The sequence below is a fragment of the Miscanthus floridulus genome, chromosome 17, assembly GCF_019320115.1.
Source record: "Miscanthus floridulus cultivar M001 chromosome 17, ASM1932011v1, whole genome shotgun sequence".
Classification (NCBI taxonomy): Eukaryota; Viridiplantae; Streptophyta; class Magnoliopsida; order Poales; family Poaceae; genus Miscanthus; species Miscanthus floridulus.
The window spans coordinates 80,050,227-80,121,901 of record NC_089596.1 but is presented as its reverse complement, the minus strand read 5'-3'; the positions used below and the strand labels follow the sequence as shown (position 1 = coordinate 80,121,901).

Genomic DNA, 71,675 nt, shown 5'->3' with positions numbered 1-71,675 from the left:
CCGCTGTCGTGTAAGTAGAGTTATCTATTAGTGGTGCTTTACCATTTAAGTGACGTCCAAAAGTGAACATTAGAATCATAAGCCTTGCTTTACATAGGGTCATAACCATAGGAATCCTCTCTACTCATACCTTAAACCTTGATTGATATCCCAAGACAAACTTGTTAGACAACACACATATTTTCCCCAGTGGATACGATACTCAATAATACTCTAGGTGAAAACTACTTTGATACCCGTGCGCTTGCGGATTTTGTCTCTGTGTGCCTCCACAGGTGTCAATAAGTTTTCTAGCACCATTGCTGGGGAGACGGTTGCTATGATTTCATCAAACAAGGTTTGTCCTTGTATCTTTTATTTTATTTAGTATGGATAATATCACGTCTATCAATCAATTCACTGCTCCCACGGGCGCACAATTAGAGCCACCGGAATCTTTGAAACATATCCTTACACCTAGCTATGAGTTGCATCCGTCTTTAATAAATTTGGTCTAGGAACAATCATTTTGAGGAAAAGGTGATGAAAACCCATATACTCACCTACGAGAGTTTGAGCAAACTTGTGCATGCTTGCATATCGCGGGCATGTCACATGAAACCTAAAAGTGGAAGCTATTTTCATTCTCTTTGATGGGAAGAGCTCAACACTGGTATACCCAAACCGCAGGGAGTGTACAAGGACATTGGGAAGCTCTATGCTCTAGCTTTTGCTTATCTTTCTTTCCCATCTCTGGAGTGGTTAGCCTTCGAATAGAGGTTCTATCTTTCAAACAGAGAGAAAAAGAATCTCTTGGTGCGGCATGGGCACGTTTTAACGACCTAGTCAATTCTGGCCCCGGCCTTGCCATTCAAGACTATATGCTTTTACAACACTTTTATATGGGTCTTAGTGGGGAGACCGCATAGCTTCTCGATACATCTTCTAGAAGTGCCTTCTTACATTGCTCTGCTAGTGAAGGGAGAAATATCCTTAGAAAAATCCTAGAAAACACTCCCTACACCAGCGCTCATGATGATAGCCCAGAAGATGTAGTTGAGAAAACTCCTGAGGAAGAACATGTGATAGTTGAGCCTGAGCCTTTAACTACACCACTTGAAGCCTCAACTATCCTCCAAGTTCCCAAACCACCAAAGGAGGAAGAAATTCTGCCTTCGGAAAATATGTCTGAATTCGAGGATGAGCCCTTCTCCGATTTTGGAAACACCTCAAATTATTATGCAATGAGAAAATCTTCGGCACCATCAACACCTAACCAGCATCTTCCTGACCCAACCGAAGAGAAGTTCCTTAAAAAGACTATGAAAGAGTTAACAACAATCGTAAGCAATGAGTGGTTGGGAGAATCTAAGCTTTCTCCTAAAGTTATTCATTTAGATTCTCCCTCTACCTCCATTCGTTGTCAGATTCATAAAACCTCCTTCGATGCTCTTTATAATCTGGTTGTAGGAGGAAATCTTATGTCTAAATCTTTTGCACATACCCTTCTTGAAAATTTTCAATTAACTCCAACAACCAAACTCTTAAAAAAGTCTCTCAGGGCAAATCCTTCCTAGTGAAGGAATTTTTCATCTCATCCCTACAAAGCAGACGAAACCAAGGTGTATCTTAGTTTTTATGTTTTCGATATCTGGGAGTTCGATCTTTTGTAGGGCATCCAATAGAGAGACTCCTACATGAAGGAAGAAAGGGGAGTATAAATGTAAGTCTCAGGAAGAGCATAAACCTGTCTATTCCTATTACTGGCTCATTACATGTTAAGACAGAATTGAGTCCTGAGCAAGATCCAATGGAGGAGATTATGGCAGCTTCTCTCCTGGAAGTTTCCAACAAAGATCTCAAAGAAGGCACCCAGGATTTCATCCAAGACAAAGACAAATTGTGAGATCCTTTCCCTCTAGATGAAACCCAAGAGCTGCCAAAACCCCCATTATGTTCAAACCCCTTCCTTCAGGTTTGAAATACACTTTTCTAAATAACGATAGGGAGTCTCCTGTGATTATTAGTGATAAACTCTCTAAGGATGAGACTCTCCGACTCCTTACCATTTTAGAAAAGCATCGCTCTGCTTTTGGCTACTCACTCAAAGACCTCAAGGGGATTAGTCCTGCCTTGTGCACCCATTGCATTCCCATAGATCCAGCATATCCACCTTCTAGGGAGCCCCAACGTAGGCTTAACAATGCGATGAGAGAAGTTGTTAAGAAAGAGGTGTTGAAACTTTTGCATGAAGGGATAATCTATCCCATGCCTTATAGTGAGTGGGTAAGCCCGGTACAAGTTGTACCAATGAAAGGGGGCATGACTGTGGTAAAAAAGGAAAAAGATGAATTAATTCAACAACGAACAGTCACAGGATGGCGGATGTGCATTGATTATCGAAAACTTAACAAGGCAACAAAGAAAGATCACTTCCCATTACCCTTCATCGATGAGATGTTGGAACGGCTTGCAAAGCATTCTTTCTTTTGTTTCCTTGATGGATATTCTAGCTATCATCAAATCCTGATCCATCATGATGACCAAAGCAAAACTATTTTTACTTGTCCCTATAGAACTTATGCTTATCATAGGATGTCCTTCGGTTTGTGCAACGCTCCAGCTCCGTTCCAAAGGTGCATGGTGTCTATTTTTTTATATGATAGAAGAAATCATGGAAGTTTTATGGATGATTTTTCTGTTTATGGGAAAACTTTCAAAGATTGCTTAGAAAATTTAGATAGAGTTTTGCAAAGATGTGAGGAAAAGCACTTAGTCCTTAATTGAGAAAATGTCATTTCATGGTTAGAGAGGGCATAGTGCTTGGACACTTGGTGTCCGAACATGGGATAGAGGTAGACCGAGCTAAGATAGAAGTAATAGAACAACTACCTCCTCCTACGAATGTTAAAGGGGTATGAAGTTTTCTTGGTCATGCTTCTATCACCGTTTTATAAAAGATTTTTCTCATATTGCTAGACCCCTTACAAGTTTGTTAGCCAAGGAGGCTCCCTTTGAGTTTGATGATGAATGTTTAAATGCTTTTCAAATCCTTAAGAAAGCACTCATCACTGTACCAATCATTCAACCCTTTAATTGGTCGCTGCCTTTTGAAATCATGTGTGATGCTAGTGATTATCCTGTGGGGGTAGTTTTGGGTCAAACAAAAGATAGAAAGCATCATACAATTTCTTATGCTAGTAAAACTCTGTCAGGACCTCAACTTAATTATGCAACAACTGAAAAAGAGCTCCTGGCTGTTGTTTTTGTTATTGACAAGTTTAGATCTTACTTAGTAGGAGCTAAGGTTATTGTTTACACTGATCATGCTGCTCTTAAATATCTCCTTACAAAGAAAGATGCTAAGCCTTGGCTTATAAGATGAATTCTTTTGCTTCAAGAATTTGATTTAGAAATTAAAGATAAAAAGGAACAGAAAATTCTATAGCCGATCACTTGTCAAGAATGTAGTTCGAGAATCCACAGGAGCTGCCCATCAACAATTTTCTATGGGACGACATGCTCCTAAAAGTCACAGGATTCGACCCCTGGTATGTGAATATTGTTAATTTTATGGTTGCAGGTTATGTACCACTAGGAGAGAATAAGTGGAAGCTCATCCATGAAAGTCGCCTCCACCTATGGGATGAACCATACCTCTTCCGAGTTTGCTCCGATGGACTGCTCAAGAGGTGTGTTCCTACTGAGGAAGCAATCAAGATCATTAAAAGATGCCACTCATCACCGTATGGAGGATATTATGGGGCATTCCACACTAATGCTAAGATCTAGCAAAGTAGATTCTTCTAGCCAACCATGTACGATGACACCAAAGAATTCATACGGAGGTGCATCCCATGTCAGAAACATGGGAATGTCAATGCAAGAGACGCCATGCCACTCACCACCAACCTCCAGTTAGAACTCTTTGATGTCTAGGGAATCGACTACATGGGGCCATTTCCAAAATCCCGGTAGTGCGAATACATTCTGGTGGCAGTCGACTATGTTTCAAAGTGGGTTGAAGCCTTACCATGTTGAGTTGCAGATTCCAATAATGCCAAGAGGATGTTTTTACAGACCATCTTTCCAAGCTTTGGAATTCCATGCATGGTAATTAGTGACGGAGGTCCTCACTTTATTGATAGAAGGTTCTGACGCTTCTTATCCAACCATGGGGACCATCATAACATCACGACACCATATCATCCTCAAACTAGTGGACAAGCAAAAACATCAAACAAGCAAATAAAGAACATTTTGCAGAAAACTATCAATGAGATGGGGACAGCATGGAAAGATAAGTTACATGGAGCACTATGGGCTTATAGAATAGCTTATAAAACACCTCTTGGAATGTCACCATACCAACTCATCTATTGGAAGACATGTCACTTACCTGTCGAGTTGGAATTCAAAGCTCATTGGATCACAAAAAGGTGGAACACAGACTTTGAAGCAGCTGGGAAGAAGAGAAAGGTACAACTCTCTGAGCTAGAGAAATGGCGAGAAAAAGCATATCATAATGCAAAACTCTACAAGGAGAGGACAAAGGTGGCATGACAAAAGATTGAACAAGAAAGAATTCAAACCAGGTGACAAGGTGTTGCTTTTCAACTCTAGAGTGAAGTTGTTCGGACATAGAAAACTACGAAGCAAATGGAAAGGACTTTACAAGGTAATTAGCATGTCGTCTCATGGAGTAGTCACACTTCAAAATGATGAAGGTACGCTTTCCAAGGTAAATGGAGCGTTTAAATTTTTTCCATGGCACACAATTGACAGAAGAGGAATTGGATATAATTAACTTCATAGAATTTAAATAACATTTTCAATTCAGCTCTTCTTCTTTACTCTATGAAAAAACCTTTAAAAACCATATTTACCTGCTAAAGTATTGCCAGGTCCTCCTAGTATTTTGTTGGTGCTTGTCTCCACATGTTTATGCAAGGTAACAAAATTCAAGTGTGGGGGAAGCAAACCTCCAGAACACAGCATCAATAAATGATGAAGGAACCATGACAACAACTAGTTTGGGGGAGAGGCACCCCCATGTATCCAGCTAAGTATTTCTCTTCCTTTATTTTATTATATTTGGTTTGCTTTATAAAAAACAAAAAAAAGTTATAGTTATTTATATTAATAATGAGTAGAGTGTGTCTAGTTTACTTTAATTTCTTTTAAGAGCTAAATAAATAATAAGGACTCTGAGGACAATCTCCTAAAATAGAAATGATGAATAGTTGCGCTGTCGTAATTCCTTTCAAGTATCTAGTTTTTAGTCTTGAATTCTCCCGAGTTTTGGATAAGACTGTTTTGATATAAGAATTTACTCTAAACTTGAAACTCATGGGTAGCGTATGCTTGATCTAAGTCTAGGTAATTGACGGATATGATATGAGAAGGTCTGAGTTGTTGTTTATCTTGTTCCAAGTGATACTAGAGTTCTAGAGATTTCTTTTGAAAAACATGAAAATGCTACATGATGAGTTCCTGTATGACAAAGCTTGAATTCCTACTAGAGCCAAATATGATATTTAGATTAGGAAAAACTTCTACATATATGCTGCTTATTTTGCATTGAGTTTAGTCAAGCTTTGTTGACCCTTATGAGAGTTTTGTCATGCTCTTAAAATCAATATCGCGTACACACCACCCAAATATGCACTACTCCTACACTGGGGGTAGGCACAAAAACATGCCTTTCATCTAGATCCACCCTAAAATGTTCTACTCCTACACTGGGGTGAACACAAAAAACATGCTTGATAGGTTATCCATCAAATAAATGCTCCAAGTTCTTGTTAATATCTCTCTCAAAGCTTTATTGCAGAAAAGAGACATGGGGCTATACAAAAGTTATTCATAAAAAAGAAAAAAAATGTTAAAAAAATGGACAAGTGTCCGAGATATTGAAAACAATGGGTACTAAGATGCCTGTCTAAAAAAGATGAATAAGATAGCCCCTGTTCTCTAGCAAATGTTTCTAAGTTTCAAAAGAGACATAAGTTTTCAAGGAGCATAGTAGAATTAGGTTAGCCACCATATATCCACACACATGTACATCTTGATTTGATTGTATGACTCAACTCTCTTTGGATCTATTGTTTGACTTTACAATATATGCAACACAAGTATGCTCTAGCTTTCTCCTTACCTATGAACTCCACATAAAGCCTTAGTGGTAGGAAGAGAAAGTCATAACATCATTATTGCCTTGGTGAGGATCCACAAATACCACATATATTGAGAGACTTGAGAGTGTCATACAATGAAATCTCTGAGTTTTATTTTGAAAACTTATAAAAACTCCAGAACAATGGTGGAACAAAGAACTTGAGACATAGTGCTTGACTTGATCATTCTGTCTTTCAATTGCTCAAGACCCAAGTGAAGGCTAAGAAGCCCCATGGTTGAAGGTAATATGGGTAAGTTTGAAAATCATATTGGTTTAGTCTAATCCGGATGAGAATTCTTGATTGAACATATGTGTACTTTTGAGGAGTGAAAGCATTGTAGCAACTCCTGATCCATTACTGAGTTTGGCTTTGCTCAGGGACTAGCAAAGGTTAAGTGTGGGGGAGCTTGTTGACGGTCGTTAACATCAATCATAAACCATCAACATAACTTGTATAAATGCATAAAAAGCATCGCCAACATAGGTTTAGGGGATTAAACTGACACATTCCATGAGTTTTGGTGAATCTATGTTTTCAGCAGGGTTTATCTAGAAAACCAACAAGGAGGAACTATTTGTCAAAGCAAATCATGTTTATCCGCAGCGAAACCGATGTGGGAAGACTCTAGAAGACTCCAGAAGGTGAACCACCAAAGCGGAGGGTAGGTAGCTACCATGTGGGGCTAGCCGACCACACTTGTAGGCGGCCTAGACCCCTGCACCCACCTATCAGTCCCTCCTTCCAATGTTGGTTCTTCATCACCTCCTAGATTGCATATATGCCATTCTTTCAAGTCGGTTTGATCTGAGGGTCTAGAATTGACGCTTTGGCCTATATATACCAGCCCCTGCCCCCCTCCCTAGATCCATCCTAAAACCCTAATTCATATCCTCCTCATTAGGATCAGAGCTAGCTCTTAAGGGAAGATTAGTCCTTTATAGGATCTAGTCTTGCAATAGAATTAGTGAGCTAGAGAGTGAGGGAAGAGTTTAGAGGGAGTACTAGCCTGTCGGTGCTACCTCTACGGCTTGTACTTTGGTGGATCTAGGCTTCTATAAGTCTACATCTAAGATACCTCTGGTAATTGATTTCTATTTAAAGTAAGTTTTGTGCTCTTTTGTTCACGGGTTCATAGTTCTTTTGAGTGCTCTAGTTCTTGCTAGCTGGATTAGAGTAGTAATCGTTAGCATAAGCGTGGTGCTTAGGCTATCGGCTGCCTGTGTTTGCTCCCTACTTTCTAGTTGTGTGGTAGCAGCGGGAGGTGATAGCCCCGTCTATCCTTTGTAGTCCACATCGAATTGAGCAGGTTCTTAAATTAGTAGGACCATAGTCGTGTCGGTAGAGTTATCTATTAGCGGTACTTTACCGTTTAAGTGGCATCCCAAAGTGAACATTATAATCATAAGACTTGCTTTGTATAGGGTCATAACCATAGGAATCCTCTCTACTCATACCTTAAACTTTGATTGTTATCCCTAGACAAACTTGTTTGACAACACACACATGTTTCCCTGTGGATATGATACTCGATAATACTCTGGGTGAAAACTACTTCGATACCCATGCACTTGCGGATTTTGCCTCTGTATGCCTCCACAGGTGTCAACAATTAGCTCCAATGGTTGCTTGGTGGTCATGATGCTCTTTGGTGGGTCAGGTACACCAACTTGCTTTTCGGCTTGACAAGCGCTACAAATCCTATTTTTCTCAAAGTGAACATTGGTTAGTCTAAGGATATGTTCATCTTTTAGAAGTTTGGCCAAGTTCCTCATCCCAACATGAGCTAGTCGATGATGCCAAAGCCAACTCATACTAGATTTTGCTACTAAACAAGTCTCAAGCTTAGCTTTACTTTTGTTAAAATCAACTAGGTAAAGCTTATTCTTTAATCGACCCATAAAGACAATAGATGAATCCTCCCTTCTAAAGACTTCCACACCCTTATCTATAAAGAGACAATTGTAGCTCATCTCACACAATTGAGAAACGGACAACAAATTATAACTCAATGAATCAACATGTAAAACATTTGTAATTGAATGCTCAAGGGTTATAGCAACTTTACCGAGACCAATCACATCCCCTTTGAATTGTCTCCAAAGATAATACTTTCATTTGAGTTTGTCATCAGGGAAGATGATGAGAACATACTCCTTTCTCCAGTCATATGATTTGTACATCCACTATCAAGCACCCAACTTGATCCACCGGAGGAGTATGCCTGCAAAACAAGTTTAGTTGCTAGATTTAGGTCCCCAACTAGACTCGGGGCCTTGCATGTTAGTCACAAGAAATTTAGGAATCCAAATAGAAGTATTCATATATATGTTGGTTTCCTTTCCAACATATTTGGCAACCAATTTTCCACTATTGTTGTTCTTCAAAACAAAGCATGAAGTCAAGCTTTGTCGAGGTGCATGGGCCTTTGATTGATAAGCATATTTGTTCATAGTGCCCCACACTAATTCCTTTGGATTCTACTGAACCTTTTTATGTTGGAACACATTTTTCTTGGGCTAAGTCTGATCAGGAACAGAATTGGTAGCCTTCCCATTTTTGTGGAGCGCGGCACTACCGCCCATCATAGCGGCACTGCCGCTGCGCGGCACTATCGCGGTCTATGCAAGCTGCTCTACACCAATTCTACCCTTCCTCTCAAACTGCACACACTCATAGCCATTCACTATCCTTCTTCCATTTGTCTTGGCTCCTTTTGTGTGGCCGAGCCCATGCTTGATTGAGGGATGCCTTCCTTGCCTGAATTGTGGCCCTTTTGATTCATCCTTCTTCTTGTCATTAGATTAGGCCTTACCCATCCACCCTTTTTTAATTATTTCATCGAGCCTAGCAATCTCCTTTTTCATAGCCTCCATGTTTGCAAAGTTAGTGGAATAGGCATTCAAATCAAGATTATAACATTTTCACAACCATGACTAGTGGAGGGAGTTGAGGCTTCCTTTGCCTTAGAGGGATATGAGTTGCTATACCAAAGAATGCCATATTGTAGCTCAAGTTCTTTGTGCTTTTCATCCAAGTCACAATACTTTTTTCTTGAGTGCATTATTTGCTTTCTTTGTGATAGCATGGTCCTCTTGCTCTTTGGCCAAAGCCTTGCACAAGGATTCTACCTCACTTCTCTCTAATGCAAGAGCTTTCTTGCTAGCAATGTAGAGATCCTCTTGTTGGATAAGAGTTTCTTCTCTAGATTCTAGCTCGGCTTGGACACTCTCTAACTCCTCCATTAGTTTAGTGATGAACAATTTGGTCTTTCTATCTAAATTTTTAGTTATCATGTTTATTTCTTCATCACTAGAGCTATCACTAATATCATTACTAGAGATATCACTAGGAGGTGGAGGAGATTTGACCTTGGATTTGGATTTTACCTCTCATCCTTTGCCATAAGACAAATATGAGAGGAGTATTAGTCATCATCATCGGACATGTTATTGAAGAGCCTTGGTGTAGAGGATGGCTTGTGGATAGCTATGGTTGCAATCTTCTCATCCTCATCACTTGAGCTCTCTCTAATTGAGTCCCATTCATTCCTAATGTGAGTCTCTCCCATGTACTTCTTGCTCTTCCTATGGTCGGTTTGTCCTCTTTCTTATCCTTCTTGTATTTGTTGTCCTTGATCTCATATGGACATTTGGCAATGAAATGATCAGTGCTACCACAATTATAGCATGCCCTCTTCTTCTTGTTGGGAAACTTTCTCTTCCCTACCTTGTAGCCTTGCTTCTTTAGCCTCTTTTGAAACCGAGCCACATCATCAACCTTCTCATATTGATCATCATCATCTTTACTCTCACTTGAGGATGAGGTGGTCTCTACTCTTTCTTGGACTTGCTTGATTGCTTTAGGCTTGCTAGTTGAAGTTTGCTTGTTGATGTTGGACTTGCTTGTAGAGCCTTGCTTTCTTGATTTGTTGACCTTGAGACCTACATCATTGACCTTGATGCCTTCTAGCTTTGCTTGCAACTCTCCAAGCTTCTTCCTCTCATTTGCTTCTTCTCTTTGCATGTCAAAAGTCAAGATCCTCCCAAGTACATCATTTGGTGTGAAGTACTCAAACTTCTTCTTGTCTCTAATTAGAGTCACTATGGTCTCATTTCTAGGTGAATAAGCCTCCAATATAATCTTGACAACTTTGTGATCATCTAGCTCATCACAACCATAGCTTCTACTCTTGCCCACCATTGTCATCAACCTATCAAACATCTCTTGTGACCCTTCTCCATCCAAGATTAGAAACTGGTTGAGCTTTGACATCAACAAATCTATTCTTGCTCTTCTCACTTTGTCAACCCCTTCATGTGCAAGGTGCAATGTGTCCCATATTTGCTTGGCAACATCAACCCCAATCACTCAATTGTACTCATCACCATCCAAAGCACTAAGCAACACACTTGTGGCTTGACCATTGAGGTGAATGATTCTCATTTCTTTTAGTGTTGGGTTCTTAGGATCAACTGGTGGCTTAAATCCATTGCACATAATCTCCCAAACGCTGGGGTGAAGACTTATAAGCTAGGCTACCATCAAGTGCTTCCACTTGGCAAAGTTAGTTCCATCGAAATGAGGTAACTTGGTCCATGGGTACATTGATGAAAGACCTCTGATCATGGTTAGTCAAAGCCATAGAAGAATAGTTAACGGATACGGCGGCATATTTGTTGTTGTCGACTTTGCCCTTTCCCTTCTTCTCCTTTTTGCCCCCTTGGACACTTGGTAGGACTTATCATCATCTCCATCTTCGGAACTACTTGATGTCACTTGATGATGCATTGATTGTCTTTACTTCTTCTTCCTTCTTCCTAGCTTCTCTTCTTTTTCTTCTTGCTTCTCTCTTGAGCTTTCTTTCTTCCTTTCTTTGCTTCTTGTCTTCAAGTCTTTGCCGCTCCTTCTTCTTCTTCTTCTTCTTCTCTTTCTTCTCCTTTTTCTTTTCTTACTTCCTTTCTTCTTCTTTCTTCATCATTAAGAGCTCTTTCGTCATTGGTGGCCTCAAGATGTGGGAGCGTGGTGTTGCTCGTTGTGGACATGCTGAGCTCGCTGCTGTCGGTGTCGTGCAGCTCAACTCGCTCTAGATCAACGTCCACCGGCTTCATGCCACTAATATCTCCTCTAGGCTCCATACCTCACGCGGTGAAGCGCACATGAGGTAACATGCTCTGATACCACTTGTAGGATCTCTGGTTAGCCTAGAGGGGGGTGAATAGGCCTGTTAAAACAAAACTCAAGTAGATGTCCAATTCCACCCGTGGCACTGCCGCTCAGAGACCACGGTACTGCCGCTCTGCGGCACTGCCGGGCTACAACAGTGGCACTGCCGCACCTACAGACAACTTCGAGCTATAATTCCAAAACTATGAATGGAAACTTGTGACCAAGAGTTTACTGAGGTTCCTGCAGGTGTATATGACACAGATCGGGAGCTAGAAGTGGTAGGAACACCACACACACGTAGATCAGCTTCAAACCCTAGAAATCAACTTCAACAATAATTTGAAATGCAAGTGAAGTAAATCAAGCATAAGGTGACACAAAGATTTATCTCGTGGTTCAGCTCACCACCAAGGCTTGCCTAAGTCCACGTTGTTGAGGTTGCCACTAAAGCTAGGGCTTTGCAACCCTTTCTCATTCTCAAGTCAAGAGGGTTAACTCTTAAGATGAGGAGTGAGTTTACTAGCTGCAAGAGGTGGTTACAAACCTCCCAGGGCTGCCACATAAGTTGACAAGCTCCACGGGTGACGCTCTAGCCAGCTAGGAGCCAAACTGTAAGAGTAACAAACACAACCGCCGGCCAAAACATGAACCAAGTGCTCTTTAGGCTTTAGGAATCAGTGGATCCGCTCTCCAATCAAGTTGGGCACCTTTTTCTCTCAAGGATTGATGGAGAAACCAAAGAAGAAGCTTGGGAGCTCAAGGTCACCAATGGAGGAGAGAGAGATGAGCACTTTTTTGTTCTTGGGTGAACTGAACGGTTTAGTGGGTGAAGAGAGACGTTGGGGAGGAAGGAGAAAGGTATGCCTCTCTTTGGGTGTGGCACTGCCGCACCAGACAAGACATCAAGGGTTAGAATGGAGTGATGGCAGTCTTGGCTGAGAAAGTGAGGGTGTATGTGGAATTTTTTAGCACTTGGTAGCACATGTTAGCTTAAGCATTGTGTCCCTCTTTATAGCACGACTTTTTCTACACTCGAATTCAAAATATAAAAGAATTTAAACCTCCTTTAAGTTTGAAGTCGTCAACATTTATAATTGGGGGCACCTCCATTTCATGTAACATCCTCGAGTATGTTTTCCCTGCTTGTTATCTTGATAAATATCATTAGTTCTCTAATTGAGTGGTCATTATCATCAAAACCCACAATTAGGGTTTGATTGCACTTTCACTTACTAATTGCAGGAGAGGAGGAATGCATCTCGAATCCCGCATAATCTAGCTCTATGATGAAGTCAGACGGTTTCTTGGAGCTTGGCGATAGGTCACTAGACACCGCTCGCCGCCTCGTCCCGGCTCACCTTGCTACTCCTACTTATTGATGACAATGCGGTATATGTGGGGGCTGCACCGCTTGCCTCCCTATCTAGGTAAATTGTCGTCGCCGCTCTTGATGTTTGGGGTGTGCTCACGCGCGGGGAGGGGGCGTTTGAGATTTTAGCACACATCTTGGATTCTCCTGTACGCTGAAGCCCGTGCCTCATCCTTGGAGATGACAATCCTGTACAATGTGACGTTGGACGACGAGTACACCTAGGAGCACGAGCTGTCGTTGTCGCCTCACGAGACAACGACCTCGCCCTGGATGTTGAGCGTGAGTTTTTTTTAGTTGCAAAAGTCATGAGACGTAGACAACTCACACCAACATGTTGTACGTGCCCTTAGTAGCAGAGATTGACATTTAGAGGTTTTTCATGTTGGGCGACTTTAGAGTGATGATCTCCAGAAGTGTCCAAAATCATCAAAAATATATTTAGAACACAGGAATTTCACATTTTAAAATAAAAAACTAACAAAAGTTGAAGCTCTGGAAAAGTTAGATCAAAAGAAAAAACATTAGAATATGAAAAGATTGAAGAAGATAGGTGAGACTGATTAGGACACCACACGCCATCAACATAGTTGCGGATGATACGGTGAATGTGATTAGCAACTCGGACACCGTGTTTCGAAATAAAAAACGACACCCAAGTGAGGACGAGCTTCTCATCATGGTCAGCGAATTGAAGTAAGGGGGGAAAAGAGCTAGAAGAATTAAAAATAAACTCAAGCCATCCGGCAAGAGTTCCAACTTCCAATGCTGCGACATGGCAGCTAAAATAAATCTATTTTCAATCTAATTTAAAAAATAGCAAATACTGTACTCCCTCTGTTCTAAAATATAGTGCATTCTGTCATTTTAAATTTATCCTCAAATATAGTACATCCAATGAACAAGAAAATAATGTTTACTTAAATAAAATATGTGATTATTTTGTATATGGAAAGTAATTCATATACTTGTCATATTTTGTATAAGGAGACTAAGCGTTCACCTTTAATCATGCAAAGAATCAGATTTCAATACATTAGGAAAGTAAGTGAGGGATACATGCGTCTATTGCACTCTCCCTTGTTTTGTCTTAAAATGGTCAAAATGTGTCGACACGGAAATTTCGTCCCGTGCCGAGGGCACACGAGCAAGCCGGAAGGGTCTGCTCGATGGAGCTGGAGATCTGCCTAGCTTCAGCGTAAGGATGGTCGATCATGCGCACTCCTCCCGAGACGTGCCAGTCAATTTGATCCTGCAATTGACAAAGAGATAAAGTTAATCAGTAATTTAAGGCGGAACATGTCGATGTTGCCAGACAGTCCCGAATGTACGGCTCTGAAAGCCGATATGGAACGAGATCGACTAAATATTCGATTCCAGCATATTCATAAGAATAAATCAGTTAATGATCATGGAATTATGAGAGGTAAATCGGTTATCGTTCAAGATGAATCTCGTTATTTAGACAAATATTAATCAATGGTAATATGATGTCAACAGTAATCAGTTTATACTAAGTCAATGACTGCAAGTAACTGAATCTCTTTTTGTATAAAAAAAGCAGCTCATCATCATTTAACAATTTAATAAAGATAAATCTAATGAACATATTAGATCTCGTCTATCGCTATGACCAGTGGGGCATGAGGCAGAATCATACAGGCCGTAGAAACAACAATAGATTTGATGACCCTAACTTTTTACTAATATCAGTGGGGCATGAGGCAGAATCATGCAGGCCATAATACAATAATAAGATTATGGGGCTAACACATCTTTGAACCTATCTTTACTTCAACGGTCTCGTGAAGTGAACTGCGTATGTGAAAGCACTCAATATTGGCTAAAACAGCCGATTCAGGCATAGCGCACAGACGCACAGCTAAGGTCATGCCCTGTCAGGAACAGATCTACTAAATAACGATCCTCACTCCACGGTGCTAACAGTGGGGTGTGAGGCAGAATCACACGGGCCATGATAACGGGCCATGGAACAGTTTTTGCTAGCTAATAGATCTATTCAAGACAAAACATGCCTTAACCGCACACTATGCACGATCAAGATTGACATAAAACAGCCGATAAAACATAACTTATCGTTTAAGATGCAGATTAGATCAGTTTAGATTAACAAACGATGTGTTAAACAGGATATAACGCCGATCTAGATCAATGTCAATCGAACAAAGTGATATTGTTATAATTAAATAAACAATGAAAGCAATAAGCAACATTGGTAACTTAATGAATCTATCCGAAGGACGTCGCCCTTAGATAGAGCCGATAACTTGACCTTAATCTAGTTCGAGCAGTAGAGGTTGACCGGATCGATGCAGCCGTACTTGAACTAAACAAGAGTCGATAACTAGCTTATACCAGAGTCGCAGTGGAGGTCGACTAAATCGATGCAGCCCGTACGAACAGAAGTATAAGCCATGACGGTACTTACAGACAAGCTAGATGTCGGCCGAATCGATGCAGCCCTGCTCGCTGAAGAACTCGCCAAGATCTACTCTACTCCTACTCCTAAGGGGTGACCGAAGCCGAAAAAAGTAACTTGTATTGGATTGATCGTGTGTTTTACAATAGCCGGGGTCCAATATTTATATCCGAAACCTACGCATGAATCCTGCTTAAGCACGATTTATTATAATTTTTTTGTCTAAGAGAAAACATTCCTAATTTAAGATAACTTGGACTCTAATCTTTCTCTTTTTGTAGAGTCCAACATGATTTCCCGGGCGCCGCTCGTAGCTTTTGTCGTTATCTGCTGGCGCTATTTGAAGAAAGCCGTTTCTAGTGCTGCATTCGAATCAATAGATACCGATCTTCACGCAATTGATTATCTGACGACATGATCTTGGGAGCTTTCGAGTCCCTGCAATTCTTCTTTCAAATTTTGGTGTAAACAAAATGCACTATATTTGAGGATGAAGAGAGCAGTTATCCGGCATGTTCGTTGGTTGGTTTCTGGGCTGATAAGCCCGGTTGGTGCTGGTTTATTGTGAGAGAAAAACACTGTTGGCTGACTGATAAATTCTGGCTGGAACCAACAAACGAATAGGCTGATCATATCATGATATGCTTTGTGCCTGCCAAAAAAAAAACTATTCCTTAATTACAAAGGAAAGTGCAGGGTCCTCGTGACACCGTGCACTTGGATCATAACACTTCCCTTCTTCTAAGAAATCGGTCATAGCAGCCCCAACGCTACAGGCTGCTGTTAGCCCCAGCCTCCACATCGGCACAGGGACTCCACGTCACATACGTTGGTGGTTTCGCAGGGGTTTGTATTAGCCTGCAGAAGCAGCAGTTGCTTCTCCTGACAAAAGTGCGAGGCACCAACTGAATTCTCGTTGTGTGCAAAGTAACAGCAGCCTCATCACGCACTTCCACGGTTTGTGAGCAAGGCCAGTAATAAAAAGTCTGACAAAAGCTTAATCTACTTTTTACAAAGAACATCATCTTGTATTGAGAGATTTGTAGTCTCAATTGATGGCTGCCTACATGGAGCTTATGGCGGCGATCAATGCATTTGCAAACAATACCAGCCGAGCCATGGCCAAACTAAACAAGGCGCTGATTGTGCTGCTGGCCAAGAAGGTGGGCGCTAATTGCCCGGCTGACTTCCGCCCAATCACCATGGTGCACAGCTTTGCAAAACTCATATCCAAGATACTGGCATTAAGGTTGGGGCCAAAAATGAATGAGCTGGTAGCAAGAAACCAGAATGCCTTCATAAGAGATCGATCCATACATGACAATTATAAGTACATCCAGAGGGCTACGGTTTTGATCAGGAAGAGGAAAACTCCTATGCTACTGCTAAAGCTGGATATTTCCAAAGCTTTCGACACACTGTCTTGGCCATTCCTGTTGGAATTGTTACAGGCATGGGGCTTTGGGCCTAAGTGGCGGCGATGGATCTCAACACTGATGGGCACGGCATCTTCCAGGATCATCCTGAATGGTCAGCAGGGGACATCGATCAGGCATCTCAGAGGCGTGCGGCAAGGGGATTCTCTGTCTCCTCTATTGTTCATCATTTCAATGGACGTCCTACATCGCCTCTTTCTCAAAGCATCCCATGACGGTGTCCTATGCAAGATGGAGCCATCGGAAATAAGGTACCAGTGCAGCCTCTATGCCGATGATGTCATTCTATTCATCAGGCCAACTGTGCAAGAAGCGATGACCGTAAAGGAGATACTGGAGGTTTTCGGGCAGGTGTCTGGGCTCAAAACGAACCTGGCCAAATGCTCAGTGACTCCTATCTTTGGCCGGGAGGAAGCTATTGACGAGATCGTGGCTATTCTTGGATGCCAAGTGCAGGAATTCCCCATCAAGTACCTCGGTCTACCACTCAGTACCAGAGCTATACCCAAGCAGCACTACCAATCTATGGTTGAAGCGGTCGCTACGAAACTGACACCATGCCACGGCTCTCTTATGGCACGCAGTGGAAGGCTTGTATGGATTAAATCTGTTCTGCGATCAGTACCGATCTATGCTATGATGGCTGAGAACCTGCCAGGCTGGGCAAGAAAGGAAATCGACTCCATCTGCCGGAAATTCTTCTAGGTGGGATCAGAGTCTTCAGTACAGGGCAAGTGCATGGTTCCTTGGCCCACAGTGTGCAAGCCGACGCAGCTAGGCGGATTGGGGATCAGCGATCTCAAGCTGCAAGGATTCGCATTACAAACAAGATGGCTGTGGCTGCAAAAAATAGACCAAGACAGAGCTTGGAGCCAATTGCCGATAAAAACGGTCCCAGAAGTTCAGGCTTTCTTCAGAGCTTCGACATTCACAACGATCGGGGACGGTAAACAGGCACTGTTCTGGGAGGATAGATGGATCAATGGCGAGACAGCCATGGAGACTGCACCATGCTTGTACCATCTGGTCCCCAGCAGAATTCGACAGAGGCAATCAGTGCGGGAAGGTCTGACTAATATGAATTGGGTCCGGGGGATCCCACGCGGACTGTCAGTGCAGGCGCTGATCGAATACTTACACCTGTGGGACGCGGTGAGCAACGTTCAGCTGATAGAACAACCAGACCGGACGATCTGGAGGTGGACGAACGACGGGGTCTACACCGCAAAATCAGCCTACAACATGTTACACATAGCTTCGACGCCGTTCCTCGGACACAAACTGATTTGGAAAACTTGGGCTCCTCTACGAGTCAAGATCTTCCTTTGGCTTGCATTCAAACGAAGACACTGGACAAATGATGGAAGGATGCGGCATGGACTTGAAGCAAGAGAGGAATGCTTCCTCTGTGATCAAGGCAGAGAGACAATCGATCACTTGCTTGCCAATTGCCCGTTCACCAGGGAGCTCTGGTTCCACATCCTTCAGGCTCTTGGAAAACAACTCCCTTCCACCGCACAAACAACAATCCGATGGTGGAGAAGGCTACGTTCACTGTGTACTGGTGGCCAGCGATCCGGTACGGACACTCTGTACGCCTCAGAGCATCTTCAAGAGTTTCCTACTTTTTTTTTTCTTAAAAACTTGTAGTTTGACAACTCCTAAAAAAATTTGGGAAGAAAAAAAGAAGATCATCTCCAAAAGTTTCTAATAAATGACATCTAAAAAATCAAATTTAGGGCCATATAAATTATATTGCGGCTTTTTTTCTTTTCCATCACGGGAAACTACAGGACGCGAACTTGAGACCACGAGCTCCCTGCCGCCGCCGCCATCGTCCAGCCAACCGTGGCAACCACCCAGCCGCCTGCCTGCAAGCGCCGTGGTGAGGACGACTGCCTGCAAGCGCCGTGGTGAGGACGTCGTCGTTTCGACCTTTGCTACAGCTGGCAGGTAGTACAGTAGAAGCCAACAATAATACGCTGGGCTGTTGCTTTGATGAACCCCACATAAATCTGGCTCCATCTGCAAGGCGTTGCATGCTTTCGCTTTTCAGATGGGGTAGAGTCATCAGAGTGAGTACCTGGATTTTGCGGCCGAGCTGGATGGGCGTGGCCCGCGCCTGGACGAGGTCGCCGAGGCGCGTGGGGCCGATGTGGTTGATGGACAGCTGCACCCCGGCTAGCCTCCGGTACCTCGACGCGACGTAGCAGCCGATGCTGGCCGTCGTCTCCGCCATCAGCGTCGACGCGCCGCCGTTGAGCCAATCGAATGGCTGCATCAATCACCTCCTCGGCGGTGACGCGGGTGAACTCGAAGCCCAGAGCCTGTAGCGCCCGATCCACATGGAAGGCCGCCGGCGGCGGTGGATGAACAGGAGGAGGATTGCCCGCGCCGGCGCCCATCGCTGACTCTTGCCTTTGTCCTTGTTCCTGTGTGGAGGCTGGAGGAGGAATGAAAAAGCTGGCGTGGCACAGACCGACAGACGGATACGTGCGAGGTTGCGGCGCGTAAAGTTACGCGGATGAGGGGGATTTTTTCCGACTCCTAAAATATTAGGAGATTGTATTAGGAGTTGTTGTAGATGAATTTTTTATGGAATTTTTTAAAAACTTAGGATTAGGAAGAGATTTAGTAAACTCTCGGAGATGCTCTTGGCTCTTGGCAGGTTTGGAAGGAACGAAATGCCAGACGGTTTTGAGAGGCGGCATCAACCGTGAACGAGCTCCTTCAAGTGATAAGGCGGACGCTGATCGTTGGATTGAGGCAGGAGCTCACGGCCTGGCGGAGCTGGCAACCGCATAGCCATGGCTCAGCTGCCCGTCCTTTCATTTGTTTGCTTTCAAAATGTAGCCTTTTATTTTTTTCGTTTCAGTCGCCATTGGCACTTTTTATAAACATAAACATTCTATCTTCCTAATACTAGTACAATGATACACACACTTACGCGTATTCGAGAAAGAAAAAAGCTTAGGCATATGGTTTTGACAGCCCGCGTTGCTGCACGGGTCCTCCCGTCGGCCGCGTCGCGGTCTCGCGGAGACGCGGACGCGGACAAAAGTGCCAAAAAAGCCTTTCAAACCCACCGGGTCCCGGCTTCCAAAAGACCAAAACCACAGTGCGGCACGGCAAGGGCAAGGCAGCAATTTAAAAAAAAAAAAAAGGGGGCAAGGCAGGCGACCAACCACGCCCACACCTCCCTACCCCACCACACAGGCACGCACGGGCCCAAGCGCCGCGCGGCGTGTCCAAGGCCAGGAAACACAAACACCCACGCCTCGGGGTCTCGGGGACACGGGCACCCGGCCCCTCGCTCCTGTCGACGACGCCGTCGTCGTCGCCCGTCGACCCTTTCCCGCACAACCGCCGCGCCGCTCTCCCGCTCCATACGGTAGCTAGCCTAGCTTCTCCGCCACAACTCACCACGGCGCAGCAACCGCAGCCCACGCGGGGGACGAAAAGCCGAGCCACCAGCAGAGGAGAGCGAGCCACCACGCGGGGGACCGCGTAACCGAGCCACTCCCTCTCTCTCTCTCTCTTCGCCCCCGGATCTCGCATGCGCGGTGGCCGCCGCCGCGCCCGACGGGGGAGGGCGAGGAGTTAGTTAGCGAGGGGCCCTGAACCCTGAGTGCTGGCCGGCGCGCGGCGTGATGGGGGGAGCGCAGCTGGTGGGGAGATGGGTGGAGTCGTACACGGGGATGTCGACGGACAACATCAAGGGCCTGCTGCTCGCGCTCTCCTCCAGCCTCTTCATCGGTGCCAGCTTCATCGTCAAGAAGAAGGGGCTCAAGAAGGCCGGCGCGTCCGGCGTCCGAGCAGGTGAGGGCCCTCCCTTTGGGCAGCTCTGCCTCTGCCTCTGCTTGGGACTATGCTTTTGTAGCAGGATTCGACTATGCTTTGGTTCGCTGCTGTTGCGCTGCTGGCGTGCTGGGCTTGCCGCTTAGATCTGAGATCCTTGGATCTCAGTGGCGGTGTCGGTGGGTCGGAGCGCAGTTAGGACTTGGGGCTTAAGCAGTGAGGTGGCAGTGGCACGGTGGTGATAGTTTTAGGTCGTGTGATGTTGGGAGCTGCCCTGTTGAAACTTGAAATGTACTTCAATCAGTAGTTGCTTACTCGGCATTGATCCCAGAAGATCACTAGCAGTAGCAGCATATTTGATTGCTGACACGTTGGTGGTTGGGCGATGCATTTTGGCTAATGCTGCTGAATTAGTTACTTGTAGTTCCTATTGCTTCCATGATGCTTTGACGTATTTGAAAATATCATGCGCATATGGAAATGGCGCGAATGGGAATGTTCAAAGGAAGGCATATTCATTTATTGAAACGTATCAGTTGCAAAAGATATGTGAATATCTGTTTTGTCGACTTGTGCCACTCAAAACTTGAATACTTCCATTGATGCTCAGTCAACCATGTACAATCAACCTCTGTCAATAGCTAGTGAATTATGTAACTCTTGCATAGCCTATTTTGCTTCTACCTTGCTAGATGGGTTGCAACATTGTGTATTTCCTCATTACTTATGCTTTCCTTTCTGATTTCCATCAGGTGTTGGTGGCTACTCATACTTGCTTGAGCCACTGTGGTGGGCAGGAATGATAACAAGCGCGTCTCTTCCTTCTGATATGAATAGGGTTCTAGCATATTAACCTTGTTCCATTATTTCGTACTAATGATATCCGTACTCCATTTCAGTGATTGTTGGCGAAATCGCTAACTTTGCAGCTTATGCATTTGCTCCTGCTATCCTGGTCACTCCACTTGGTGCACTTAGCATAATTATCAGGTGAGGATTAGACTAATATGTGATCTCCAATTGGTACATCAACATCTTTTACCGCTCAGGTTTCTACAAATCTTATAATTTTGGCATGTCTCATTCAGTGCTATTCTTGCCCATATTATGTTGCGGGAGAAACTTCATATATTTGGTATACTTGGCTGTATTCTTTGTGTGGTGGGTTCAACAACAATTGTGCTTCATGCCCCTCCGGAGCGTCAAATTGAGTCCGTGGCAGAAGTGTGGGATCTTGCTACCGAACCAGGTACTGCGCTTTCTCCTGAATTTGGTACCTCGTGAGTCAAAACATACTAGTTTGTTAGACATTTCTCCTTGACTATCATCAACATACTAATTTATCAGGTACTAAGGTTCAAATTGTGTCCTGCAGCATTCCTATTCTATGCAGCTGTTGTGCTTGCAGCATCTTTTGTGCTCATATTCCATTTTGTCCCTCAGTATGGTCAGACACATATCATGGTATATATTGGCATATGTTCTCTTGTTGGATCTTTATCGGTAAGTTTCTCATGACTAACAGTTATTTTCATGTGAATTCACATAGCTATTCTCGAGATGCTAGGATATAAATGCTCTCCTTATGTATTCGTCTTGGTTTGGCAGGTCATGAGTGTCAAAGCTCTTGGGATAGCCTTGAAGCTTACATTTTCAGGGATGAACCAGCTAGTTTATCCACAAACATGGGTGTTCTCATTTGTTGTAATCTCATGCATTGTAACGCAGATGAACTATCTGAACAAGGTATGATCAACGCTATGCCCATGTACAGTAACCTGTAGTTGTGTCAAGAGAAAAGGTTTTTCTTAGTGGTTAGATCATATAAAAAATATTCGCTATTTGGATACCTTATGCATTTTTCTTCTGTCCTACGATTTTGTTGACTTACCAAAATTAAATTTTGCAGGCCCTTGACACATTCAACACTGCAGTTGTTTCACCCATATATTACACCATGTTTACATCCTTGACCATCTTGGCTAGTGTAATAATGTTCGAGGTGACCGATTCTGACCTTAAATGTGTTTGTTTACACAATTCTGCACCAAACTCTGACTTATTCATACTAAATTCATTTACTAATCCTGCATAGTCTGAAGATTTCAATCAGTACAGTGTATATTAATCTTTACTTTGAATGAGTCAGCTGCTGGTTTTAATGTCAGGCATTTTCATTATTGCGCATTGATGATACAATTCAACAAACTAGATTAAACTTAAGTAAATACTTAATTTGCAAAATTGTTGTGATTTGTGAAACGGAACATTTAAAATCTCAGTTTTCCCCCCATTAAACTTTCTTCCATCACGAAAAAGGAAAATCTGAAATCTGTTAAGTCGGTATACGGTATTAGTAAACAGCGAAGAGTTTAAGACTGGAGACCTGTCAGATGTATCAGCCATGATAGTATCAGTGTCGAACACATTCTCGAGAAAGCATATTACTCCCTCCGTTCCAAATTACAAGACGTTTTGGCTTTTCTAGATTCATATATTTTGCTACGCAAATAGATATATGTTATGTCTAGATACATAATAAAAGATATGAATCTAGAAATGCCAAAACGTCTTATAATTTGGGACGGAGGAAGTAGGAAACATTGCTACATAAGATGAACTGTCATAGTGCACCTGCGAACCCCCCTTCACAATGCTTTGGTACTGTTTTAATATGTAATTATGTACTCTGATTGCATGCAGGACTGGGATCGCCAAAATCCAACGCAAATTGTAACGGAGATGTGTGGCTTTGTTACAATCCTTTCTGGGACTTTTCTTCTTCACAAGACAAAGGATATGGTGGATGGTATGTCTACATTTACATTCCTCTTGGCCTGTAAAACTACTCATGTTCATAATGTCTTATCGGTTTGCATCACAGGTCTCCCACCAAATCTACCAATTCGGCTTCCTAAACATGCGGATGAGGATGGCTATGCAGCTGAAGGAATTCCTCTCAGATCTGCTGCTGATGGTATTCCGCTCAGGTCGCCAAGGACTACAGATTCATTTCGTTCGTCATGACATCATGCTGAGAGTTGCAAGTGCACTCAAATCATTTCGCTTCAAGGCTTATACCCAGCAGCCGTCATATATACATGGGAAGGGAAAAATAACCCTCCATTCACTCAGTTAGATACACAGCGTAGGTTTTAACTGTAGGATTCAAAAGGTAACAGCTCGCCCCCCCCCCCCCCCCCCCCCCCTGTAATTTCTGAGGCATTGGTACAGAATTTTGACGATTATATCAGTTATACTTATCCGGGTAAGATCACCAGGATGACCAAGAATCCAAGTTTTGGGTTATATGTATATCGTGGTGAGCCATATAGGTTATTATCTTGAATTGCTGTATTCATTCAACACAGTTCTCAGAATACAGGAAGAATTGAACAAGCACATCATGCCATTAAGGGGGTGTTTGGTTACTACAGGAAAATTTTAGTCCCTGTCCCATCGTCCTATCGGATGTTTGGACACATGCATGGAGTATTAAATATAGACGAAAAAAATAACTAATTGCACAGATTGTGGCTAATTTGCGAGACGAATTTTTTAAGCCTAATTAGTCCATGATTTGACAATGTGGTGCTACAGTAAGTATGTGCTAATGATGGATTAATTAGGCTTAATAAATTTGTCTCGTAAATTAGTCTCCATCTGTGTAATTAGTTTTATAATTAACTCATATTTAGTTCTCCTAAATAGCATCCGAACGTCCGACGTGACATGGACTAAAATTTAGTCCATGAAACCAAACACCCCCTAACCATAAAATGTGGCTGTTTTATCTGAACACTTGACAATATGTGGCTGTTTCAGCCTTCATTGCTTTGCCATTAAATGACCCGTATAGTTGGATGCACATATGTGAATCCATCGCTTAACTGCCCTGTGAATTTGTGTCCAAGAGCAAAGTTCGGCATATTGTCGAATTAGTCAGTTGTGGCGTCAGGTGCCAAATTCGGCATATTGTCGAATTAGTCAGTTGTGGTGTCAGGTGCCGTATAGTCAAACTTACCCATTTTTGTTCATTTGCGTTTTTATTTCAGTATAAATGTAAAACGAAGACAATGCCTTTTATCTTCCGTCGCCGGTCACCTATAGCTACAACATTCAGGTTTCAGGCTGTTTTTCCATATAAAATAGAAGTAGAGTTGTCCAAAACGCAAGATCACCACCATCCAAAACGATAGCGATGTCTCACTTTCATATTCAGTTGGAGACTGGAGCCATCAGATTGGTCAGCCAAGTCTTCATTCAACCTCTTTGGTCCAATAGCAGTATAAGTTTTTTTTTTAATGATGCACATGCACCTCGATAAATACCCAATAAATTAATATTCAAAGATAGAAAAAAGAAGTCAATATTGTTTTTTAAAATGAAAATATTCTATCGATCTTTTTTTAAGAAAAAAACAATGTTGTATAAGGATCTGTTCTAGTAGATCACTAATCTTCCACGATTCAGCTAGTACAGAGCCGAGTGCCAGGGTGAAGCGTTCTTGCAACAAGCCGATCGATACCATGGAGCTCTCTTCCCTGCTCCTCCTCCCTTTTCTCGGTTTCTTCTACCTCACCAAGGTCTGGGCCGCCGGCCGGAACGCACCTCGCCTCCCTCCAGCTCCCCGGGGCTTGCCTCTGATCGGGAACCTGCACCACATACGGGTGCTCTCCCCCACCGCGCCCTGCGCGCGCTCGCCGCGACGCACGGCTCAGCATTCGGTTAACCGAAACCGATCGGTTTGGTTCTTTGGTTTTATAGTAAATTCGGTTACCTAGAAACTGCTAACCGATCGGTTCTTTTGAAAAGTGAGAACCGAGCAATTCGGTTTCGGTTCTTTTCGGTTTGGTTTCGGTTATCACCGAAGTAACCGATTCTAAATTGAACATCCAGAAAATACATAGATCGATGACCAAATTCAACAAAAAAAAATTAGAAGATGTAGATCCATTCGCCTCCGTCGTGCACACAGGCGTCGGTCGCCGGGGGGAGAAGGAAGCAGTGGCCAGCGGGCACGCACCGCCGCGTCGGTCGCCGGGGTAGGGAAGGAGGTAGGGCCGGCCCGCTGCGCCGGCTATCGGGGTGGGGAAGGAGGAGCGCCGCCCCGCAGTTCGCCTCGCCATGCTTGCTGCGGCGCGGGGTGGGGAAGCAGGGGCCATGCGCCGGTCGCCGAGGGGAGAAGGAAGCAGCGGCCAGCGGGCACGCGCCGCCGCGTCGGTCGCCGGGGTAGGGAAGGAGGCAGGGCTGGCCCGCTGCGCCGGCTATCGGGGTGGGGAAGGAGGAGGAGCGCCGCGGGTCGGGCCAAGGAGCAGGAGCGCCGCCCCGCAGTTCGCCTCGCCCTGCTTGCTGCGGCGCGGGGTGGGGAAGCAGGGGCCATGCGCCGGTCGCCGGGGGGAGAAGGAAGCAGCGGACCGGAGGGGAGGGGCCGCGCGCCGCGGGGTAGCGAGGAGCCGAGGATGGGAGTGGGGAGCGGCGGCGACGGGATTAGGAGTGGGGACTGGAGAGTGACCGAGGACTTGAGGAGAGTGAGTGAGTGACCGCTGACTTGCTGAGGACTTAGGGTTTACCTTGGGCTGGGCTATATTCTATGGGCCACGGCCATCAACGAGCGTAGAGGCAGAGCTCAGCTTCAATTCGGTTATTTTATGTCATTTCGGTTAACCGAGTCCTAGAACCGAATTAACCGTAATAATTTTGGTTCTTGGGAATTTGGAACCGAACCTGGAACCGAATATTTCGGTTCCGGTTCCGGTTAGTTCGGTTCGGTTCTCGGTTTTCGGTTTTTTTTTTTTTTTTTTTTTTTTTGCCCAGATTGCGCACGGCGCGCTCGACCTGATGCGGATCCGCCTGGGCCAGGTACCCGCGCTGGTGGCCTCCTCCCCGGCCGCCGCCGCGGCGCTCATGCGCGAGCACGACGGCGCCTTCGGCACGCGGCCTTACTTCCGCACGGCCGAGATCCTGACGTACGGGTTCCAGGACCTTGTGTTCGCGCCCCACGGCGAGCACTGGCGGCACGTGCGCCGCCTCTGCTCCGCGCACGTGCTCAGCGCCGTGCGGTCGCACAGCTTCGACGGCGTGCGGGAGCGGGAGGTCGCCGCGCTGGTGCGGGCCATCAGGGAGCGCGCGTCGTCCTCACCCGAAGCGGGCGTGGTGGACGTGAGCAAGGCGCTGTACGGCTTCGCGAACGGCGTGATCTGCCGGGCGGTGTCCGGGACCGGGAGGCTGTCCCGGGAGGAGGAAGGCCGGAGGAGCGAGCTGTTCCGGGCGCTGATCGTGGAGAACACGGCGCTGCTGGGCGGGTTCTGCGTCGGGGACTACTTCCCGTCGCTGGCGTGGGCGGACGCGCTGTCCGGCGCCGGCGCGAGGGCGTGGAGGAACTTCAAGCGGTTGGACGAGGTGCTGGAGAAGGTGGTCCAGGAGCACGAGGCACGGCGCCGCCGTGGTGACGGCGGCGACGGCGAGGAGGAGGATTTCGTGGACGTGCTGCTGGCGCTGCAGGCGGAGGAGAAAGCAGGACGACGGGTTCGAGCTCACCAGGGACGCCATCAAGTCGCTGCTGGCGGACATGTTCGCGGCCGGCACCGAGACGTCCTTCATCACGCTGGAGTGGGCCATGTCGGAGCTGGTCAGGAACCCCGCGGCCATGGAGCGGCTCAAGAGTGAAGTCCGTGCATCGGCGAAAGCCAGAAGAGCAAAATACTGACCTGGATTGTCGGGAGAGAAAAATATTGTTCCGTACACTGTTCGTGTGAAGTAGTCCCCGAGGTACCGAGAAGAGGAAGAGGGCTCTCTCCTGCGACGCGACGATCTAGGCCGCACGCTCTCGATCGGACGGCAGATAGGCACCGAGTAGGGTCAACGGTGTTTGAGTGAAACCGTGCGTCCACCCTTGGGCTTGGGGTCGCAACTCGCAAGGAAAAGGATGCCGTCTCCGCCGCCCGCCGTGGCTGTGGCTTGCCCGAGCGCTGCCGAGCTGAATTCCGGTCGTCGCCGGCCGCATCACGTGTCCGTCTCGGAGGCCTAGCTCCTCTGCAACAGCAAACAGCATCAGCATGCACCACCGTACCAGGTGTCCACTGTCCAGGTCGCACTGTGGACGACCATGAGAATTCCCGTCCAATCAGCAATCCCGTGGTGAACCAAAAGCAGCGATCACCCAGCAGGGATCAGCGATCATCCTCCATGAGCTGAGTTTGGACGCAATCACGCAAGCAATAAACAGCTTCGGTAGGTGTTTATTTATTTATTTATTGCAATGTGAAAGAAAGCTTCCTATCTCCTCTTCTCTGCAACATTGGTACACAAGATGTCCAAGCGCAGATCAGCTATGTGCATATTAAGCTCTGCTGGAAACAGACGGCATGGAAGGGACCTCGGACCACCTCTGTGTGCTTTGAGCCTTTAACCAACTTGCCAGTTGCCAGGCTCAATCTCCCTCTTGCATCACTGCATGTACCAATGCGAAAAAGAGATTCTATTTGTTGCAATTTTGTATATGTCGCTTTTTATGATACTATATTGTCACAATTCACATACTATCAATCTTCATAAAAGACTATGGGGAAAATATCAACTGCACATGGAAACATTAGTTCACAGTTTGCATGGTCATTTTTACATATGGTTCCTCCAGAACTAAATCTGATAATGTGACTCCACTACCCTTCTCTATTGCTGCGTCCCCTTGATTTTGCGAAGCATGGTAACAACTTCAGACATATTAGGTCGATTTTCAAAATTGCTAGTGCACAACAGCGCCAGCTTGACACATTCTGTGATCTGAGCTCGGACATGCTTTGTAACATATAGTAATGGATCAATAAGCTTGTGCAGCCTCTTTTGATATGTGCGTGCCTGAAATAATTCACAAATTGGTATATGTTGAAGTCTTTAGTACCAACTCTTGAAGCACATACAGCTCAATCACAGTTCTGCAAATATAAACTAAAATGGTATCCGAAACGAAGCGACCAGGAAGTTCAAGGCAACTCAGAAAACCATCTAGCTGGACCAATTTTACACTATCAATAAGACAATAACCATGTTGTGAACGAAGACGCTAACGTGGTAACAAATTTCATGGCATGCACTTTTTTAACAAAAATACATACATAATCAGGAAGTAGCAGCCCTGGAGATTTGCTGTTTGATTGCTGTATATAAGCCCGGGACAGCTTTCCACTTATTAACTCAAGAAATATAATGCCGAAGCTGTACACATCTGCTTTCTGTGAGATCTCTCCGGTAGCAAGATATTCAGGAGCTGCATAGCCACTAAAAGATGAAGATAGGCTCATTAGTTCATCATGCCAACATGGAGTGTAAATGAGATTTGCCTCTCTAACTTAATTGTTTTATCAGATGCCTGAGATGAGTTCTTACTATTTGCCACACACAACCACCTCTTTAATCGCATTTGGAGCTAGCTTTATAGCCATACCAAAATCAGAAATTTTGGCATTCATTTCCTGATCCAACAAGATGTTATCCGGACTAATGTCCCTGTGGACAATGCCCATCTGGGAATTCCCATGTAAATAAGCAAGACCATCAGCTATTGCCTCAATTATTTGAAGACGTTTAGACCAATTTAGCAACTCCCTTTTTGTTTCATCTACAAAAAGACATAAAGACATTTGCATCAGCAATCGTTGAGAGTACAATTGCTTAACAACTGAGCAAAAAAATATGAAAGAGACTTAGAGAACTTGCCAGCAATGACAGATGCCAAGTTTTTATTTGGCATGTATTCATAGACAAGGATTGTTTCTCCTCCTTCAACACAGCAACCAAGTAAAGCAATTATGTTTTCATGCCGAAGATTTGGAATGGCTTCAATCTCACGTCTGAAATTCTCTTGACCTTGAGTTGAAGAAGATTTATCGTGTCTTTTGACAGCAATGTCAAGACCATTCAACAGTTTGCCCTAAAGAAATTAAATGCCAGTGTTGAAGAACTAATCTAAAGATGTATAAGGGGACTAGACAATTTTCTATGTGTAAGCTTATAGGCTGCTAGTGTACTGGTATTACTGAATGGTAAACCAAGAAAGCAAATGCTTTTGATCATTAAACACGAGCAAGGTGCCACATGTGAGGGGCCCTGTCACCACGTGGAGGGTGTGTTCTGAAAATTCTTTTGACCTGGATGTCATACTTGAACAGTTCAAGAACTCATTTCACCCTAAAGATTGTCTCAAAACATTACCTTGTAAACATGACCAAATCCACCATTTCCAACCAAGTTTCTCTCTGATAAATTGTCTGTAGCAACCAAAATCTGAGAGAAACTAAAATGCAGCAACCCTTCTTCTCGATCACAAATGGTATTTGCTACATCTCCCATGTTCATGCCGTGGCCTGGTTTACAGGAAACCCCACCAAGTCACTGATTATAAATAGCAGTCATATGTGTTTGAAAGCATAAAGATTACAGCTATCCTCCTCCTAGTAATAATGCAAACTAGAGTATGACTGAAGTAGAGTAATAATCCAAAGCTTCCCCTTATATTCTAAAATCAAAAGTGCATATTCAACAGAGTTATAGAAGAACAGACGAGGAATTTTCTACATCAAGGGATCCTCATTCTGGTTAACTTCTATAATTTTCTTAAAATGAAATTGACAGACTACTGGTAGAACAAGAAAGTAATTTGTCCATGCCCTGGTGACACAAAATCTGCATTGATTACTTCAAGGTTATGCTCTATTCTACCTTTTCATCAAAATAAAAGGCATCAATATGTGACAAATATGACGAAAATATGTACATTCACATATATTGGCAATTGACATGTTTGTGTTCCAGAGTTACATAGATGTATTTCAGAGTAAGGAACAAATAAAATCTTAGTGACCCCATATGTGTGACATGAACATAATACAACAAAGTTAACGCAGCTGCTAGATAAAATTGCATAATATGTGCATGTTAGCACTTCACATATGACAAAAATACTTTACAACCCTCCATTAAGTAAAGAGGAGGAAGCAAAATACGAAGATCCTGATGGTATCAGGAGGTTCAAGCCTACGAGAGAATGAGAGGCTCAATCATTTATGAGTGCATAAGAAAACAGTTTTGTAAGAAAATAGTACGACAATCATCTGTTTAAAGTCGCCCTCCATGGGCTTAAAATTTTTTTGAGAAGATAGTTTAACTATTACTGTATTGAACAAGGTTGTTTCATGAAAATCTGCATCAAAACTTCGATGGAGTTTTTTTTCTCAGCCGAAGGATGCTGCAAGATTGCTGATGTATATTTACGTGAAAAAATTGCACTTTTTAAGTCTGCACTGCAAATATATAGCACAGTGCCACAGTTAGAAACAAACAAGAAATTGTTGGGTATGTGCATGGGCATACCTAGATTTTGCTGTCCCCTAGATTTTAGGAGCGGTTGAGCACCTGAATCTTCAAACATTTTGAGGTCCTTAGTTCTGAGGCTGATATAGTACGAAATATACAGAAATGATAGGTTATATGAATAAATGACATCAAGACGTGGCTATTTTTCGTGAACAATTAAGACTTGCTATTCAGAGAATCAGAGGCAATATTTTCCATTTATGGGCACTGGGCAGGGTGGATGAGGCGGAAGTTTTGTTCATTGATGTAGCACATAACTAGTCTCACACATGTTGACTATGTAATAGCTTGAGTTCGACTGATTTAATTATCTCCACCAGAATTGTACACCATGCCAAATACTGCATAGACAGTGCATAAATTTCACATACAAACCTTAGCATATTCATAGTTTGAGCAGAGGTATGTTGCTCTACAAATTTTATTTTGTGGAGTAAACTAGCTAAGATATTTATGCATAGTTCAGTGTAAACCTGTGATGAAATGGAGGTAACATGAGGCAGGTTTAAATCCCCATAAACAAGGGGATCTTGAATCAAGAATGTGACATGAAAAAGGGAAACCATTGGTATAATATACCTACTGTCATATTGCGAATGCATTGTGTGTATCCCGCCTTCAGTTTCCTTGCAGACGAAAATTAAGAATAAAAGCAATAAGATCCTTGGAGCATAACTTTTCCCTTAATTAGAAAATACCCCAGGAAAAACTGCTATCGACATTTTAAATCTTAAATTTTATACAATGCATGGTATGTCATAATGGAGGTCGATGTTAGCAAATATTTCCCGATGAAAAGCATGTAAATTGGCTACATGCTGCTCCTTATATTTAAGTTCCTTTGAACCTAGATTTTTATACAACTACTAAGACTTATGCAGTTTTCTGACCAAGAGGCTTGAGTTGCGTAAACCATCACTAATCTCAGAGGTTTCCACATAATGCTATTCTCTGATTGACAAAAAAAATCAGCCAAACTGAAAGTTAAGAGTTGCATTGAGCACATGGTTACACTAGAACAGCAACTTTTAATTTTTTTTGATCTGAACATGTTGCAGGCATGGAATTCTGAAACATGACAATGTCAAAAATCCGTACCTCTGTACACAAAGGACGATCTCTGTTCAGAATTCGCTCCCAGGTACGGGTGGTGTCAACAAAGCTGACAAGGGGGAAGAGCTGAAGGTAGAAGGTGATCTCGTTCTGCACCTCACGGAGTTGATCAGCCTGCCTCCCTCCCATAAAGCAGCTGTGCAGGTAGCTGCCCTCCCGACATGACGTGATGAGCAAGTACAGTGTGCCGAAGCGTCTCCTCCAGCTGCTCCACAGGGATCCTCGTCTCTGTGTGCTGCATCAGCTGCGTGCTCTGGAGCTGCTGCAGAAGATCTCCGATCATCTTTGTACGCCGTGCCAGCAGCTGGCAGGTCTCCCGGTTCCTTTTAACTGTCTGTGCGGCCTCCACAATCATTGAGATAAGACCGTACGCATCCACACCGGTGAGCTGCGCGATGCTGGCTACCTGACCCACGCCATTCCAGAGTGCCATGCTCTTGGGGGTTGGTTTCTTACCTGATCTACCCCAGTCCTCAGAGAACCCAGATGGCTAGACCTGAGAAGAAGAGCAGCTCCGTTGTTGAAGAGAAATCACAGGCTAACAGCCACTTTACCTGACTCTTGAGGACTAATTTCCACGAAATTTGCAGTGATTCTGACAGGCCAATATGGGCCACTTTGGAAAGAACACGGTATTGAAACTTCTCAGCAGCTTCCAGTGAGTCTTCCACTAGGTAGCATGGTCTTCATCTTCATGGACTGAACATGAGGCTAGGAGTTTTCCAGTGACTACACACTTCCCAGCTGTTGACACGAGCCACTGTGTGACTACAGGCTATTGCAAAACAGCAATTATTGCTTGTTGCCTTCCCACGAAGACTTTGAGCCCGCTTCCGAAACAATGGGTCTCTTCTCCATGGATGACCTGGCATGTTGCAGCATTTTTTCAAACAAGTCGAGGTCAGGGTCCCGGTACCACCTGCGCTCTGAAGGACAATTTCCTGTTCGCGGCATTTCCACAACACCTGCGCTGCGGACCAAATTCCAATAAAACTGACACCAGCAGTGTGGCAGGCCAGGTTGATTTACTTCATGACGAACAGAACAACCAGCTACATGAGCAGAAGAAGGTACGTACTGGACGGCAAGCTGAGGCGCCGGCAGAGCGAATGAAGGCTCTCGCTGGCCGTGGCATTTCGACAACCGGTCCCCTGTACGCACTAGTACAGGGTACGCCGGAACCTGCTCTGGGGCTCCGGGCACAGGCAGCGCGCCAGAAGAACGCACCCCCAGCAAGATCCGCTCCAGGCGCTCGCTTTCCACCAGCAGCACGCCGCGGCAACGGCGTCTCCATGAGACCATGGCCACTGTTGGCGCTCTCCTCTTCCGGCGATGTGCTCGCTACCCTGCAGGCCCGCACACGTCGGCTCTGTTCCGCCTCCCTAGAGAGCCTAGGTAGGTGTAGCGCGCGTGCGCGGTGGACATGGCGCGTGCAGGAGCCAATGAGGAGACGCAGAGAAAGGAGCGGGCGCCGACGGGCAGACGGCGGAGCCGAGGTACCGAGAAGAGGAAGAGAGCTCTCTCCTGCGACGCGACGATCTAGGCCGCACGCGCTCGATCGGACGGCAGATAGGCACCGAGTAGGGTCAACGGTGTTTGAGTGAAACCGTGCGTCCACCCTTGGGCTTGGGGTCGCAACTCGCAAGGAAAAGGATGCCGTCTCCGCCGCCCGCCGTGGCTGTGGCTTGCCCGAGCGCTGCCGAGCTGAATTCCGGTCGTCGCCCGCCGCATCACGTGTCCGTCTCGGAGGCCTAGCTCCTCTGCAACAGCAAACAGCATCAGCATGCACCACCGTACCAGGTGTCCACTGTCCAGGTCGCACTGTGGACGACCATGGGAATTCCCGTCCAATCGGCAAAATCCCGTGGTGAACCAAAAGCAGCGATTCCTGTCCACAAGTTCGAGTCCCTGCTTGATCGTTGGGTGCATGCATACATACAGAGAACTAAAAATTGTGTAAAGCAAAATTCTCCATGAATATGATTTTTACAAGCATATATACCTGTGGTTTACACATAATTGGACTTCATCAGTATGCATTGTAACACAATACAAAGTTAATTATTAAAAAAAACAGTATGGGGGATACAAATGTCTATAATTTGAGAAAGTTTTAACTTCCCTTTACAAGCTGGGAAGAACAAATATAGACGAAACATGTCTCGACAATATTTATTGCAGTAGAGATAACACAAATCAAGATTCCCGAGTACTCATACATCATTCTCCTCTGGCTATTAGGCCATGTTTAGATTCCAAAAATTTTCACCCTAAAATGTCACATCGAATCTTGCGGCACATGTATGGAGTACTAAATATAGACGAAAAATAAAATTAATTGCACAGTTGGGTGAGAAATCGCGAGACGAAACTTTCGAACCTAATTAGTCCATAATTAGACACTAATTGCCAAATACAAACGAAAGTACTACAGTAGCTAAAACCAAAAAATTTTGCCAACTAAACGCGCCCTTATTATTCATGTACCATGGACTTTGAGTTTCTTGGAACCTGCAGTGAGTGTACAAGCGAGTAAATAAATATATATGTACGTCCATAGTAAATAAATAAGAAGATGGGGGGATAAACGAAATTCTATATATGTGATCATCAGGCACTTACTTTGGTGTATTTTGGTTGCTTTGGGGTTGGCAGCTCTTTCTTGTTGTCCAACATCTCGACAACATCCAGCATAGGGGGCCGGTCTGCACGATCAGATTGGGTGCACAAAAGCCCTATCTCCATGCATCTTCTTACCCCCTTTAGCTGTGACTCGGAACACAGTGATGGATCAAGTAACTCCTCCATCCGCCCAACCTCCCGTGCTACCCAAGCCTGAAACAAAGCATGGCAGAATGACGATAAGGTTTGTAGCTGGGGCATATATTAGATATGTTTTTGCCCATTGTAGTTTTCCTTACAATCTCTTTTTTAACAGTCATTATCATCTCACTAACTCGTATGATCCAGTGGTCCACATTGCCGCTGAGACCACAAGGGGGTTTTACATAATTACAGAGGCAAGTAAGAAATTAGTACGAGTATGTACTACTCCTACTTATAGTTTGTACAGTAGGAACATGCTTATATATAGCATGTGCGCATGTTTTAATTACTTACCCATTCAATTGAAGCTTGGTGACGTGCTGGTTCGGATCTGCACATACCGCTTATGGTCTCAAGAAGGATGACACCAAAACTAGACATCATACATTGTCGTCAACACAATGCCTTCAATGATATATTCAGGAGGCATATATCCCCTGTAGTATGATATATAAAATGAATTTAGTTATCTAAGGGGAAATGAAAAGAAAAAAAAAGGCTTGCATGTATTGTCATTCTATTAGCATATCGCATTTTAATGGTATTTTGTTGTGTTCTGGAACACTCCTTCAATTTACTCAAATATTACGGAATGAAAGGCTTACATTGTGCCTGCCAATAAGTACTCGGTGTCATGAGATACCACATCATCACCTTGGACAAGCATTTTTGCTCTACGAAAATCAGTTGTCTTTGGATTTATATCAGAATCCACCAGGACGTTACTTGGCTTTAAATCCAAATGGACAAATCGTTGCTCATGTAGGTAATGTAGACCATGTGCTATACCCTGAATTAGCTGGAGGCGAGAGGACCAATCAAATTGAGACCCTGAAAAATGCATCACGTGGAAATAAATAACTATTGGTTCGCGATACAGAATTTATCTTAGGGGAAAAAGTAATCGATCTAGTATGTCAGTGGACACATGCCATAGATAATGTTGTCCATGCTTCAATGCGGCATGTGCTCTTCCACCAAAAACACATAATCCTTATAATCTGCTGCATATCCATATCCGAGAAGCTGGACTATATTTTTGTGCTCAAGCTTTGAAACGTGTCTGAGTTTATCACATATTTGCACCATAGAAAGTTTGTGTGGATATTGAATTTTCTTGATGGCAACCGCAAGTTCATCATTTAAAACACCCTGGAAAAGAAAAAAGATCAAGTTGAACTCGTCATGGGTACAGTGTTAAAAATTGTCAATTCTAATGAGTGAAAAGAAATTTGAAGATTATAGTTCTAGAGATTTAGTTAAATCAAAAATTGATGTGGGGGAGCACAAACTTATAAGGTGGACGCAAGCACTCGCCTATTAGAGTTGTTTATTCTTGAATCACTACTAGAAAAAGTATTTGCAGAGACGACTCTTTTTTTAGGGGCGGCTCAATCTAAAACCGTCTTTAAAAATAGATCTCAAAACAAGCCGTCTCTAGAAATACATTTATAGGGATGACTGGTATTTTCAGCCATCCGTAGAAATCGTTCCATTCGTAGGGGCGGCTCTGAATCTAGCTACTCCTACAGAACAATTTCTAGAGGTAGCTAGATCTAGAACCACCTCTAAAAATGGATGCCAAACAGTAAAATTACGTATTGAAATTCCAATTTTTCAAACGACCTCGGCAATTTCTCTTCTTCTAATAAAAGAAGCTTTTTATCCATTTTTGCATGGATAAAAATGGATCTATTGCTCTTACAACCTATTGTTCTAAAAATGGATCTATTGTTCTTGCAACCTATGGATAAGAAATACTAATTGTGTGGAGTAAACTTTTGAAGATGACAGGCAGCATCGGAATAATAAATATTACTTTCCATCCACAAATATTAGACATTCTGGGATTTTTTTTCATTTGTCCAAAAATATAATGAATAATTAGTCCCAATAACACAACAGTCATCGTCAATTAGGCACTTCATCAGGTTGATTTTTTCCATATAAAGTTGGAGGTGTAGCCCAAGACCCGCTAGAATTAAGAAAATAAATATCCTTTACACATGGGCACATGCATTTATTTTATCTCACCAGAACCTGAATATCATATTTATAGATGGAGCCGGTAGAAGTGTACATAAGTTTGGTAATTACATGACTTGTGAATTTCCCCTTCCGTCCACCTCCAAGATTCTCCTCCCCTTTCTACCTTCCTCTAGATAAATCTCACACCCCAAAATTTCTATTTTGAGATGTCAATAGTATTCATAAAATAAAATAAATGATTTCAATACTTTTTTCTAAAAAAATTCAAGATTTAATTAGCTTGTTGACAATTTAAATAGTGAAAATATGATTTTCTTAAAAAATATTATTTTTTAGATTCATGCTGGTTGTGTAGTTTTATTTGAGTGAAAAAGAATTTATAAAATTTGTTTAACTCAAATAGGTTTTTCTTTGCTTTTAAAATAAATTTTGTAACAAGTTTTGACTTAAAAAGGTTTTCAAGAATGTTTTGCTAAAAAAAATCTTTAGGGAAAACATTTTCAAAATAATTTCTAAATATTTTAAAAGAGTTTGATACGATTTGCAAAAATCTCTAAAATCATCGATCTCTTCAAAAGCCCAAATGTCTACGCTCCCTAATGGGCTTTAACGCTTATTTAGGCGCATTAGTGGAGGTGAAAGATGCAACATCAATTAGTACCATATTGCTAATTGATATGTAGGTAGGGAGTTCTTCTCCCTATATTTGGGTACCAACTCCGTGGGAAAGGCACACTAGAACTATTGTAGGGAGCTTCTAGTTTGAGAATCCCTAAGATAATAAATTCGATTTTTCTTCTCTCTATCTCTCTATTGCGTTATCTCTAATGCCTCGCGCGGCGCCACCACTACCCGGCTTGCCATAGCCATGGTCATGAGGAGGAAAATGACATTTTCTAAGGGGGCCCTATGTTTTTCTATAATTATTTTGAGGTCCAAAAGTTTTACATTTAGTCCATGGCTTATAAAATATTTACAGATAGGTCCTTTTCTTTACAATTAAGTCCCTAAAAATTTGAAAGCTCATATCTTTTTAGCTATGGCTTTGTTTTAGGTGCCTTTTGCACTCATGTGATTGTAGAAATAATTCATTAGTAACCTTTATAGTTATTTGTTACTCCACTTATCAAGGAACGATGGAAGCATTGTGCATAAATCCATTTTTCTATGTTTACCTTTCCATTGATAATATAATACAATTTAAAAGTACTTGGACGACTATAGCTTAAATACATTTCTGTTAGTACCTATAGTTCTAGTCATAATTCTTTTGAGTTTAAACGACTAGTGCATAGTCAATTTTTGCTGATGGTTGTAATTTTCTACTAGTGGTTTCTGCCTTGTCCGACCCCCAGGGGTCGGGCCACGCCTCGTCCGACACCGAGGACAAGGTTTCTGCATCGTCCGAACCCTAGGGGCCGGGACACGCCTCGTCCGGTCTCACGGGGAGGGCCCCACCTCGTCCGACCCTTGGGGGTTGGATTCCGTCTCGCCTGGCTCCCAGGGAGAGATTTCCGCCTCGCCCGATCCTTGGGGATCGGATCTGCTACCGGACCAAAGCAGTAGTCCCAGGGTAGGACTCGAACCACTTCAACCACTATGGCATGGAGGCGCACGCCTAGGAGCACGTCTCGGACGCGTCCTGATGCGACTGGCGATCGCATCAGGCCATGCTGGGAAACTCACGTCGCCCATTGCGTCAATAGGCCAGCACTATGCTGCCAACTCCCTGCCTGAGCACCGTCCAACATTAGTCAACCGTCGTCAGTTGACTGGCGCTGTATTGCCAACCCCTCGTACAACCTCTATCAGGGGACCCTCTGACCATTCCGTCTGTTCGGATGGGACGGAAGACAAGAATGGCGCGCGACGCCCGCACGTAAGCTGCAGCGGCCAATAGGACCCTGGTACAACGCCGTTGCCACCATGATCTATAGGGTCAGTGGGACCCACACGAAGAGGAGGACGGCACACCTCCAGGAGCCTTATTTCTCTTTCCTTTTTTTTCTTCCCTTCATTTGTAACCCCTGCTTTCCCTTGACCTATAAAAGGGAAAGCAGGGCTCCCACTAAGGGGCATTGGTTCATCGCACATCGGTTCATCATACATCGATTCATCGAACAAACACACCGCATCCCACCAGAGACTTGGGAGCTCCTCCCTCACTCGTCTGTTTGTAACCCCAACTACAAACTCAGTGCCGGTAACACGAGCAGCCCGAAACTAGACATAGGGACATTCGGCCTGAACTACTATAATCCTTGTACCCTCTTAGCACACCATCCAGGTCAGACGCGCAATATACAAATTTACTAGCCGGTGCTTACTCGAAACACCGACACCGATGCCTCGTCGTCTAGCTGTGGCATAGATCGGGCAAGGCGGCCGCGCGCACTGTTGAGGAACGGTGCTGGAGATCTGCCGCTCGTGACCGAGGGTGCCATGATCGATGATGATGTCGTCTATCCTGTCACCGGCAACGAGGACCTAGTCGCAGCAGGGCTTTCCCCAGAGGACGATGACGACATCCGTGACGACGCTACGGTGTTGTTTGGTGTTGATCTCCTCGGTAACGGCTCTGCTCCGATCAATCTGAATGGCGATGGTGCAGGGGCGACGATGAAAGGATCAAGATGCCCAGGAGGGGGAGTGAATTGGGCTAATTCTAAATTTCTTTGCAATAATTAAATCCTATGGTTAGCCCAATTAACCCCTTGTGCCTAGAAAGTGTTTTTAATTGTTCTATCGCACAAACGACTTGCAACCTAAGTTCCAATCCTACTCTAGCATGGCAATTCTATGAATATAAAGACCAGAATTGAATTGCTCAAAGTAAAAGCTCAAAGTAAATGCTCAAAGTAAAGAGAGAAGGAGGAACGCGGCGATGTTTTGCCGAGGTATCGGAGAGTCGCCACTCCCTACTAGTCCTCGTTAGAGCACCCGCGCAAGGGTGTAGCTCCCCCTTGATCCGCGCAAGGATCAAGTGCTCTCTACGGGTTGATTCTTTGACACTCCATCACGGTAAATCACCCACAACCGCTCACAACTTGAGTTGGGTCATCCACAAGCTCTCTGGATGATCACCAAGCTCTCAATCACCACCAAGCCATCTAGGTCATGGAGATCACCAAGAGTAACAAGCATGAACTCTCACTTGACCATGACAAGCCTAATGAGAAAGGTGGATGCACACTTTGCTACTCTTGGTCTCACTAATGAGGGCTCTCTTTGGGATTCTCAAATCTCAATCACCTCACTAGGACCTTGCTCTTCTTGGCACTCTCTAAGGTGTTTCTTAGCTGTTGGAATGAGCAAAAGTACCCCCACACACGAATGGAGGTGGTATTTATAACATGGGCTGAAAAACAAACCGTTATGTGCCTCTGTGGGGTGACCGGACGCTCCGGTCAGTACACCCCGAACTCCAGTGTTTATAGTGTGACCGGACTCCAGTCAGCACTGACCGGACATGTCTGGTCATGATTTTCCCTCTCTGGAACCTTACTGGAGTCGGCCGGACGCTGGCCCTCAGCGTCCGGTCACTTCACCTCTCAGCGTCCGGTCGCACCAGACGATTTCAACTTGGTCAAATGAACTGACCGGACTCTGCGCCAGCGTCCGATCAACCCAAAACCAGTGTCCGGTCAGTATTTGACCCTCCATTCACTTCCAACTCTCGATCATATGTGAATGAAGTTTGCTCCATTGGATCAAAGGGCTATTTTGGAGCTACCTAGTGCTAGTTTTAACAAGTGTGCACCACACCTAACTCACTAGACTCACCTAGGTCAAGCTACACGTCCATACCCCCCTTAATAGTACGACCAAAGGAAAAACAAAGTCATAAACTACTCTAAGTGTCTCCTCAACACCAAACGACACTTAGAACTAGTCCATCCTTAACCTTGTCGTCCATCCTTTGAAAACCAAAATGATTTCCATCGTAGGGGCATGACCACCTTGATTGCCCAATCGATCTCCATTACCATGACCTAACTTAATTGCCTCTGCAAAACACACATTAGTCATAGTAATAACATATTATCATTAATCACCGAAACCCAACTAGGGGCCTAGATGCTTTCAATCTCCCCCTTTTTGGTGATTGATGACAATACTACCTCGAGTATGTGAAAGAGATGAGGTTTTTAACATGCTTGGTTCATATAAGCTTTTGGCAATAAGAACAAAAGTGTTAGGCAAGCTTATATGACCCAAGCCAATATGATGTACTCAAAAGATATGAAATAAGCATGAGTATAAGTAATGAAGCTCATTTGCATCAGAGTAAAACGCGGAAGCAAAGGCAAATGAGTATAGCACAAGTGATGACATATAAATGATTCAAAGTAGAGAGCACACATGTCATATATCATGATCACGTAGATATCACTATCACATAGATATAGTTTAATGCATAAATGTAAACACACGACGAATGCATAATAGTGTATCACACATAGAAACTCTAAATGTAATAGATAAGCTAATTTAATAACTAGGCTCCCCTAGATATGCCGCTCCCCCTAAGTCTAACATACTCGAACCCTCTCCCCCTTTGGCGTCAAGCACCAAATCCTAAGGGTCGGTCGGTGGGGCTGCAGCGGACGAGCCGGGCGCTAAGGTGCGAGGAGCGAGCTGGAACTGAGTGCCATCATCATCTAATCTTGAGCTCTGAGCTGTCTGACCCTCTATAGCTGGAAGCGATGCTGAAGCAGTCTGGGTCGGATCAGGAACTAGAGCTGCTGTAGGCTGTGCTGGTATGACTGAAGCAGCCGGCTCTGATGATGCCACTGAGGATAGGAGCATCTCTATAGTCCCGGTGATAGGTGCAACTGTAGAAGGACCTAGGACGTGTAAGTATGGAGGAGTGGGATGCCCTGTCAACTCACTGAATGAAGCACCAAGGCTCCTGGACACTGTAGTCTCTAACACTAGCAGCGAGGACATCTCTGCCGGTGTGAAGCCCGTTTAAAGAGGTGTGAACTGCGGGGCTATCACTGGTGAAGCAAAATACTAGGACACCTACTCTATAGGTGAAGCAAACTATGCTGGTGGTTGTCCCTGACTCTGAAGCCACTAGGCTGTAACGCTGAAGTCATAGAAGTAGTGGCAGTCTGACCAAGCTGGGGCAAAGGCTATAGCGGTGGAGCCCCAATAGCTGTCACAACATGCTGCATAAATCCAAGAAGCTGCTGCTGCATGAGGATCTGCTACTGATGCATGGCCTGCTGTTGTTGCTGTAGAGCCCGCAGCTGCTGCTGAATAGCTAGCTACTATCGCTGGAACTCGTCCTGCCGAGTCTGGAACTATGCGAAAGTAGCAGCTGTCTCCTGAGCCTGGCATGCCTGGTCCTGCCTCATCCGCTCAAGTATGGCAAGAAGAGCGGGGTCTGTCTGCGGTGCAGGTGGAGCTGAACTAGAGCTGCCGGCCTCATGATCATGTCGACATGTAGGCATCTAAGGAATGTCCTAGTAGTCCTCGTCTGAGCTGTCACTGGGGTCACTCTCGACCATCCCCTCCTGTTGAGCAAGCTCCTCCTCCTCTGTAGCTGCAATACCCCTGATAATATCATCTTATTGGGCTACAGTCTCTGGCACCTTAGGACGACGGCACGGCTAACTAGGTGCTATAGGTGTACTATGCCGTATCATCTAAGTCAGGTTATAAGTAGGGAACTCGGTAGTAGCACCACTGTACTCAGCTAGCATCTCAGGCAGCCTCACTATAACTACCCTGTGAATAAGAAATGTGATCCAATGGGCATAGGCAACTGATGGTGACCTCTGAACCTCTCAGCAATAGTATCCTCCGTCTCTGATAGAAGAAGATCCTAGATGTCAAACACTGTCTACTGCATTAGGTAGTTGAGAAGCCATAGCTGTAAGCGAGTCAAGCCCTCATGATACCCCATCCTCGGAATTAGGGTCCTCCTCATAATGGCATCCAGCACTCTAGCTATAGGAGTGAGATCACTGGGAGTCCTGCTCGACCCCTCGCCAAAAGGCTCCTTGAAGCAGTGGTGGACTAGATCTATAGGAGGTATCATACCGCCATGAGGGCATCTAGGAGGCACTGTCTGGCCATAGCACACCTCATGTAGCCAAACAGGCTGCTCCTGAAGTCTGAGAATCTCCCTGACCCTAGTGCTCGTCAGCCTGTAATCTCTACCTCTGAATGCAAAGTGAATATATCTGTGATGCGGGTCAATCCAGAGAGTAGCATAGAACTGACGAACCCAAGAAGGAACTTATAATCTGGTCCATCCAATCAAGTCTGTCAGCCCCGGCAGATATACAAGGTAGGGGCGAATGTGCTCTTCGACTACTACAATAATAGACTCTATGTTGCACACCCGCTGAGATCTAAATACAGCACCACTGTTAAGATATGCTTGTAGAAATCCTCCTAGAGTGGTGTATAGAAGCCCTCTGATGCTCTGTCATCCCTCCTTGGCGGGAACCACTGCTCAAAGTCCACAAACCTAAGCTGCTGCACCTGCTTGGCTATGGCAGCCCTCAAGTCCAAGTGTGTCACCAGAGGCAGACCCTGTGGTCTATGCGGTGGACGAGAACCCCTCCGCTATGTATCTACCCTCGGTGTGACTGGAGCATGGGAACGACCAGAGCGGTGAAGCTATGACTGAGGTGCCTGCACTGTCTCCTCGGCCTGTTGTCCCTCCTGAGTCTGCTCTGCTGCCTGTGTATGCTGCTGAGACTCCCCCTGAGGCTGACCCTCATTAATGGCAACACGCCGTCCACCAAGCATGAGAGTCCCAGCTGGACCACCATGAAAGCGCTCAACCTCATCAAGTGCTTCTCTTGTCGCTGGTGGAAGCTACTGATCTGTAATAACAACACCACTGTGAGCACCTCCTCTCTCGGCATGCTCTGTAGCCTCTGCAACTACGGCTGTTCTAGCTGTCTCTGCATCTGGGTACTTGCGCTTCTTTGTTGCAGTCTTCTTTATTGCCTTGCCTTTTGGATCTGTAGGCAAGCGAGGTGGACGCCTCGGATCCTCATCACCTGGACCACCTTCGATGTTCTTGACATGAGCCATCTAACAAGAACTACTACCTCTAACAAAGATCAACTGTTGCTAACACTTTCGAGGCTTGGCCTCGATCCGTACTCGCGAGCTTGGCCCCGAGTTGACTGACAACTGCCACTGAGACCTCAACGGCACCGACTCGCTGCACGATAGAATAGATAGGATATACAAATAATTTTAATTATGCATCTAGAGATATGAAATCATAAGAAAGCAAGCAATTAGGTATGAAATTGAAACGTGGGCTTCCTACCTGACGAATCGGCGAAACGACGAGAAGAGGAACGAATCGGGGAACCACCAGATCAGCAATGCGAGGCTAGGGTTCGTGATGCGCTGGATCGGCAATGCTCTTCGATGAATCAGTGAGGGAAGCAGCTCGGTTAGGGCACCAAAAAAACTCTTAGAAACAGCGCTGATTAGGGCGATGCTAGGGCACGAGCACTGGCGTGGTAGCGTCGCTGGATTGCTGCGGGCGTGGAGCTTGGTGGCGGCTTGGGCAGGAGGATGAGGCTGTGTGGCGATGCTGATGTAGCTAGGGCACGAGCACACGGCGGCGCGGGTAGTGGAGGCGTGGGGAACTACGGGCGGCACGTGAAGCTTGCGGGGGTGGCGCTCGGGCGTGGGAGGCTGCGGCTACGGCAGCGCGGGAAGGCTAGCGTGGTGTCTAGGGCAAGGCTGGCGCTGTGGCTTGGCGAGGTTGTGGAGGCAGCGATGTTGGCAGAATAGGTCACGGACGCGCGACGGCTCGCTATATAAGGGTCCCCGATGGAGTTGGATAAGGAAAGAATAATAGAGATCGAAATCCGCACGACTCCTATTGACCGGACGCTCCGGTGGTAGCTACCGGACGCTGCCACCCAGCGCTCGGTCGATTCCAGTAAGGTCCAAAACCCCTAGAATCATGATCAGATGTGTCCAGTGGACACCGACCGGACGTAGCTAGAGTCTGGTTGATCCTGTCGACGTCACCTTCTTTTGACCGAACGCTGGATCGCCTTCTGACCGGACGCTGGGAGAACACTATTTCAGCGTCCGGTCACTCCTTCTCAGCAGTAGTTCACCTCCTATGAACTGACTGGATGCTGGACATCAGAGTCCAGTGCAGCGTCCGGTCACTCTTTCTTCAGCGAATCTTCAATGTCCTTCGTGCTGCCTGTTCCCAATCAAGTCCCAACTCCAATAAGATCCAAATAAATACCAATTGGGACTGATGTGAGTGACCTCTCTCAAACCCTCATGTTTTTCAAAAATATTTTGCCTTGGGTTATAATTCTTTTTAAGAAAATAGGCAATAAGAGGGCAATTTAAGATAAACGACAAAACAACATTCATGCATATGCAATACTTGAATGTAAATCTAGTTGCTTGTCAAGTTTGATCCAAGGTTAAGCTTCTTCACACGCTTTTCGGTGGTTATCTTAACCATGTTAGACAAGCCCTATATGCATTACCAAAGATTAAACATGTTGTATATTACAATGCAGTGCAAAGGACAACACAAGCTCATCTTTTAGTAAAGTTGCTAAAATCAAGAACATTGAGCTCATTCCGTAATCTACAAAATGTTGCCTCATCTAGCGGTTTAGTGAAGATATCCGCCAATTGATCCTCGGTCCTTACAACTTCTAATGATATATCATTCTTAGCAACATGATCTCTAAGAAAGTGATGGCAGATATCTATGTGCTTGGTGCGAGAGTGTTGAACCAGATTATTTGCAAGTTTTACCGCACTTTCATTATCGCACAAAAGAGGTACTTTTTCTAGAACTACACCATAGTCTAGCAAAGTTTGTTTCATATAAAGTATTTGTGCACAACAAGCACCCGCGGCAATGAATTTCGCTTCGGCGGTAGACAAGGCCACACTATTTTGTTTCTTGGAGGACCAAGACACAAGTGATCTACCAAGCAAATGGCATCCTCCAGATATGCTTTTTCTATTAACTTTGCATCCGGCATAATCCAAATCAGAATAGCCAACTAATTCAAATATAGCTCCTTTGGGATACCAAAGGCCAATGCTTGGTGTGTGCTTAAGATACCTAAGGATTCTTTTTACAGCAATTAAATGAGTTTCCTTAGGATTAGCTTGAAATCTAGCACACATACACACACTAAGCATGATGTCGGGCCTAGATGCGGTTAAATATAACAAGCTACCAATCATAGAGCGATAGAGAGTTTGATCAACCTTGTTACCTTCCTCATCTAGGTCGAGATGTCCATTAGTTGGCATTGGTGTCTTGATTGGCTTACATTCATCCATCTTGAATTTTTTGAGAAGATCTTTTGTATATTTCTCTTGAGAGATGAAAATCCCTTCTTTCATTTGCTTGACTTGAAAACCAAGAAAGAATGTAAGCTCACCAATCATTGACATCTCAAACTCCTTCGACATCAATTCACCAAACTCTTTGCATGAATCTTCATTTGATGATCCAAAGATGATATCATCAACATACACTTGACAAATGAAGATATGCCCATCAAGCTTCTTGGTGAATAGTATGGTGTCGACCTTCCCAATAGTGAAGCCCTTCTCAATGAGGAAGTCCCAAAGGCGCTCATACCAAGCTCTTAGGGCTTGCTTAATCTCGTATAATGCCTTGGACAACCTATAAACATGATTAGGATATCTAGGGTCTTCAAACCTGGGAGGTTGATCAACATAGACTAGTTCATTAATAAAGCCATTTAAAATGCACTTTTCACATTCATTTGATATAATTTCATTTCATGATGTAATGCATATGCAAGAAGGATACGGATGGCTTCTAGTCTTGCAACCGGTGCAAAGGTCTCTCCAAAATCCAAACCTTCAACTTAAGAGAACCCCTTTGCAACTAGTCTTGCCTTGTTCCTCACAACAACACCTTGATCATCTTGCTTGTTTCGGAACACCCGCTTTGTTCCAATGAATCTTGCACCTTTTGGCCGCTCTTCAAGAGTCCATACTTCATTGCGAGTGAAGTTGTTCAACTCTTCATGCATGGCATTTATCCAATCCGAATTTTGAAGGGCTTCTTCTACCTTAGTTGGCTCAAAGCAAGAGACAAAAGAGTGATGAGCAATAAATGAAGTAAGTTTTTGTGAGCGAGTCATTACACCCTTTGATGGACTCCCTATGATGAGATCTTGTGGATGATCTTGTAGTAGAGGTGTATTTCTTCTATTGACCACTTGAGGAGGAGGTTGTGGAACATCAACATCTTGTGCTTGTGCCACCATTTGCTCATGGGAGACATGAGTGTCTTCATTTTCTACTCTCTCATCTTTATCACCATCTTATGGCACACTTGATGAAGAAGGTGGATCAATCACTTATACATCATCTTCATCATCTTTAGGCTTGATGTCTTCAACCGGAATGTTCTTCATAGCCTCCCTCAATGGTTCATCACCTATATCATTAAGATTCTCATGTGCTCCTTGGGAGCCATTAGATTCATCAAATTCCACATCATATGTTTCTTCAACCAAGCCGGTGGCATGATTAAATACTCTATATGCTTTAGACTTTGATGAGTAACCAACAAGAAAACTAATATCACAATGTCTTTGAAACTTCCCTAGGTGTTGCCGCTTCTTGTAGATGTAGCATTTGCAACCAAACACCTTAAAGAAAGAGACGTTCGGCTTCTTCCCATTGAGCAACTCATAAGGTGTCTTGCCAAGGAACTTTTGAAGGAATAGGCGGTTGGATGCATAGCATGCGGTGTTGATAGCTTCCGCCCATAGAGCTTCGGCGGTGTTGTACTCATCAAGCATTGTTCTTGCAAGAGTGATCAATGTCCGGTTCTTTCTCTCAACTACACTATTTTGTTGAGGAGTATATGTTGCGGAGACCTCATGTTTGATTCTAACTTCATCACAATAGGTTTCTATGTTTGTGTTGTCAAATTCTTTTCCATTATCACTTCTAATCTTTTTGAGCTTCACTTCAAATTCATTTTGAGCTCTCTTGGCAAACTTTTTGAAGCATGATGCAACTTCAGATTTGTCATGAAGGAAGAATACCCATGTATACCTTGAATAATCATCAACAATCACAAGACAATAAAGATTTCCTCCCAAACTCTTATATGTTGTTGGTTCAAATAAATCCATGTGACGGAGTTCTAGCACTCTTGTGGTTAACATGAAAGCTTTGGTTGGATGAGTATTTGCAACTTGCTTGCCAGTTTGACATGCACTACAAAGCTTGTCCTTCTCAAACTTCACATCCTTCAACCCTCTCACCAAATCATTCTTCATTAGCTTCTTAATTGAGCTCATCCCAACATGAGCAAGTCTTCTATGCCATAGCCACCCAAGAGTTGTTTTGGTGAATAGGTAAGTCTTCAAGTTTGCATCTTCGGAGGTGAAGTCCACTAGATATAGGTTGTTGTATCTAAATCCTTTGAATATCACTTGTTCATCATCCTTCTTAGATACAACAACTTTCTTCTCGGTAAACAAGCATTGGAAGCCAAGATCACATAATTATCCAACGGATAGCAAGTTGAAGCTCAATGAAGCAACATATAGCACATTTGAGATTGAATGATCATTTGATATTGCCATTTTGCCCAATCCTTTAACCTTGCCCTTTAAGTTATCTCCAAATGTGATTCTTTCTTGTCCATCTACTTCTTCATCTAGTAAGGTGAACATACGAGGATCACCGGTCATATGTTGTGTGCAACCACTATCAATAACCCAATGACTTCCACTGGTCTTGTAGTTCACCTACACACAAGAGATCAAGCTTTAGGAACCCAAACTTGTTGAGGGCCCTTCACCTTCTCAACAAGTGACTTTGCAACCTAAATTTTCTTAGGCCTATTCTTGTTGAGAGGTCCTAAGAACATGACTTTCATTTTCCCACTAGAATCATTTCTAAGCATGTAGTGAGCATTGAAAGCAAAGGGTCTAGCATGCTTGGGCAAAGGTTGTGGTGGTGGAGTTTGGCACTCATGAGCAAAGTGACCTTCTTGTCCATACTCAAAGCATCTCTTTGGCTTTGCCTTTGGCTTTGATTGTTGTTGTTGAGCTTGAGCCTTCTTCTTCTTCTCTTGATTTGCCATGTACCCAATGCCACTTCTATCCATCTTTATGACGGTGTTCATTAGGAGCTTACTTTGAAGATGCTTGCCTATTGTGAACTTGCTCAATCCAATCTTAAGATACTCTTTTTCTAACTTGAGCTTCTTGTTTTCTTCCTTGAGAGCATCATGGTTCTTCTCTTCCTTGAGCCTCTTGTTTTCTTCTTTGGGCTTTTCATTCTTAAGAATCAAATCACCACCATGATCAAGAGTTTCTAGCACAATGGTATTGTGGCTTTTGATTTCTTCAAGATCTTTCTTAAGCTTTGCATTGTCATTCTTGAGCTTGACAAACTCATCATAATCATCGGCCTCAACCACTTGCTTGCCCTTGCTACTAGAACTTTGCTCAATGCTCTCAATGATCAAGTCATCACATGATGTAGCTATATCAATCTTAACAATATGGTTAGTAGCATCATGTGACTCATTGAATAGAAATTCTTAAGCTATGACAAGATTATCATGGTTAATCTTAAGAGTTGTATATTCTTCTTTTAGCTTGTTGTGGCTAGTGATGAGCTCTTTGTGCACCCACTCAAGTTTATCATGTTTATATTTAAGCTCTTTCTTAGAAGATTTGAGCTTCTTGAGATTGGATGACATGGCATCATTTGCTTCTCTAAGCTCAACACTAGCCTTTTTCGCTATATCACATTTTGCTAAAAGTGCATCACTTTTAGCTTCTAGCTTTTCATTCTTAGCTCTAGTCTTTATAATGATCTTAGTGTATTATTTTAGCAATCTAGCAAGATCATCATAAGTAGGTGACTCATATTCATCATCATCACTATCGCTATCATCATTACTAGCATGTTCATCACCACTACTATCATCATTATTTGATACCTTGCGTTCACCCTTGGCCATAAGGCATAGGTGTGTAGAGGATGATGGCGGTGGTGGCGGTGAAGATGATGAGTCAATAACAATGGCGGCCACCTTCTCGTTGTCACTATCATCATCGGATGATCCACTGGATGAATCAATGTCCGTGAGCCAATCACCGACGATGTAAGCCTTTCCACTCTTCTTCTTCTTGTGGAAGTCCTTCTTCTTGCCATCTCTCTTCTTGTATGGCTTGTTCTTTTTCTTCTCATCTTTATCTTCATTGCTTGAGTCATCTTTCTTGCCCTTGTTCTTATTCTTGAACTTGTCTTTCTTGGGCTTGGTGCATTGGTGTGCTAGATGACCAAGTTCTCCACAATTGTAGCAATCCATCTCGGAGATTGGCTTCCTTCTAGAGCTTGTGAAGAACTTTTTCTTCTTGCCATCGAACTTGATGCCACTCTTGTTGAGCTTCTTTAGCATCTTGGTGGTTTTCTTCACCATGAGAGCAAGGCTTGCATCATCAAATTCAACATCACTTGAGCTCTCGTACTCAAGCCTTGCTTTGCCCTTCTCTTGGCTAGCTTTGAATGCTAAATCTTTTTCTTTCTTCTTTGTAAAGGATGAGCCATCTTGAGGTGTGATGTTCATGTACATCTCATGAGCATTGATCTTTCCCAAGATTTATGTCGGTGTAGCGGTGGAAAGATCACCTTGATGTAGCACGGTCACAATATGCCCATATTTGTCAATGGGGAGAACACTCAAGATTTTTCTTACAACATCGGATGGTTGCATTTGAGTGAGTCTAAGCCCATTGACTTCCTCTACAAGAACATTCAAACGTGAATACATTTCATTAGCATATTCTTTAGGAAGCATTTCAAAAGAGTTGAGCTTTTTCATGATAAGATGATAGCGTTCCTCACGCTCACTCTTTGTTCCCTCATAGAGCGCACAAACGTCTGACCATAGTGCATGGTCGTCTTTGTGGTTCCTCACCCGGTTGAACACATCTTTACAAAGGCCTCTAAAAATGGTGTTTCTAGCCTTTGCATTCCATTTTTTGTAATTCAACTCATCGCCTTGTGGGTGTGCAGCATCCCGAGGTTTTTGGAACCCTTGCGAGGCGGCTCTAAGTATTCCAACATCTAGAGCTTCTAGATACGCCTCCATGTGGATTTTTCAATATGGAAAATCATCCCCCTCGAAGATAGGAGGAGGTCCATCCCCATAAGACATCTTTCACTACGCGGTTAAGCCTAAATACGTGAGCACGACGCTCCGATACCAATTGAAAGGATCAAGATGCCCAAGAGGGAGGGTGAATTTGGCTAATTCTAAATTTCTTTGCAATAATTAAATCATATGGTTAGCCCAATTAACCCCTTGTGCCTAGAAAATGTTTCTAATTGTTCTACCGCACAAACGACTTGCAACCTAAGTTCTAATCCTACTCTAGCATGACAATTCTATGAATGTAAAGACAAGAATTGAATTGCTCAAAGTAAATGCTCAAAGTAAATGCTCAAAGTAAAGAGAGAAGGAGAAACATGGCGATGTTTTGCCGAGGTATTGGAGAGTTGCCACTCCCCACTAGTCCTCGTTGGAGCACCCGTGCAAGGGTGTAGCTCCCCCTTGATCCGCGCAAGGATCAAGTGCTCTCTACGGGTTGGTTCTTTGACACTCCGTCGCGGTGAATCACCCACAACCGCTCACAACTTGAGTTGGGTCATCCACAAGCTCTCTGGATGATCACCAAGCTCCCAATCACCACCAAGCCGTCTAGGTGATGGCGATCACCAAGAGTAACAAGCACGAACTCTCACTTGACCACGACAAGCCTAATGAGAAAGGTGGATGCACACTTTGCTACTCTTCATCTCACTAATGAGGGCTCTCTTTGGGATTCTCAAATCTCAATCACCTCACTAGGACCTTGCTCTTCTTGGCACTCTCTAAGGTGTTTCTCAGCTATTGGAATGAGTAAAAGTACCTCCACACACAAATGGAGGTGGTATTTATAACATGGGCTGAAAAACGAACCGTTATGTGCCTCTACGGGGTGACCGGACGCTCCGGTCAGTACACCCCGAACTCCAGTGTTTACAGTGTGACCGAACGCTGGCCAGCGTCCGGTCAGCACTGATCGGACGTGTCCGGTCGTGATTTTCCCTCTCTGGAACCTTACTGGAGTCGACCGGACGTTGGCCCTCAGCGTCCGGTCGCACCAGACGATTTCACCTTGGTCAAATGAACTGACCAGACTCTGCGCCAGCGTCCGGTCAACCCGGAACCAGCGTTCAGTTAGTATTTGACCCTTCATTCACTTCCGACTCTCGATCATATGTGAATGAAGTTTGCTCCATTGGATCAAAGGGTTGTTTTCGAGCTACCTAGTACTAGTTTTAACAAGTGTACATCACACCTAACTCACTAGACTCATCTAGGTCAAGCTACCCGTCCATACCCCCTTTAATAGTATGGCCAAACGAAAAACAAAGTCCTAAACTACTCTAAGTGTCTCCTCAACACCAAACGACACTTAGAACTAGTCCATCATTAACCTTGTCGTCCATCCTTTGAAAACCGAAATGATTTCCATCGTAGGGGCATGACCACCTTGATTGCCCAATCGATCTCCATTACCATGACCTAACTTAATTGCCTCTGCAAAACACACGTTAGTCATAGTAATAACGTATTGTCATTAATCACCGAAACCCATCTAGGGGCCTAGATGCTTTCAGACGACGACAAGGACGCCAGTGGCCTCCAACACCAGCAGCACTGATGATACTGTGAATCTGGTCATTTGTGAATGATGAATGAATCTGTGAATGTGAAAATGTTAAAGTGATTGAGTTGAGGAGCTGGTTGAGGTGTTACATGTGAACCGGGCTATGGGCTGGCACGGCCCGCCAATTTTGCCTTGCCTGACGGGCTGGCACGGCACGAAAATCGGCCCATAGTGCCGTGCCTGGGCCCAAGGCCAGGCCCGCGTGCCTGTGAGGCATGGCCCGTAGGGCACAGCGTGCCTTATCGGGCCGACCCCCATCGGGCCGTGCCGGCCCGTTGCCCATCTATACTATTTGATCTAGATCCAAGGGTCATGGAAACATGGGCGAATCTATGTGTATCCATCGGGGTCAGCTGACCCCGGTAACTTGCCAGAAATATACTTAAGTTTTTTAATCCACCTGTAAATTACTCTTTTAAATAGAAAATCAACATGTGTTTGACCCGATGCTTAGTCATTGACCCCAATGACATGATATCCTGGATTCGCCCCTGCATGAAAATCAGGTGTTGCATGGACAAGAATCACTCGATTTTTTATTTGTTGCCAATTGGGTGATGGTGCGGCGTCCAACACTCGAGTGTGACGGCCGTCAAAATCACTCGACCCATGGTAGACAGACCCTACTGTTTCTGTGGTTGCCGGATAGGAGATGGCCCAGGGTCCTTTCAAAAAGAAGAGATGGGCTAGGGTCCTATATTGCATGTATTATGTTTGCTTGTGCGATGGACCAAGCCCATGGCCTAGATCAGAACAAGATTAAATGGGCTGATTGGGCCATGGAACCGGGAGGAGTGGAATATCTCTTGTTGTTTTTCTAGTATTCAGCCGTAGCAGCTCAGTCTAAGTCCCAAGGGTTTGTAGTGGTTTGATACACCAAATTCGTCCTGTTTTGATAGTTGGAGGGTGTGTCCAATACATAGTTTCATAGTTTGAGATGAAAAACAAACTTCCGTATGGTTAAAAATAGATATGACCCAAAATTTGTATATATATTGACAACACAATTTTTACATTATTTGATTCATCACGATTACAAATACAGGAATGCTATAGATCACACATGTGTTTCTCCTCCTCCTGGCACACAAATTTTTTTATGTCACTGCCTTGTGGGGTCATCTTGTCGGCGCTGCCCAACGTGTGTAGTGCCTTCGCTGTTTTGAATTGGGAACCGCGCCGGCTCATTTTCCCCTTCTCCGCTCGCCTCGTCCGCCGCCTCGCCTGCTCCGCTCGCCTCGCCCGCCGGTGTCGTCCCTGCTCCGCTCGCCTTGTCTACCACTGTCGCTCCTGCTTCGCTTGCCTCGTGGGCCGCTATCTTCCCTGCTCCGCTCGCCTTGTCCGCTGCTGTCATCCCTGCTCCGGTGGCCTCGTCCGCATCTGCGCCTCTCCCTCCCGCGCCGCAGTTTGTTTGTTGTCTGCGCCTCGTCCGTTGCTGTTTTCGTCAGTTGTGTGGTTACCGTCGCCCGTCGCTGTTTGTCCGCCTCATATACTGAGGTGAGTCTTCTTCTCTCCCTCCGTCATTCTGCTTGACCACAGATCCGTGTGTTCCCCCTTTTTTCAGTAATTTTTTCTTTTCGTTTTTGTTGTTACCCATTTGCGATTCGAAGGGTCTAGACTATTGGATTAGATTGCTGCACGGTGGTAACCCCGGGCTTGTCGGATTTGTACCCTTTGAAGAAGGAAGCCCCAATGCCTGTGCTAGATCTAGCTTGCCATTCAGTGTTGCAGGCCCTGAAAAATCTTTTTGTTCGGTCTGTGTCAAAGGAATGGATACAAATATTCATAGCATCTTTGTCATTTAGAGTATTTGTGATATTTTGATTTGCTTTGTTCGTTTGATTGGTGGCAGTGATTTGACATTAACCGCGCTTCTGATCTAACCCATGAAGCAGTGGAAAAATAATGGTTGAATTTCTTAATATGAGTTGTCTAAGAAAATAGCCACCTGCCCCTTCATTTTAGTTGTTTTATATGCATCAGAATCACCATCTCTGCTCATGTAATTGATCTGTATACAACCATTCAGCTTAAAACGCCAGTGCTGCTTCTGAGAATTCTTGACTGATGATAGAGCCGTATCTGAGCCTCATTTATTCACATGTCTTGCACGTTCATACTTGTTGTAGGAGCATTAGAGAAAAAAATGCTAACATACTAATTAGGTAGAATCTGATTATTATAACATATTTGATTTCCTTCTATTTTTTTTCTTGTACCTTCAGTTCAAGTTCAGTATTATTTTAGTAGAACTTATTTTCAATTTTCTTCGGTTCAAGTCATGTGTAATATGCGGTTCAAATAATTTAGTTTTAGCCCACTAGAATCTATTTCAGTATAAGTTCAGGTTGTGTTTCGTATTTCAGTCTTTTTTCTTTTCATTATGTTTTGTTCAGTATAAGTTTCTGAATGTCCTAAAACTTTTCTGAATGATGGTGTGCTGGTTTCACTGCCGTATCTGCCTGTGCTAATTTCACAAGTGAAAACGAATAGCCTGTTTTAGCCCACTAGAATCTATTTCAGTAATTTCAGTTTCTAATTGAATGAGTCAGTTTTTTTCATTGTTTCTTTTGGTTTCAGTTAAATGAATAATACTTTTTTCAATGTTTTTTTTAGTTTTCAGTCAAGCTTTTTTTCATTGTTTTTTAGTTTTAGTTTTCAGTCAAGTATCTTTAAATGTTTTTAGGGTGGTGCTTTATAGTCTATAATTAGAAGTTCCTGTTTCGTTATCAAGTACTACTAATGTTAGATTAAGTGGTGCACTAAAATTGAAATTTGCTCTAAACTCTCTTTTTATTTACGTTGTATACTACCGGTATGAGAATAGTTTGTGTGATGGCCTGTTGCAATGTGCTTTGCCTCATTGAGTCAGTTTGAATGAGGCCTGTGGTTCTCTGAATGGGTCTATATTCAGCTTCTTGACTCATGGCTGTAGTGTGGTCTGATTAGGTGTGCTTAGTTGATGTCTGAAATCATACATATGTACATGTCCAGATACATATCTGGACTGATATTTTGAAATCTGAACCTCACATGTTGTCTACTAAGCTGCTTTAGTTTGGGTTACTTAAGTGTTTTAGCTTATAAGAAAGAATTGCCTACATGCTGGTTTCTGGTTTATAAAATACGATCCAATAATCAGTTATAGTTTTTTTTGTTGAACCTGAACCTTACATGTTATATAGTATTGTATAATATTGGATCATGCATTTTTTTGGGTTATTGACATTTTGTTTGTTTTTTTTCTAGTGTTGATTGTGGTATATTTGCTGTGAAGTTTATGGAGTTGTTGGACAAAAACATTGACCTCAGGCATATGTTTGACCAATCTGATATCCCAAACATAAGGGTGAAGCTTGCAGTTGATTTATTCTTCAGCAAAGGAAATTCTATTGACAAATCTCTTGTAATAAACTTCTATAAGCAGGTACCTTTTGCTATTCATACTACATATCTGCTATGTGAGTACATGTTTTTATTGTTGCTTCAATTTTTTTTGTAGGGCATTGATCCTCGTGTCTGTAATTAGTTTCTTGGTATTTTGTTTTGGAGGTTTTTTGAATCACAAATCTTTATGTAATTAGTTAGATACATGGCTGGAGATTTAATGTGGAGGAGTTAAATCCGTGTAAGGAGTGCATTTCACATGTACTGCAGAGATTATATCAAACAAATATGAAAAGTTACAGTACTCATAGCAGCATTACACAAAATGTTTGTGATATTAATTCTCAGCTTTTTCATAACTTAATATTACATGTCTTGTCATAATATTATGATTTTTTTATATTTCTTCGAATGGTCTTCAATCTTGTTGTCAACCTGATGTTTTTGATTCTTCTATCTATTGCCTTTCTGTTGAGTTGTTTCCACTGTTGTGTTGATTTTCTCCTGTTTTAGTAAATCTTAATAATAAGTATTGCAGTCCTTCAACAGATCATTTTTTTGGTAGTATGAACTGCCACTGACACCCTTCCCCAGACCCCGCACAGAGCGGGAGCTCTCTGCACTGGGTACGCCCTTTTTATGAACTTTTTAATTATCTTGTTTTGTTGTATCCCTTTGTCGTCTTCTTTTGCACTTGATAGTTCTTCTTTGTTGTTGTGGCTGATTTCTTCTTTTTTGCCTTCTCTTTTGCTGCTTCTACTATTGTTGGGTACCTCTTCCTCTTTTTTTGTCTTCCTTTGCTCTTCACCCTTTCTGGATTTTGTATATTATTTGTGCTGTTGTTTTCTTGTCCATGTATTACTCCATTAGTGATGCTTGTTGAAGTATTCACTTCATTTTGGAGCTGAAACTGGACATCTTCTTCCTCGAGTGATTGTATTTCGTCTTCCATAATTTTTGTAGCTTCAAGCAAATATACAAACTTTGACTCTGTTTTACAACTTTTTGTTGCCAATGTCAAAAGTCTTTGAGATAGCTGGCTAAGCACTTGTATATTGATTTGTTCACCTCCTGGATCAGCCACCATATCCATTTGATCCTCTAGGACTTTTGAAATCTCAAACATATACTCATACTGTCTCTTTTTCTTTGACCCTTTTGATGCAATTGTGACAAGCCATCTGGACAGGTTGTTGAACCTCAGGGTGCTGCTATCTGCTTGAGTTAGCACATGTACTTCTTTACTCATCTTCTTTTCATTCTTTCTCCACCTTTCTCTTGTAAGTTAACAAGAACAAGGTACTTCCTCACTCGATGTGGTTGTAGTGGCTGATTTTCGTCCACAAATACTTGAAACAACTCATCCTTTTCAATTACTTTAGTTTGTAGTGCTGTTGTATCCTGTAGCTCTCGCTAGAATTTAACAAAAATGGCTTTATTGTATAATTCTTGTCCTCGTCGTTCAATGTTGTACTTGGACCACAACACCTTCCTCTTTCTGTTACTTGGACCACAACACCGATCTTTTCTTACTTGTAGTCCGGTAATTGGTTGCAACCACTAGGGAGAACCAAGCCATGTAAGAGTACTCGTTGCAGAATCTCTGTGCTTCATCTGCACTTTTGAATTGCATTCCTATGCTTGGTATGTACTTGTCATCAATATCTGCTCCATCATTTAGCCTTTCTTCTTCTGTTTCATTTTCCAGGAATATTTCTATGTCTTCTTCATTTATATTGTTGTTGTCAATGTTTTCTGGCTGCCGCAGTCCATCATTAACATTCTGATTTGTACCAGTTTCCTGGTTTGAGATGTGTCGTTGATCCTCTGATCCAATAGCTTCCTGCATAATCAATTTTGTATAATAAACAATTGTGTTAGTGTTTAGGTTATTGTTGGAAAAATAAATATTAACTAAACTAGCATCATTGTAGCACACACTTACTGTTTGAAGATTCATTTCATCAAATATGTCTTGACTCCATTGATTATAGTACTCTTCACAAGAAAAATCGTCTTCATCAATCATGTTTGTTTCATCATAATTTTGTGTTCTTCTTTCAATTGATGTAGCCCAACATTCCTGCAAAATAATTTGTTATTTAGCTCCTCCTTGTAATGAAACTTTCTATTCTTACCAATACTTTTGTTGACACAAATTGAATTTGCTGTAAATTGGATTAATATGTTTCTTTGAATTAATTCATATTGATACTTGATAATGAAAGAACACACATGTCCTATATTATATATGCCGCCTTCATTGTGTATTGAAGTATTGTTTCTTGCAATATCTTGCATGATAAATTATAATTATGTCAATTTCCCTCTGATGTTTTATGTCTTTTTCATGTAAAAGGTGATGATGACTAAAATTACCTGTATGACAAATGATGTAGTTTGAGTATCTTCAATTCTACTTGTTTGATTTGTGCCAACACACACCTCTTATTTGAGTGTATTTTTCTGTGAACTTAAGTTTAACTTGTCTAAACTGTGAACTGGTATGAACTTAATTATGAATATGAGGTTAATTCAGTAGTCCAGCATAAGTTTTTTGAGCTAGGCAATTTTTTGACCTGCATGTAGCCATGGAGAATGATGAATTTCTACTGCAAACTGCATTAGAATTCTAACGAACCGTGATTTTATTCTATTCCTTTATGTAGAAGCACCATTTTGTTGATTGCACATTTATTAGTAGCAAATTGCACACTTCAACTACTGCAATTATGGTGTGTAACATGTGCAATATCTGGTCTTTATAAATAACTTTGTCACTATTTTAGTTAACTTAGAGCATGCAATTGTTCTTGCTTTAGTGCATCGATATTCTTCTGTATGGGCTATTTGGGACTGGAAATGGGTCTTCTGTTTCAGTGTAAGCATCAGACACTACATTTTTATGGAGTGCATATAATTTCTATTTTAATACAACTCTTCTCTTTAAGGAATAGATCTTTCGGCTTGATACGACAATTGTTTCCTTAACTACAGTGAAAATGCTGAAGGGTAGCTGAAGGGTAGTGCATATATCAGCTAGTTTCATGATATTCTTCTCTATTTTGGGTAAGTTTACTTGTCATGGGACTAGTATTTGATTCTTTACCAGATCTTTGAGATAATAGATTTTAAGCCTAACATGTATGATGGAACTTCAAAATTGGCCTTGTCTTTTCATAGATTTGTGCCAGCTCACACCTTATTTTTGTCCTTGTCTTTTCATAGAAAAAAATTGTTCATTGTGATTTTGTGCTAACATATATTGAACTTTGTTAATTGTGATTTGTGCTAGCACACATGTCTTATTTGTCCTTATCCTTTCATAGAAAAAAATTGTCACTTGTGATTTGTGCTAACACATCTTGAATTCTGTTGATTGTGATTTGTGCTAGCACACATCTATTATTTGTCCTTGTCCTTTCATAAAAAAAATTGTCCTCTTATGATTTGTGCTAACACATCTTAAACTTTGTTAATTATGATTTATGCCAACACACGCCTCTTATTTGCCCTTGTCCTTTAATAGAAAAAAATTGTCTCTTATGATTTGTGCCAACACATCTTTAACTTTGTTAATTGTGATTTGTGCCAACACACACCATTTGTCCTTGTCCTTTCATAGAAAAAAAATTCTCTCTTATGATTTGTGCTAACACATCTTGAAATTTGTTAACATGTTACATAACTGAACCCTTGATCTGTCAGACCTTTTGTTATAGAGAAGAGGCAGTCTGCAGCTAACCGGATCAGAGAGAAGTACCTTGATAGAATTTCAGTAAACTTCTACCCTCCTATATGCATTGTTTTTTGTTTGTGTTGATTTACTCAAAATCCTAAAATCTTCTCTGTCAGTGCGTCCGATCTGCAGCTTGGCCGTGCTCTACTGCTGCTGCGGCATGCTCCCGGGCATGTGAATAGACTGCTATAGATGCTCTGAACATATAGTATCTCCGCAGGCCTATCCACTAATGGATTAGTGGCGTTTATTGTTCTTGTCCATAATAGTCGCAGTGCTATGTTCCTATTAATCTGTTCTATTCACGAAAAAACAAATAAAACATTCAATTACTTAATAATTGCAACCAGCAATGCTGTAAATTGTAATTATTGAGCACTGCAATTTTAGTGTTGAGGATATGCAATATGTCCCTTTTTACTTTCAAGGGTTGACTATTAGTAAGGAAATCATTCTTCCACGAGAATCCTTCCAACTTTTTTGATCTGGGTTTTGTGTAGTGGGTTGTACATGGTACAGTTGAACTGAGCGGTTTGGGATTCATAGTTTGTCTGTTTTCCACATTTTCTACAATTATGTAATGTCTTACTGGGCCAAAACTTTTTCGTTGTTTATTGTGATTTGTGCTAACCCACACCATAGTTAAATTAGTAATAATAGTAGTACTTTTCTAATAGCCAGAGGCAAATCATTTCTCCCTTTCAATACTGAGGCTGCACTTGCACGGCAATGCTCAGTATTTAGCTCTTCAAAGTTGATAGCAGAGGCAGAAGTTTCCTTCAGTATTGCTATTGCTGTGTCGTTTAAGTTCTATAGCCGTATGCAAAGCTAACCTGCGCTTTACATATAGTTTACTACCATGTTTCATTTATCCATTTCTTGATTGCACATTTATAAGTAGTAAATTGCACACTTAAATTACTGCAATTATGGTGTTTAACATGTGCAATATCCGGTCTTTATATGTAACTTTCTCACTATTTTGTTTTCCTTTTTACATTTCATTAAGCAGGAAAAACATATGTTCAGAAAACCACTACATATAAAGGAGATTACAGCTTCATTCTCTCCTAATTGAACTCTTTCCTCTCCCTAATTCAAGCCTTCCTGATTTGATCCCTTGATCCTTTCCCGCCTAATCAGCCCCTACGACAGCGCCTATAGTTATTACCAACCATAACATCTCTCCCCTCCTCTAGAAAGAGCTCGTCCTCGATCAAGGGTTTAATTTGTGCCTATGATATTTTCTATAATATCACATTGCTTCTAGATTATAATTCTGTTAATTGTGATTTGTGCTGGCACACCACTTTTTGTCCTTGTCCTTTCATAGTTTTTTTGTGATTTGTGGCAACACATCTTAGATATTTGTCTCTGTCCTTTCATAGAAAAAAATTATCTCTTATGATTTGTGCTAACTCACATTTTCCTTTTGTTTATTGTGGTTTGTGCTTGCCCAAGGCAAGTTTTTGTCTCTGTCGTGTGGATGCTTGGGTGACACGGTCTGTTGATGCCCACTTGATTGTACTGGGAGAATGGTTGGGTTATGTGTTCCTCCTATGATGATTGAGTGCCAAGTGAAAATCAGGGTCTCAGGCTGTCTAGAATTCATATTGCTAGTCTATAAGTCTGGATACCTTGAGATTGGTCTGGTTGATTTTCTTTATCGTGCTAAGGAAATAGTGAATTCTGATAAGGCCTGATGGTTATACAATTGCAGATTGCAGTTGATAAGTTAATTCATGTGTGACATATATGTCAGCCCCCCTCTCTTTCCTAGTTTCTTTGCATTGTATTCTGTTCTAGAAAGATTGTCAGAAAAAGGAAATTTTCTGCATTTTACTGTTGAACCCTTTCAAAATCCAAGTGACCACATGGGGGGTTATGCAGAACTCTCCTTTGGGTTTGTTCCATTTTGTGCCTTTTTGTCATATCTACCAAGTGCTGACTAATAGGCGCATTCTACCATAGTCTCATAGCCATAGGCATAGTGCGGTTAACATAATAACAAATTGACAATGGCAGTGGCATTTGTCAAGTGCATATATGAGGTGAAAAGTTCATAGCTGCTGGATTGTTCCCTTTTACGCTCTCATATCCTTTTTTAAACTGTCAGAAATATCTTCATGAATCATTACGTGTGGCATAATTTCTGTTCTTTAGGTATACAGGGTGAATGTTAAAATTATGACAAACAAATGCTCTTGTTTTATTATGGCAAATTAATAGCTTCTAAGCACATTTCATATTACAATTATACTGTGTCGAAAGGCTTGCAGAACTGAATTGCAGTTCTAGAAACTACTAATTGATGCATTTTCTTCTACAATTTGTGCTTGCTTGAACAATAGGTTGCAATTTCTGCAATTTGGTTCTGTATGCATGGATCAATCTGATTGATATTTACCTCTTTTGTCCCTATTATGCACAAATAGAAAGTAGGAACCAATAACCTGCTGAATTCCAGCTTTACAATGATCAAATGAGCATTTCTTACTATTAAGAATGCTTGCTTTTTATATAAATTATTGCCAAACTGTCTATAATCTGAATGTGCTTTTAATTGTTGTTATCCCCAAATAATGCAGTATACACCGGCTATTGACATTTGGAGCATTAGATGCATATTTGCTGAGGTGTTGACTGGGAAGCCTTTATTTCCTAGTAAAAATGTTGTTCATCAGCTAGATTTGATTGACTGATCTTCTAGGCACACCGTCAATGGATAAAATTTCTCGGGTATAGTGCTATAACCAAGGAAACTCTATTTTTATTTCGTCTCATGGCTTAGTGACTCCAAAGTTGAACTTGTTTTTTATTCATTTTCAGGTTCGGAATGAGAAAGCAAGAAGGTACTTGAGCAGCATGAGAAAAAAGGACCCTGTTCCATTTTCTCAGAAGTTTCCCAGTGCAGATCCTTTGGGACTTATACTATTAGAAAAGCTATTAGCGTTTGATCCAAAGGACCGTCCAACAATAGAAGTAGTCCTTTGCTGTTGTCTCAAGTAGAAGGTACGTTCTCTATGCAATACACTCTTTGAGAAAACTGGTGTGATGCTATCTGATCTACTCTTTGCTGATATTGGGCGTCTCTGTTTTAGTTAGTAGGTCTTTCTGGCACGTCTTTATTGGGCTGAACGACAGTTGTGGGCCTTGTTTGCCTGATGGAATTTGTGTGTTGCATTCTCTTAAAACACACGTTTTTTCCAGTGTTTCAATTCGTGTGTTTTTTAGGCATCAAACAACCATGTGCTAACTAGTCCAAAAACACATGGTTTTTCCTATGTTGAAATCTGTGTGTTTTACGTACAGCCAACAACCATGTGTTGGCTTATGTTAAAACACACGTGTGTACAGTAGACAGACTCTTACAAATAATATTTTTATAATATATATACATGTTTCAATTTTTATACCCAACTTATAACTGTGATCGGCTAAATAAAGTATAAAGGCACCACGATCTTGCCAATTATTGTTTCTGAGTCTAGAAATAAAAAGGAGGGTGAACCATCATCTCCTTAAAAATCATGTACGCCTCTCCAAGGTATAAAACGGGACATGTTTGGTTCCTACCCTTGTAGTTGTAGGTAGACCAATACATTGGCATCGATCTATCATCTGTACCTAGCGTCCGGAATCAAATGTGAAGGGCGCACGGCACGACAAAAGGCGTCCGGTCTCAAAAAAAAAAGGGCGTCCGAAACCAAACAGGCCCTAAAACTCCTTTCTGGCTAGCACAAAGGAAACGAATCTGAAAAACGTTAGAGAAGAATCACCGCACCATTTCCCGACGAGTCACAAAATCTGTTTTGGAGCAACAGATACTCCACATTTTCAGTTCACAGTGTAGTCGTACGTCGTACTCTGAAGCCGTTGTCTTTCAGCACATTGCATCTATCTACTAGTAGCGCATGGATCCAATAATGCACGCCCTCCACCTCCAACCCTCATCTCATCGCATCTCACAGTAGAAAAACAGTGCCGGAATAGCGTGTAATTGAACGCCATATATCCGTCTAAAGCAAGCAGCAAGCTGCAAGCAACGCATCCTGTACTGATGGGATAAGAAGGGGACAACGCAAGCGGCTAATCGATCCCTCCCCGTCCCTGATTAATCGAAACTCCGGATCATTACCCCCCACACATATTTGCATATATACGATGCTGTCCCACTCCCGACTGGGCTAGCTCGGCTCTCGCTTTCCGGGCCAAAATAATGCAGGCCAATCCATTCCATGACACCACTTTTGACCTTTTATTTCGCGGCGGTCATAATGCTTTTGCTAATGTTGATCTCTGTGCTCTTGTTCGCCATGTGCGAACTGAACGCGATCGCCGGGACCAGGGAATTCCCAATGGCAGCATCCCGCTCCATCGGTCTCGTCCACCTGCTGCTGCGGAATATATGCACGTCTTTTGAGCGATTGCTTGACCTGGTATCAATCAACTTGAGCTCGGCAAGCAGGACCTCATCACGGTCGCAGCCATACCTTACAACTACAGGAATTAATGAAGCGTACTCTACTCTAGGTCGCGCATGTTGGACGTATACAATACACGGAACCAGGGCAACAGCCAACAGGCAACCAACAGCCGCGTGCGATTCGTGCGAACGAACAGCGCACGGCCGCTACGCTCCAGCTCCACGCCCGCCGCTCTTTCCAGACTGGACCGGAGGCGGACATGATATTTCTGCTGTTGTTAATCCCCGGGCGACGGCAGAGGAGCAGAGCGGCCGGGGTTGTTCAGGCCACGTCGCGTCCCAGGGGATGCTGACACGGCAGTCTGGGTCTGGCTGCTGGCCTCGGGTCTTTCCAGCCCGCGTGGGACGTGCTTGGCTGCTTGCTGCCGCGGAAGTGGAACATGCACTACCAGGGGCGAGGGCGAGTGCGCGGCCAAAGAAGAAAGCGAGATGTATGTTACTGCAGCGAAGCGTCCCAGTGCCTACGTCGTTCTGCTTCTGCCTTTCGCGGCGCTTTCCCGTCGCCTCCGCCCTCCGCGGCTCTGCGCGGGCGGGCGTGTGGCTGCAACGCCGCCGCGGAACGTACCGGACTACCGGTGCCTCTCCGTCGCGTGTCGCCGTCGCGCCATTGCGCTGCCCTGTCCTGGTCGTGGGCGTGCCTCTCGACCTTATCTCGTTTGGATCACACAGGAACTGTCACTCACGGCTCGCGTCCGTGTTCCGTCCGGCTCGTGCTCGCCGGGAGCCTGGGACCGAGCCAGTTGCCGTGTAACAGAGAGCTACCGGGGAGTGATCACCACACATCAGCCTCTGCATCATCACGTTGTTCATGTTGTGTACCTACCGGCTACCGGGGAGTGGAAATTCATAAAAGTAACTTCTTTCCGTGCTTTTTTTTCTCTCGAGATGCACCGTGTACTAGGATCATTTTGTATTCGGTTCACAAACTTTGGCGTCGTCGGCATGCATGAATCCATGCTAGTGTTGGTAGTACGTGTTGCTCTGGCGTCTAGCGTGAGCCATCCTTTTTCCCCTTCACTGTACTGCACTGCAGACGATGCTCTTTTGCTAGTTGGGACTTGGGAGGACGATGAACGTTCGAATATTCGACGTGTTTGTAAGGAGGTACGGCAAAGTCGTCTAGGTCACGTAGCGCTTCCACGTCCGATTCTAGACGTGTAGGACCTTGATCAATTGTCTGGTTAGGCAAAATACCTGAAAGGCCACGATCTAGGTTGTTTGCCCTAGGCAAGTTTGCCTGGCCAAGCAGCAATTCAAACCATTGATTTTGAGTACCTGCTGGCCAGAATGTATTATCTGACAATTATGTTTGTCAGGGCAGCAACCAAACGTACCCTAAGTGCTTATTACCAGAACGAAGCATTCAACAATCTACATATGTCTATTTTAAGTATCAAGTAAATGTGCAATATCTTTCTTCTAAACACACGCATGCGAGCGTGCACATGCACACACAAATATCTCTCTATTCAAGCTCTAGCATAAAAAAAAAAAAAGAAATGATGGATGCTGAAATTTTGCTCTCAAATACCACCTACGAAATAGGTCAAAGCCTCAAATTCTGTAACCATGGCATGCAAGAAAATTGTTGTAGAGTCTCGTAGGAACAAACATGTTTTTCCCCTTATGAACACAATTCTTGATTGGAACACAGACATTTTGCATGAGTTTTGTAACGATCTTTGCATTTGACTTGGCAACACACACTGCTACATTTTGATTTTTGTCTTGATTCACTAGCCTTTTCAGTTAACCAGATCATCACAAACAATAGAAATTAGCAAGGACACGGTAAATCAGCGATGCAGCTATGCATCACTAGAATACCGTACCAATAATCACCTTTTTCTTTTCCTTTTCTTACCGTGTGATAGTAATTAATTAATGCCTAGTTTAATTAAAGACTGCACATACTAGGCTCCAATTAATCATCTGTGCATAGGTTTTGTGTGCACCGAACGACGATCGATCAGTCATCAGTAGGTGGTGACGAACGGTTTGTACACTTTGAGGTCAGAGATGATTCCGGCGACGGAGCCCGCGGCGGAGGCGACGGTTATGATGAGGCAGGCGAGGCTGAGCAGCTGCAGGCACACCCACCGCGTGCTCCACCTGGGCACCTTCTTCTGCACGATGTACATCTCCACGGGGAAGTAGACGGTGAGCGGCCAGAAGCCGAGCGCGCCCAGGAGCCCGACAACGTCGTTGAAGAAGGGCAGCAGCATGGACACCACCGTCGTGGCCACCACGAACGCCGTCCGCCACGTCAGCCTGAACAGGTTGAGCTTGTAGCACCGGCCGGCGGCTCCAGCGAGGGAGAGCGGGACGTCGACCTCGCCCGTGACGTAGCGGGACTTGGGCCACCGTTGCTGCGCCCACTTCTCGACGAAGGCGAACAGCGGCTGGCAGTAGACCTGGTAGGCGCCGACGAGGTGGACGACGATGGCGGCGTTGGCGACGTCGAGGAGCCAGAAGGGCTCGTAGAAGCCGAAGCCCGTGAGGAGGTTCCCGGGCGCGTTGTCGCCGAACGCGGCGTAGCCCATGCACCCGCACAGCATGTAGAAGAGCGTGGTGACGGCGACGCTGACGATGGTGGCGCGGCGCATGACCTTGGACTCGGACGGCGGCGGCGCCCGGATGGTGTCCTGGATCTCGATGAGGATGAGCGAGTAGGAGTAGGCGAAGGCGATGTCGCCGAACGCCTGCAGGCTGCGCCACACCTTGTCGAGCGGCGTGACCGCTCCGACGCTGATCCCCGTGAGGCTGCCCTGGACGCCCTTGTTGGCCACCACCTGGACGATGCCCAGGCCCAGGCCGATGGTGGAGTAGGTGAAGGACATGACGGCGGCGAGGATCGAGAGCCAGGAGATCTGGTCGAAGTCCGGGATCTGCGAGAAGAAGATCTCGGCCACGCCGAAGATGATCATGTACGGCGTGCTGGAGATGTTGCACGGGTCCCCGTGCCCCTCCACGTGGAAGCAGTTGGCCCTCTTGATCGCCCTGTGGATGTACACGCAGCAGCACACGTCAGTTTCTCAGCTCGGTCGAAACGTGCGGTCGGTTCTCGTGATCTTTTTCTTTTCTTTTTCTACTACTCACAGCATGCTAATGGAGGCGGCAATGGTGTAGCCGATGGCGACTCCGACGATGTTGGCGTACTGCAGGAAGCCGCAGAGCTGGACCTTGATGCCACCTGCTCGACGAAACAACCGACAGGGAAGGAGAAACAACGAGAGTCATCAGCTCTTGCTCTGCAACGGCCAACGGGCCAACGGCGGCAGAGTACAGCCAAGAATGGCATGCGTGCGTGCGCGCGGGGTTTTCGCACGTACTGAGATTGGCGTTAACCGCGTCCATGTAGGTGTAGTTGCGCTTGCCGGTGCACGCGTCGCCGGAGCGGTAGCAGTCGGCGAGCAGCGCCGACGTGTAGTAGGTGACGAAGGAGAAGAGCAGCATGACGGCGGGGCCGGCCACCCAGCCGAGCTGCGCGATGGCCCACGCCAGCGACAGCACCCCGGACCCTATGACGGCCGTGATGATGTGCGCGCTCGCCGTCCACATCGTCCCTTCATGACAGAGCATGCAGAGCAGCACAGCATCAGCTTTCTGTGTCTATCTGATGGAGAAGAAGCACGTACGGCAGACAGGCAGACGTAGCATGTACAGCTGGCTGTTTGTTGCCAGGAAGGTTAGCTCTCCTTACCGGTGCGCTTGAGGCGACCGTCGTCGTCATAGCACTTAGAGGCCGCCGTGAGACCGAGCTCCACGGAGGTCGCCTCCGTGGCCGCTGGGTAGTAGTGCTTGGCGTTGGCGGGCACACCGCTCTCCCCCATCTGCACCATGTTACAAATACACACCCGAACAGTGAGACTGCAGCTAGAGCACAGAGCTGGATATCGCAGGAGACACAGTCCGCCGCTACTAGTTGGTGCTCTAGATGAAGTGCTCAGCAACGTGACTTACGCTGCAATTTATATAGCCACCGATCGAGCTAGAACGTGCAGAAAGACACGGAATTAGACGTAGAACGAAGCCCGCAGGAAGACTCAGCGTGGAATTGAGAGGCGGGCGACGACTCCAGCACTCACTGAGCTAGCTATAGGCGATATAGCCTACCACTCCACTGGCTCGTGGTTGGCTAGCTGGTGAAGTGAGTGTGTGTGGGCGATGGCGGCAATTTATAGGCTGTTGCCTGGAAGGTGTTGTGGCTGTGTGGGTGACCGCGGCAGGGGATCTTGCACAGTTCCACAGTTGGCTAGCTGGTGAACTTGATGTATATGGAAAATAGTGTTATATTGTTGTACTGCTGGCTATCTACGGTATAACAACTTGCTTGGATGCACCATCCCGATCAGAGATCTATCTCTCACGTGGAGTGGTGGGGACAGTGTGCACTGACTGACACAGACCAAGACCATGCACCGAGACCCGGACCTTGCAACAAGACGCATCGTTCACACCAATGCAAAAGATAGGATAAGATTGCAACAGCGGTGCACGTTCTACAAGCACGTGCCATGCGTGCATTGAAGAATTACCTTTGCAGAAGTCCACCTCTCCTCTTCTCCTGCCTCCCCCTCTTGCAGTGCAAGAAGAGCTGCTAGCTTGAAGAGAGAAGTGAGAGCTGCTGCTACAACTTCAAGGGTAGATGTCGCTGTGCTGTGTCATATTTACGCAGGCTGGCCGGGTTTTTATAGGGGGTGCCTGCCGTGGCAGGCCGGCCTGTTAATCAAAAGGCCTAGTGCCAGGGATTTCTGATTTTTTGCATTGTTTGTATAGGATCAGTGAGTGCAGAAGCTAGAGGGACGGAGTCTGCTGAGGCATTGGCGCCCCACGGCCTCTCGACCATCCTTTTCCTGCCCGTGGAATAGGTTCGGTGCTAAGCTCGGCCGCGAGATCGCCCACTAGGGATCGTATCAATAATGCACTGTATCATCATGTACTTTGTTCCCGGTGGCGAACGGAGATCATCATCATCATCCCCCTTGTTGGTTTTGCGCATTTCTGGCGCGTCGAAAGGTAAGAAAAGACTGCAGATGCATTTATTCTATCTATTTATACAATAAATCAATAATTTTAAAAAGAACAGACGTTAAAGTATGAGATTTATCAAAAATACATACACATTAATTTATTTGATGATTTAACGGTCTAGATTTTCAAACAAAAATTATGCCACATGCATTCTACGTTTAAATATTTTTTCTTCATGCCTATGATGCTTCAAATAAACTAATAGCGGCGAACTAATCCTAGATCAGTTGATTAGGTTTCTTGTGGTGGAACCTGCCTACCCGGGTTCAAGTCATCGACTTGGCACGGGTGCTCGTATTTTCCTGGATCTATTTCAGAACTTAATGGCGCTATGCTTTCAGTGGTAGGCGACATCCCCGTCGACAGCGAGGCGCCACTGGTGACTTCGCGAATCTCGAGATCTACCGGCTCATATGGGTAGGATTTGCGTACATGTGTTCATAGGGGTGAGTATGTGTGCGTGTTGTGGACGTCTATGTTGTACTATTTAATTCTAAAAAAACTAATAGTGTTTTTTTCCTAATAAAGGTACCTCCGTGATACAGATCCGTGGTACCTCATCGCCGCGATGTAAGCCCACTACTATTGGGATGGGCCGAGGCTGGCGAAGATGAGGCCCACCCGAACTAGGGTACGTCATGGGACATGGTGAACAAGTAACCCGACATAGGAAGCTTGGGTGCTGATTTTCACGGTATACGATAGGCACCATTCTGTTATTATTTTATGGAATTAATTAGAAAATATATCTGCAAACCTATTACCATCTATGTAACCCTATCCCCTGAGTTATATAAGGCGGAGTAGGGAGCTCTCGATTGGTACACATTAAAATACTCAGCAACCTCTCTTAACTCAGAGCACGCGAGAGAGATGAGAGAGTTCACATCTGATAGAGCAAGTTGAGAGAGGATGAGGAGCATCCAAACACAGGTAACAGGGCCTCCTGGGCCTTGTGCATTTTTCCTAAGAGATGCGTATCTGTTAATGTACCGTAGGAGATATACTTTTTTTACCGTCTCTGTAAATTTATTTTAGGTAACTGACAATTTGTGACTACCTTCGTAAATAAAATGACAGTCTCCGAAAATCCTCAGGTATTTTAGAAGACACCTAAATTTTATGACCCCCTTCGCGAAATCACTTTTGTAGCACAGAGAACTGGATTTGAGGTTGATCGAAGTGTAGACATAGAGAAGTGGGTTGTGGACAGAGGAGCGCTAGGAGAAATTCAGCCATAGTATATACATGTATCTCATCGACAACAATGGAAGACTAGAATCCCTCAATGAGGGATACATAGGCGGACGCCGCAGAGGTGTCAGAGTACGTTGGCACTGAGCAGGCTTGGCCTCCTTCCGTCTTTTAGCACATTGTCCAGCACTAATATTAAACGCACAACTAGCCCAAGATCAATGAGGTGCGGCATGAGGTACTCCATCTAAATTATAAGTTTTAGCTTTTCTAGATATATATTAAAAATTATGTGTTTAAACGTAGCATATATTGAAGTGTAATAAAAACTACGTAACTAGAAAAATCAAAACAACTTATAATTTAAAACATAAAAGAGTAATTGATAAAGTGTAATTTGTATTTTGTAGTTCATAGCTTAGCTAAGGTCTTTCCCACGCTGCTTAGCCCATGCAACCACGCTGGTCAGCCCACGACGTCACCCACATCGCGGTGCGCTCGGCTGCAGTTGCACCTCGCGCTGGCAGTTGCCTGCCTTGTAGCTTGTACAAATACACTAAGATCAATACATATTGTGTTGTGGGCTCCATTGCTTTCTCTATCATGGTATCATTCGCTTAAGTCTATTCCCTTGCGCTGCCCTCCCCGCAACCGCCGCTGCCGCGCTCGGCTTTGCCCCACCACCGCGATCTGGGTTGCTGCGTGTTCGCTTTCCTTCCCGCAACCGTCACTGCCACGATCGGCGTTGCCGCGCGCTCATCTTCCGTTGTTCCCATGGATACTAACCCCCTGCATGACGCCGGTCTCTCTGATGGCGAGTCTTCTTCCTCCACTTCTTCCGTCGGCCGTGTCTCCTTCACCGAAATCGTCGTCCAGCCTCCTTCCTCCACGTCCTTCCTCCACGGTGCTACAGACGGTGAACATCAAAAACCACGTTCCCGTCGAGCTCGATCTCACCGAGTCGAACTACACCGAGTGGCGATGCTTCTTCGACACCTTCGTCGGCAAGTTCGGTCTCAGCTCCCACCTCACTTCTTCTCCCACCGGCGCCAACCGTCGTGATTCGGACTGGGTCATGGTCGACCAGTGCATCCGAAGCTGGCTTTACAACACCGTGTCCAAAGACATTAGTGCTATCGTGCGCGCTCCCAAGGCGACGGCATATTGCCCTGGGCAATTTTAACCGAGAACCGAAAACCGAACCGAAAGAACTGGAACCGAAACCAAAAGAACCGGAACCGAAAAATTTGGTTCCTTATTCGGTTCCTGATATTGAGGAACCGAAACAACCGAAGAAAATTCGGTTCCTACTCTCGGTTAACCGAATTAACCAAAAGAACCGAATTACATGAATTATACTTCACTTACTTGTATTTGTAAGATTATGTTTGGTTTATGT

The 71,675-nt window shown here is 44.1% G+C and overlaps 2 protein-coding genes, 3 non-coding genes and 2 pseudogenes across 7 annotated transcripts; 4 read left to right on the top strand and 3 right to left on the bottom strand.

Annotated features, from left to right (window-relative positions):
- Positions 1-19,807: 19,807 nt before the first annotated feature.
- Positions 19,808-23,557, top strand: LOC136517065 (probable magnesium transporter NIPA4). The gene is made up of 9 exons (XM_066510578.1): positions 19,808-20,388; positions 21,120-21,176; positions 21,267-21,357; positions 21,456-21,616; positions 21,743-21,870; positions 21,976-22,113; positions 22,277-22,369; positions 23,071-23,176; positions 23,252-23,557. The coding sequence occupies exons 1-9, from the start codon at positions 20,220-20,222 to the stop codon at positions 23,392-23,394; spliced, it is 1,086 nt and encodes a 361-aa protein (XP_066366675.1). The 5' UTR covers positions 19,808-20,219; the 3' UTR covers positions 23,395-23,557.
- Positions 23,558-27,870: 4,313 nt separating this feature from the next.
- Positions 27,871-33,565, bottom strand: LOC136517529 (cysteine-rich receptor-like protein kinase 36; annotated as a pseudogene).
- Positions 33,566-34,329: 764 nt separating this feature from the next.
- On the bottom strand, positions 34,330-57,852 carry LOC136515841 (G-type lectin S-receptor-like serine/threonine-protein kinase At4g03230; annotated as a pseudogene).
- LOC136519310 (small nucleolar RNA snoR134) lies at positions 54,071-54,217 on the top strand. Its single transcript, XR_010774859.1, has one exon. It is a non-coding gene; the product is annotated as a small nucleolar RNA snoR134 (small nucleolar RNA).
- LOC136519309 (small nucleolar RNA U36a) lies at positions 54,283-54,367 on the top strand. The gene has a single exon (XR_010774858.1). It is a non-coding gene; the product is annotated as a small nucleolar RNA U36a (small nucleolar RNA).
- Positions 54,437-54,529, top strand: LOC136519233 (small nucleolar RNA Z223). Its single transcript, XR_010774790.1, has one exon. It is a non-coding gene; the product is annotated as a small nucleolar RNA Z223 (small nucleolar RNA).
- Positions 57,853-65,651: 7,799 nt separating the features above from the next.
- On the bottom strand, positions 65,652-68,697 carry LOC136517530 (amino acid permease 3-like). 3 transcript variants are annotated; one of them, XM_066511119.1, is made up of 5 exons: positions 68,587-68,697; positions 67,752-67,881; positions 67,381-67,614; positions 67,148-67,241; positions 65,652-67,048 (listed from the first exon to the last, which is right to left on the bottom strand). In XM_066511119.1, exons 2-5 carry the CDS (start codon positions 67,879-67,881, stop codon positions 66,025-66,027), a joined length of 1,482 nt encoding a protein of 493 aa, XP_066367216.1. In that variant the 5' UTR covers positions 68,587-68,697; the 3' UTR covers positions 65,652-66,024. The 3 variants fall into 3 exon arrangements, with proteins under 3 accessions (XP_066367216.1, XP_066367217.1, XP_066367215.1); XM_066511120.1 differs by lacking the exon at positions 68,587-68,697 and adding an exon at positions 68,012-68,199; XM_066511118.1 differs by lacking the exon at positions 68,587-68,697 and having other exon boundaries at positions 67,752-67,990.
- Between the last annotated feature and the right edge of the window lie 2,978 nt (positions 68,698-71,675).

Excerpts from the sequence above, each read along its gene's own strand:
- LOC136517530 (XM_066511118.1), bottom strand. The coding sequence starts at position 67,890 with ATGGTGCAGATGGGGGAGAGCGGTGTGCCCGCCAACGCCAAGCACTAC. Across the intron at positions 67,242-67,380 it reads CGCGGTTAACGCCAATCTCA|GTGGCATCAAGGTCCAGCTC; the intron begins GTACGTGCGAAA and ends TTCGTCGAGCAG. Across the intron at positions 67,049-67,147 it reads GCCGCCTCCATTAGCATGCT|GGCGATCAAGAGGGCCAACT; the intron begins GTGAGTAGTAGA and ends GTACATCCACAG.
- LOC136517065 (XM_066510578.1), top strand. The coding sequence starts at position 20,220 with ATGGGGGGAGCGCAGCTGGTGGGGAGATGGGTGGAGTCGTACACGGGG. Across the intron at positions 21,358-21,455 it reads GCACTTAGCATAATTATCAG|TGCTATTCTTGCCCATATTA; the intron begins GTGAGGATTAGA and ends TGTCTCATTCAG. Across the intron at positions 23,177-23,251 it reads GACAAAGGATATGGTGGATG|GTCTCCCACCAAATCTACCA; the intron begins GTATGTCTACAT and ends TTTGCATCACAG.